This window comes from Biomphalaria glabrata, chromosome 9, assembly GCF_947242115.1.
Source record: "Biomphalaria glabrata chromosome 9, xgBioGlab47.1, whole genome shotgun sequence".
Taxonomy (NCBI): domain Eukaryota; kingdom Metazoa; phylum Mollusca; class Gastropoda; family Planorbidae; genus Biomphalaria; species Biomphalaria glabrata.
Genome location: NC_074719.1, coordinates 13,155,718 through 13,227,806, shown reverse-complemented (window position 1 = coordinate 13,227,806; position 72,089 = coordinate 13,155,718). Strand labels below are relative to the sequence as shown.

At 34.7% G+C, this 72,089-nt stretch overlaps 4 protein-coding genes and 1 long non-coding RNA gene across 8 annotated transcripts; 2 read left to right on the top strand and 3 right to left on the bottom strand.

Moving 5' to 3' along the window:
- Positions 1-7,577: 7,577 nt before the first annotated feature.
- On the bottom strand, positions 7,578-8,606 carry LOC129928183 (uncharacterized). The gene has a single exon (XM_056041227.1). The coding sequence runs from the start codon at positions 8,604-8,606 to the stop codon at positions 7,578-7,580; it is 1,029 nt and encodes a 342-aa protein (XP_055897202.1).
- A 6,804-nt stretch (positions 8,607-15,410) lies between these two features.
- On the bottom strand, positions 15,411-26,212 carry LOC106075597 (zinc finger protein 583-like). 4 transcript variants are annotated; one of them, XM_056041247.1, is made up of 5 exons: positions 26,144-26,212; positions 22,516-22,707; positions 20,382-20,561; positions 19,537-19,713; positions 15,411-18,304 (listed from the first exon to the last, which is right to left on the bottom strand). In XM_056041247.1, the coding sequence occupies exons 2-5, from the start codon at positions 22,657-22,659 to the stop codon at positions 17,240-17,242; spliced, it is 1,566 nt and encodes a 521-aa protein (XP_055897222.1). In that variant the 5' UTR covers positions 22,660-22,707; positions 26,144-26,212; the 3' UTR covers positions 15,411-17,239. The 4 variants fall into 4 exon arrangements, with proteins under 4 accessions (XP_055897222.1, XP_055897220.1, XP_055897219.1 ...); XM_056041245.1 differs by lacking the exon at positions 26,144-26,212 and adding an exon at positions 24,921-25,255; XM_056041244.1 differs by lacking the exon at positions 26,144-26,212 and adding an exon at positions 23,455-24,222.
- Positions 26,213-26,628: 416 nt separating this feature from the next.
- Positions 26,629-26,804, top strand: LOC129928185 (uncharacterized). The gene is made up of 2 exons (XR_008779777.1): positions 26,629-26,728; positions 26,761-26,804. It is a non-coding gene; the product is annotated as an uncharacterized LOC129928185 (long non-coding RNA).
- A 948-nt stretch (positions 26,805-27,752) lies between these two features.
- LOC106065328 (uncharacterized) lies at positions 27,753-36,141 on the top strand. The gene is made up of 5 exons (XM_013224113.2): positions 27,753-27,773; positions 30,289-30,456; positions 30,697-30,873; positions 33,387-33,705; positions 34,276-36,141. Exons 1-5 carry the CDS (start codon positions 27,768-27,770, stop codon positions 34,755-34,757), a joined length of 1,152 nt encoding a protein of 383 aa, XP_013079567.2. The 5' UTR covers positions 27,753-27,767; the 3' UTR covers positions 34,758-36,141.
- A 4,584-nt stretch (positions 36,142-40,725) lies between these two features.
- Positions 40,726-47,563, bottom strand: LOC106065331 (uncharacterized). Its single transcript, XM_056041809.1, has 6 exons — positions 47,444-47,563; positions 46,352-46,509; positions 45,362-45,492; positions 44,413-44,536; positions 42,687-42,805; positions 40,726-40,875 (listed from the first exon to the last, which is right to left on the bottom strand). The coding sequence occupies exons 1-6, from the start codon at positions 47,547-47,549 to the stop codon at positions 40,800-40,802; spliced, it is 714 nt and encodes a 237-aa protein (XP_055897784.1). The 5' UTR covers positions 47,550-47,563; the 3' UTR covers positions 40,726-40,799.
- Positions 47,564-72,089: the final 24,526 nt, after the last annotated feature.

Sequence of the window (72,089 nt, the reverse complement as noted above, 5' to 3'; positions counted from 1 at the left end):
ATCTTTTTTAGTTTACGAGATCTAAACGGGACGGACAGACAGATGGACAGACATTTCACACAAAAGGAATAGTGGCTTTTTCCCTTTCGGGGGCCGCTAAAAAAGGTGAAGAAATGCTTTTATTTAATCTGAATGCTGTAATTTTTTTCCTTTTCTGTATCAAACAAAATTATTTAAAAGCAACTGATTAATTAATTGGCACATTTATTGATTCATGTTTTATTACGGACAATGAATAATAGTACAAAGTTTCAACTGGATCCAAGAATGGGAAGTGGGAGAAAAAAAAACCTGTACACAATTTGTACCAGACAGACAAAGAGACAGAGTGACTTGATAAAAGCCTTGTACGAGATAAAGCCAAAAGTTTGTCAAGAACACTTTGACCTAATAATGTTCTAACGATCTCTCCTTCTCCGCAAAATGGGACATATCTTGCAATTAAATGCCATGTGTACTTAACAAGAAATGACAGTCATAGATTACAATTTCAAAAAGACTGGCACGCTGTGTTAATTATGCACAAGACCAAATTGAGGCTCTCATAAATATTAATCACTCTATGTGGCTAGCAGTGCAATATCATGCCTTGGCCTGGTCAAGTGTTTTTTATAAATTTCATGAAAAAAAAATTCTACAGTATGTAGAAGAAGCCAACAAAATATGAAAAATACTTTCTAAAAAAGCTTATCTAATGGGAAGAACTCCTCATTTACAGGCATAGCAGGTTGTTTCACAAGATCTTCTGAGAGGGGAGGACACATAATACATAACAAAGGAATATAAAACATAGTATTATGGCGTGTATGTGTTTCTATGGTGACGGTGGGAAGAGGTTAGCGATTGGTTGGGACTGATGCACACGAAAAATAATATCTAGTGAAGTTTTCGTATTTTTAGTCTACGGCTAGTGGGAGAATTAGTGAGAATTAGTGAGAGTTAGTGAGAATTAGTCAGTCAACCAATAATGGCCCTTCTAATTACTATGTATGGTTAATGGTTATGAAAGTTTGATACTGAATATTGCCGGTAAAAGTAGAATTCAGGCCTTTGAGAGTAAATGCTACAGAAAATGCTCAGTATCAGATACCAGAAAAAGAAAACAAATGAGTTAGTACTTTCACAAGTCAACACTCTGGCTGGAAAGGGTACTAACCTCCTAATACTGTGAAGTGATAGGTCATATGGTAAGACATGACTCACTTTCAAAAGTAATCCTTTAAGGTACAGTGCAGGGAGCACGAAAAATGGTCGTCTTAGACATGGCCTAGAGGTCGACATGGTTAGCATAGAGAGGTTTAATTTTTTTAAATATCTAAATTATTTCTACAGATACCTTTGACACTACAAAATGAAAGGGAATTAACTGTGTCTTTGTTAAATAGAGCGAGAAAAAGAGTTTCCTCCCTTATACATTGATCTGTTGGTTGGACAAGTTTCCGACTTTCCTCTAGATGTTGAGGTTATTAGGTTCAAACCTCCTGCCGGACGGCAAGAGTAAAGTTGGAGGTTCAAACTCGGGACTATCGGGACAAGATTAACACAACATTTGTACAGCCTGAAGTGTTTGCAGAAGTAGGTCAATGTTTCGCTTAGTTCTTGATGTGTTTTTTGTTTTTCTTTTGTTGAATATTGTAATGACCGTAAATTCAGTCAGTGGAATAGCCCGTGTCCTTAAAACCTCGAAGGTTGTTTCTATAAAAAATAAAGAAGAATTAAGTCATTATTAGTATACTTACAAAGAGACACACTAATCAAGTATATATATACCAATCTGTACCTTTGTGATGCAACACACATATAGTTCATCAACGTGGACTGTCGATGTTTAGTCATGCTCTAGTTAATTGAAACACCGTATTAGTTACAATTTGTTTGTCAATGCTCAGTAAATAAGGGAATGTGAATATATTACAGCTATTGCTATCTTCTTTCGAAAGGATATTTTAGCTTTTTTAGCTTTTGACATTAGTGGTCGAGCTATTGACATCTTAGCAATCCTTGGGCTTTTGTCTCTTTTCTTTGCCGCCTTTTTGGGTTCTGCCTCGTTTTGGCTCATGGCTTCATTATAATGCTTTATTTTTCTTCTTTTTTTTTTATTAGTAAAAAGGTACAATTTAAATAGGTACAATTTAAAATAAATTAGTTCTAACGTTAACAAGCATAGCAGTGATAATAGTAACATTCAGGTTGCTATAGCATTTTATTGTTAGAAGATATACATGATATTATTACTTTAAGTACACATTATTTAAAAAACAACAACATAATACAATAGCTTATATGAAGAGAACATCAAAACAATGACAACTGATTGAAACGATGAATCCTATGAGAATGTCATCCTTAAACTTGACATCAACTTGACATCTAATGACCTATTTGTATACGAAATACATCGTTTTAACTCCTGCTCAGTAGCTAGCTTAATAGATAGTACCCCTTGAAGTATTCTACAAATTGTACAGGTTATTCCTCTTTCGACATTTTCTAAAGGGCCTCTTTGAGATGCAAGTGGACCACTCCAGCATCATCAAGATGGCACTTCAGTCTGTTAGAATCGTTTTAAATCGCATGGGCTCCCGCAGAATTTTTTGCAGTGGGGGTGCAGGTAGCCACCTATGGCTCAAAGTCGTAGCTTCAACTTTTTTTTATTACAAATAATTTTAAAGAAAAGAACTGGTGCCCCTCGCCACCCCCACACCTATACGATATTAAGTTCACTGTAAATACTTGTTTCATGAAATACAAAACAACAACATGTGAACAAACTATTTACTGGCCACTGTTGTAAGTTTATCTATGTAGCCCGTACATCCCAACGGTCCATCAAACAAACAATGCAAACGCTGCCAAAACTGACATTAACTTTACTACTGAATTACTTCTCGTCGCGATGGGCAAGCCAACGATGAACGCTTATCTGGCAGTTCTGATATTCTTCTTTACTTTGCAGCTCTTGATGTAGACAAACAGGTTGAACTGAAAATTATTATAGCTTAAAAAGCGAAATGTTAATGAAGAAACAAATGAACCAAATCACGTAATGTAAAGTCATGTTATGTAATAACTCCCAATATCCAAACATATGGTTTTTTTTTCTCGTTGTGTTTGTCGACTGCAAATTCTCGGTAGCACCAACTCAATGCCTGCCAGCAGTGTCGCCATCCTCAAGATGCCATCCTTGAAGTGTTCTTCAACATAGTCAAGTTGGTATTTGATTATGCCATCAATGTGACTGTTGTCAGGGGGAAGGGGGTGCTGTTTACTTAACTAGGGGTGGGTATATTTGCATTGAGTTCCCGGATTCTGCCCCCGCCTGACAGTATAAAGCAAGAACCAAAAGGTAACAGCGTATAGAACTACGAACATCGAATAAATGTTATTCAACCAAACAGTTAATAAATAAACAACAATTGTTCAACAAGAACAATATTTAATAATACGTAATTGCAAATTAATAAACTATTTACATGTATATCAATATCATTGTGGTTAGCATTCCATTCATAAGTATTCAAATAGCAATAACATACCTTCCACACGCACCCTCCATCTCGGCGCCCTATAGAACATTAACTTCGTACACCTCCAACAATGATAGTTAACGATAAGGCTCCAAGGGCGGAAAGCGACACTCTTTCTCATAGCCCCAAGCCTAACACCCTGAAACAAATATAAACCTAGATCTAGCGATGCCGCTACAACAAAGAACTTTTCATTAGCGACACCCGTACCGAAAGATCAGCCTACTTACTAAAACTACGTACTTACGTACCGTTAAAACGGGGAAATAGAAAACCAGCTAACCAAAGAAGCTCTCTCCACTGCGGAAACTAAGGATGACGTAAACATAACAATATTCTAGACAACAAAACGCACCTAATGCAAACTACTTCCTATACACTAAAACACAAATATTAAATACAAAAAGAAAACTTTACGCGCGCACAACTGTTGCGGCTACTTATGCTTAGGACAGACTGCAACATCATAGAAACTGGTTCATGAAAAGATGAATAATTGACAATTAAAAGACAAATCAGAAACACATGAGAAGCAGGCACTGATTACACATATGCAGTTTGGCAGGTTTCACTTACTGCCTTTATTTTAAAATACGCCAAACAGTCAAAGATCTTGTCAAAGTTGTGACTTAAAGCGCGAAGGAATTCGTATTTCTCAGTCCATAGTGTCTCACAAGAGGTAAAGTTAGCATCAACGCTCTTGCTTGGGACTGTTACGGATGAAATAGATTATCTTCTTGATGACACCAACAGTATTACATATATCTGAAACGTCATTCAGATCAATGATAACAAGTTTAAGTCTGTGGGACTCACAACGGACAAGGTCTGCTTTTGGATATATTTCTCGAATCCTTTCCTGAACAAAGTTTTGAATGATACCCATCACGGGGGGCAGCCATCGTATCCTTGGCCGAGTAGTTTGTCCATGTGAAAAATGTACTTAATGTGTTCTCTGACAGTGACAAAACCAATGAATTATTATGTAGTACAATCGCCATCAACAAATCCAAGGCTCAAACACATCTGTTCAGTGCCTGAGATATATGCATTTTATTAACGAAATACCAAGAAAACGCAGTTAATTCATGCTGCTGCTGGTATATTTTTGGTTTCTTGCTGCTGTCAGTGCTCCGTCAATAAAAATTAACGTTTTGACTCAGATGACATGGGAAGAACTTTTTTTTTATATACCTCTTCGATCGTAAACTGATGGACTTGTTTAACCTGCTATTTTATCCAGCGCTAAAACTGACCGCAACTCCGCAAGACGTAAATACATTTACCAAGATGACTGCACTCCTCAATATTGTTCAAAGAAACTTTCATATATCAAATCATGATCAAATCGAAAGACAACTGGCAAAGATTTTTTCACCAAGACAAAATGAAAATAACAACAACAACAACAATCAAACAAACAAAACACAACTTTTATCCTATTGTAGGTCTTTACTAAATATAATGATAACTATTAATTATATGCAAATAAAAACAAATTGTTACGACTAACGGGCTCTAGAATATTAAATATTGAATTGCAAGCGTACAGGGTCGGACAAATCTTACAAATTAGCATATTATAGTTGATTACAATAATAGCTTATCCTAATTAACTTTATCTCAGTGGAAGCTCTACATGTTAAGTTTCTTCCTAGCAGAAGTTAATTGATTTGAAGGTGTAAAAAAACTGGTTAAAATTTGGCTACCCAGAATTCAGAGTGGTACACGTGAATAGTCAGCCATCAATTCCTAATAAGACTAGGCTAGTCTATTACAATAGTACTTCAGTCACCAGGGGAAGCACTACTTGTTCAGTTGCTACTTAGATTTTCCTCGATCTGATGTTGCAAAAAAGTGGCTAGAATTTGGTTACTCAGAATACAGCACCCCCTGCCGACGCCCATGTTTTATGATAAAACCTTTCACGACAATTCCTCTGTATCACAATTGTATCTATTAGAGTCCAGTGAGGCCCAACCTAATTCGACCCGCGGGCCATTTTTATTTCCGACACTCGTGTCGCGGGCCACATGAAAATAAAAGTAGGCCTAAAAAACGATATTAACTTAAAACCCGTAGATTCTGTGCTTCATTAATTAATGGGATATTTGAAATGTATCTTTTTTTTCCCCGCGTCAGAAGATGGCTTTATTTCTCTACTTAAAATATCAGCAAGATTAGGCTTCATTCCTCTACTTAAAATATGAGCAACATTGTAGCTAGCTTTACATCCGAGTCATTTTCCTGTCTCTTTTTGGTAAATATTCCCATCAATCCTCCAATTTCTAGGCTTAGTTTAAAAATCTTTTTATTCGCGGCTAAAACCAATAATGCCGTCATATTTGTTTCATAATGTCGTTTATATGTTGTTGTTTTATTTTAAATAGACACACTTTATGAAACAAGTATGTTGGCTTATTATCATGTTCCACAAAAAAGTAAAGAACCGTTCACTTTTCATGGTAGAAAACGTACATTCTACACTCAGATAGCTATTTCATAAACGCACAAATGTTAAATGTCATGGAACTTATCGTAAGGAGAAAAATTGAGGGCCCTAAGCCCCTAACGTAAGTAAAGATACATTTTTACATTTTTTGGGGGAAAAAGGGGGGATTTTCTACACCTTGTGCCAACATTTCGGCGGGCCGGATCTGGCCCGCGGGCCGTACTTTGGGCATCACTGTTATTAGAGTCATTTGTAGTATATTTCAGGGGTAAGGCTGTCGACTTTTCTCAAATCCTCTTTTCTTTCTTCTCAATACGAGAGGTTTGGAATTTGTCCTTAACCCCATCAGCTGTATTGACATAAACTTTAAAAGTACGTTCTACATCTTGATTTCATTTTCTCTCATTCTCTTCACCATTCTATGCATTTTATATTTACCAAAGAAAAACAACAAATTCTCTTACAGCGCGCACTTTGAACATTACATCATTAATAATCTTACACTTGCATGTATTTATTTCAAACTATTTCAAAGATCATACAATTTTAATAGAGTTAATATGTCTTTAAGTATTAAGAAATCCTACACTCCATAATCACTGAGAAAACTGTCCTCGTTTAATGTTAGCGAAAAGGCCTTGGCTATGTTTTATCACGCTCACATCTGCAATATTTTAAGTTTTAGTATCACTGCCTGGTATGGCAATCTGAGCATTAAAAATAAAAATAAACTTCATAGAATCCTAAATGCTGCTGGTAAAGTCATTGGCAAAAAACAAACCCCATTTGGGCAGGGGCAGCTGTTTGAGACAAACATCCATAAAAAAGCTAAAAAGATTCTAGAAATAAAAAGTCATCCTTTGAGTCAGGATTTTGTGATTTTACCATCACAAAACAGATACAAGACACCGATAGCAAAGACAAACAGACACAAACACTCTTTTGTTCCCCTGGCAATCAAATCATTAAATAAGAACAATCTGGTATAAACTTTTCACATGTAAATTATGAGTGAGTCGGGTGGTGTGAATGTACATTTTTTTTTTATAGTTATAATGTTTTGTTTGGTGTAATGCAAAAAATTGTAAGACAAATTTCCTTACGGGCAATCAAGATTATTATTGTTATTATTTGTAGCTCTGAACTTTCAATTGTCTGTTATTTTCTGTCTTTAGTCTCAAAATCTTGAAAACAAAACAGCTGCTGAAGCAGTAGTGACCTATATTTATGTTCTGGTGTCAGGACAAAATGATAGCAAGACTGTATTTGACCTTAAAAAATTCAAAGCTAATGAAAGGAAAAAACTGCACATTTACAGCCGTAAATCTCAATACTGTCAGATCATCCTTCATAAGGTTAATAATTATTATTTTTAAAAATATAAGTGTACGAAGATGCTGTGGCTAAGGGGTAAAGCCTTGGAACCGGAAGTTCCGGTGGACCACTTCGGGGGCCGATTTTGAGTTTGTGTTTCCACACAAACTGTCTTTGTAACCTTGTTTAAATTCAAGTTTTGTTTGGTACAGTGAATGATTGTGTAAAGTTTCAACTTGATCAGAGAACAAAAACAAAGTTATACTCCTGACTCCTGTTGCTTTCTATAGTATCAGACTCTGACGACTGCTGAAAATCGCGTGAAATACAAGTCTGTACTTTGTGCTCATTTTCAAGTAGCACACGACATTTGTGGTCGAGTGCAAAGTTTCCAGGATAAATCGGAAAATGTACAAGACAAAATACAGATTTTTATTGAGTCCTTCTTGAGAAACTTCTGGGAATGTGAAGTAGAACATGGTATGCAGCTGATTACATATCAAATTGATTACATATATCGATGTAATGACTATTACAGTTTTGGATGCTTCAATATTTTTGGATGATATCCCTTGAGATTTTAAGTTTTGCGCTCCGTAATGTGATGCAGAGACATTTTCCCGCCATTTTCGCATAACGCTAAGACGGTATACAATGACAACTGTAGCTAGGCTATTCACTACAATGGCAGCGTTGGGGATTACAAAACCGCTAATTACTGAAGGTACAATTTTGCCTTCACTGTTTTCAACAAATGCAGCAACTGAAACATTGAATTTGTTGTAGCCCCAAACGACGTGAATGTTTGCTAAGTACGGAGCAAATATTGCAAATATCACTAGGCACAGAACCAGATTGATAATGACCGTGTTTCTCGTTTTGATCACGTTTTTAACACGAAGTGGAAACACCACAGAGAACGCTCTCTCGACACTTATATAGGTCTGGATAAAACACGTGACCCTTGTAAAAATCACGTGATAAATACTTGCGGCTAAAGATGTGATAGCGTTGCAATAGTTATTCCTCTGCGAGCTGGGGTTCACACAACCCATGAAGAAACAGACCAGCCAAGGAAACATGAAGATACTGGACAGGAGATCTGAGACGGACATCGCAAACAATGACACAGTGATGCTGTCTGAGGTCAAGCCTTGTCTTATGAAGACCAGCATGTTGATAACGTTGGTTATCCCCCCGGCGATGTTGAGTATCAACAGAACCACATTGAGTGCCAACATGGCCACATAATAAATGCCATCGCTGATGATTGGAAGATTAAAAGTGTGCGTCCCGTCCCACGTAGCATTCATTTTGGTAAATGAGAAATTGGGGGATTTTTTACACTCAAAGAATTCGATTCTAGATAACGACCACTGTTGCCAAATAAATAAAAAATAGTTTGTGTTAGAAGCCACAAGAACTCGGAAATTAAATTGTACAGAGCTAAAAAGTGCACAGAATGAATCATATACCTTCTCAATTACAAGGTAGGATTATAGATACACCAAAGAGCTAACTGTTTATAAAAATCTCCAAGACAAGTTTGAAATGATTAGAAATGTTACAAATTTGCTATACATACAAGTCAAAAATGAAGGGACTTTCTAGTTCATTGTGTCTAAACTGTTCGTAAAATTGGTAAACATTTGTCACTAATGTATATACGTTTGAATATGTATGTATCCGAATCGGAATTAGAGCATTCTAGACTGGCAGCATTCTAGACTAGGCAGCTGCGCTGCGCCTCATCTGTTAAGTCCATAAAGTTAAAAAAATATAGCCTACAAACTGTATAAAAAATAAAAAAATAAATCATAGAAATAAACACTTCAAGTATTGTTATTAGTCATAATGTTTCGGAGTCTTCTTTCATAAACAAAGCGAATTCTTCATAGACCTTTTCAATAAAGTAATTTCTTTTTCAAGGGTTTAACTCCTTTAATTAAAATTATTTTTTTTTAGACGTTTCTATTTGATTTGCTAGTTGTTCAGTTTATTTTATACTTTCATTTCTTGAAAGCATTTAACACATTTTTCACAGCTTCCATTTGCTTACATGAACGTCTATGAGAAATAGTGAAATCAGAAGAGACAGTGATGAAGTTCTCAGAGTCTTTTGTCAGTAAAATAAGCTAGATGGTTTTCCTGAGGAAAATGTCAAAAATCTGGAACTGAAGACAATGTTTCCATATGTAGTAAGCAAGGACATTGGTGTCTCATGCCTTTGAACTTCATCATAACGAACCTTTTCCCCTCGCTCTGTGTTTTTGAACATTTTTTGGTTGGAAACTATCGGATCAGTTTATCAGTTCACTTAATCATCTCACTCCTCACAACAGATGAAATCAATTAACTATTGTGAACAAAAATAGTAGTAGCAATGTTGGTATCTATATAGCCTAGAGCTACATTATAAACGTAATCTTGGTAATAAATATCTATATTTTGTTTACATTTGTTAAGCAGTATTTCACAAATAAAGATATAAAACAACAACAGGTAAACAAATTTGTCTCTAGAAACTGTTGGTGAACAAAAAGTTTCAAACATTACCGACTATTGGAATAATGCTTTCAGTGAACCTTGGCCACAAACTGTTCGGAGATCAAAGTAAGAACTTCAATGGCCAAAGATTTATTTATTTATTTTTTTTTTTTTGTTTTGTTTTTCATTTAGAACGAACAATGCTTCTGATATTGCTTGGCTGACTTCAATAAACTCATTCAAGACTTTCCCGTCCCATAAAATACCTGATTTAAATTCAACTATTCTACGTGGGTACAGCCTGCTCTTTATAAAATGTCTCTAGTTCAATTTGATATACTGCAACACATTAAAAGACAATATAACCTTAGAAACTTTTAAAGCTAGATTACAATGTAAAATAGTTTCAACAAAAAATGCAAGACTACTTTATTCAATTAACATTATAAACTTACTTAAATTCTGCCCTAGTATATATATTATTGCATTTAGTATAACGCATGTGATCCTGTGTTCTCCTACTGTACATATTCAAATAATAAAACATTAATTCTTTCTACAGGCTAATTAACAACTAAATCTCGGTGGGAATGACAATGAATATAACTATCCAAACGAAATGAAAAATATGAAATCGAAATGGAAACAATGTTATAAAATACAAAAGCATTGTTTTAACATTAGAACCAGTTGAAGTCTATAGACTTAGGGTTGGAAAAAATATTCGTTTAGTTCAAGATAAGAATGTATTAAATATAAATTATGAGTTCCATTTTAATAGCACATATCTTGAAAATTAAATGATTTTTAAACAAACAATTATATCTATTCAACATTACACACATTTAGGCTTATTAGAATCGTGTTTTTTTTTTTAATTTTAAGTTAATATTCCAGAAGCAATGGCGCTCACCCCAAGGAATGGTGTAGTATTAATTTTGGTAACAATTTCATGTAAAATACAATTGATTTTCTTCCAACGTTACAATTTGATACAATTATTTCCTAATGAGATAGTTTACGTTGTACGTTTTACACTGGCCTATACATATTGAATGGTGGCATGTGTATTTAGTCATTACATTTGTATCTATCTAGCTGAACATGTGAAGTTTAATTATCACTAATGACCGCCTAATTATAAAATAATGATTTCTGAACCATTTGTTTCTTCCAAGAAATGGTTGCTCTAGTCTAACGGAATTCTCAATGATTGATTTTACATTCTTGCTGGTTCCTAGTACAACAAGATGTAGGTCTGCATGGTGATTTACAAAGATATTCTTAAGTCAGTGTCATTACGAACACGCGTAGATCTACACCATGTTAAGAAAGCTCTGTAGTCTAGGCCAGGTTATCACCAAAAAGAATCGATAGAGACACATGGGGAGACAATTTAAGAAAAGTGTCTTGAATATTAAAAAAGAGAAATAATTGTCTTGAAAAGAAAATAAAAAACTCTTATGTTGAACTATAAAACATGTATTTGTGTAACAGGTATTTAACATCATTTGACTTGTTTAGCTCGTAGGTCAATAGATTAAAATAAAGGTTAACTCATTCCTATTATCTTGTGACCACAAAGAGCTATATCTTAAAACGTTTGTAATCGATTCAACAAGGACGCTTCGGTTAGCGACTCCGATAAGCACATTGTACAACATCTTTCCTGAAAAGATTCATGATTTGAAAAGTACATAAATAATTGTTTATAAAGTTTCAACTTGATTTGATAGCAGACAAAATTATATCAGAAGAACAAGAGGGTTTTAGACAATGTCGCAGCACAAATCCTAAGCCCAATGAGACTCTGGGAGAAATACCTCCAACACCAACAGAACTTCTCCATGTTTCCATTGACTTCAAGAAAGCTTTCGACAGAGTATGGCATGGGGCACTCTGGGCGACACTGGAAAAGTACAATGTACATTTAAAAAAAATAATAAAAGTAATCCAGAAACTCTACAAGCAGGCCACTAGTGAGGTGTATTTAGAACAAGAAAATTGGTTTGAGACAAAATTAATGTTGCATACTCTCACCAACTCTGTTCAATATCTCCATTTTTGAAAGAATAATGGAAGATGCTCTCAATGGATCTTAAGGTACTGTAAGCATTAGAGGAAGACAAATTACTAACTAATTAACACTTCGCAGACAACATCGATGGTCTAGCAGGGGCAGAAGAACTAGTTAAGGCAGAAGACAGAAAGGAATGGAGAAAGACAGTCAACAGATCTTGTGTGGTGCCCCAACAGTCACGCAGACTACGCGATAGGTGAAGGTATAAATCGTTGGGAAATTAATTATTAGCTCGTTAGCCACACTAGGACAAATCTATTTGACCGTTATAATTTTTCAAAGTAGAAAAAGAAATTCATTTAAATTTCGCAATTGAACTAGAAAATATTTCTCTTTTAAATGTCTTCGGGTATTTTCGCAGGTAGGCTCTATTCATTCCAGCATAGTTCCTATAGTTCCATGATTCAATAGTTTAATAAATAAATGTTCAGGTACATTTTGCGCACTGTCTTCTAAATCTCCATGGCTATCATTAGAATATTATTAAGTCTAGTAGATCTATGCTCTCCTTCAACAGAGAAGACTACGCTGGCTCGGTCATGTTACTCGCATGCCAGATGGAAAAATACCTAAAGACATCCTATGACCTAGATGCTTGCAGAGGGAGTCAGACCCAAGGGCCGCCCAAGACTAACCTACAGAGATGTCTGCAAGCGAGACTATGAGAGCCGCGGGCATCAACCAAAGTATGTGGGAGGAGATAGCCCAAGACCGGACAGCATGGAGACAGACTGTGTACGTGCTGGTACGAAATTCGCCGGTGCAAAAGAAACAAACTTGCGTCAGCCAAGAGAAAGAAAAAGAAAGCTGCCTGTCAGCTAGCCCTAGGACAGATGCATATACATGCACGAACTGTGGAAAACTCTGCCGCTCCAGAATTGGCTTGATCAGTCACTCCAGATTCTGCCCCATCTCAAGACGTAACCAAAGCCAGTGACTCATCTTGGCGCATCCATTGTCTTCCGAGACAGAGGGAGCCATACATAAGTAGATTCATACATTCAGTTAACAAGAAATTTTTTCTCTGAAAAAGAAGGAGGGGCGAGGAGGGACGAAATAAAAAATGTCAATTTTTACTCTTCCGTTCATGAATTATTAAGAGCAAATTATATCACTCCAGAAGTTGTATAAAGGGGGTCTTTTTTTTTAAATAAATATTTTTGTTTTGTTGTTTTGTTGTGTGTTCAAATGTTAATTTAAAAACAATTGCAACACACTATAGATACATTTATTTACATACAGAAATACAATATTTTGTTTGGTAACCAGTTTTTTGTCTTTTTATTGAAATGACACTGCATATTCACAAACATCTTCCCACAGTCAATCAAGTTGTCACACAATTCAATAAAACAATATTTTGTTTATAGGCTGATTCACAAAGAATTATACAAAAAAAATTGAAGGATATTATCTATAGTGAGACAAAGCAATTATTATATCAGGACATGGAAATATATCACAGCATTCTCAAATTTTAGAATCATACAATTATTTATATAGTAAAATATATATTACAATCTTTAATTATGACCATTCTCTAATAAAAAATTTAGAGATACTCAATCACAAGTTACTAGTGATGTTAAAGGTCTTCATTATGATAAAACATTTCATTATAATTATATTTACATTATTAAAAATTAGTTGCCTGGTCAGGTATTATGCCCTCTGGATTGTCATTAAAGTTCTCAATGGTCCCAGGTTCAAGTCGCTGCCATCCCCATCATCCTGTGGGAGGTTTCAGCTATCTTAAAATCTGAAGTCACGATTGAAACATGTCAAACATTTTACAAACAAAAAACATGATAAAAACATTATTAAAGATGAAAACAGAGATAATAACCAAATAAATCTGGTCTTAATTAGCGTTGGTTAAAAAAATGTTCGACTATACACAAGTACAATATTTCAATCAGCAAAACTTTTTAATACAGGACTGTTACATAATCTTTTTTACCTAAATGAGAGATAATTTCAAAGCAATGATGATCAGACTAATTTGGCAGTGTATTGTAACCTGGTGTATAGTTGTGTCTCTACAAGAGTTGCCTTACTATCAAAACAAAACAGCATTAAAACTTTGAAATCCAATTGAACATTATAGATAGTACCAGTTCTGATTCTTAAAAATTCGATATAATATCAACTTATTATGACATTGTTACAAAAACATATATATGTATTTTTAAAGAAAGATCTAAATACCAAAGACATACAATTTCAATTTTATTAACACTGTTGACACCTTACAATCAAAAAGAAAACAGTGAAATGTTCAAAATCGTGTTGATTCTCATACAAAATAACTTTATAGAAAACTATTAGTCATTTTATTTTAAGTACCAGCTGTTAGTGAAATTCATACACTTTTTAGTAGAAATAAATTGAAATGATTAAATTCTGACACAATACAGTTCCAACTCTTAGCTTACATTGGAGGAAACTGGGTGGAGGTGGGTTTCAGCTCTTACCAAATTTCTTTAGAAACTTCACAGTATATGTATGTCTTGGACTCAAAATGTTTCTTTGTATTCAGTAATGAGTTATAAATATTTAGCTCACCATCTTTTTGTCTTTGATAACTGCTTCAGCTAGAATGACCTTGATTCAAATGTTTATTAGTATTCAGTAAAGAATTAGATAAATAAGCAGATAGACATGAACATTTTATGTAGAAGTACCTTATGCCCTTGTAAAATCACTAGAACTGTTAATTTAATTAAGAACTTGATTGTGCAAAGCTCAGTGGAAAGACTCCTTGCAATAATGAAGCATTATTAAAAATAGATAGAATAGAAATGACAGACCATCATTGGCTTCATACAACAGGAATTTATTTTTAAAAAAAAAATTTGTTTAACTTTAATATTTCTATGCTTTGTACAACATCATGCTTGGACATGTCACTCGCATGCCAGATTGAAGAATCCCTAAAGACATCCTATACGCTGAGCTTGTGGAGGGAGTCAGACACAAGGGCCACCCAAGACTATGCTACATGAATGTCTGTGAGACATGAGAACCACAGGCATCAACCAAAGTATGTGGGAAGAGATAGCCCAAGACCGGATAGCATGGAGACAGACTGTACATGCTGGTACAAACTTCCGCAGAGAGCAAAAGAAAATAAGATGCATCAGTCAAGAGAAAGAAAACTGCCCTGTCAGCTAGCCCTAGAACTGATGCATATACATGCATGAACTGTGGTGAACTCTGCCGTTCCAGAATTCGCTTGATCTGCCATGTATCAAGACAAAACCAAAGCCAGTGAATCAATTGGGCGCATCAATTGTTTTCCTGAGACAGAAGGAGCCATATAAACAACATCAGTAAAATATGGTACGGTACCAGAAATCACTGAATGTAGCTTTTCTTTCTTTTTTTTGAAATGTTTCCTACAAATAAAGGATTCTTCCTTTGAAATATTCTAATGTTTTAAAATAGTGAACAATATTTTTGGGGTCATTTCCTTGTAATGGGAATTTTTTTTTTTTGAAAAAAAAAAAAAATGAAACTCCAAAAACATGTCTATGTATTATAAGCTTGAAATGTAAATGATGTGTGCCACATTTATGTCATAAAAAATTAGGTTTTGTTGGAAGGTGGTTATGCCATGTATGATTATGATAATATTTAAATGAACTGAACTGAAGTTAACAGCATTCAAGTAATTAAACTTTTGGTGTAAACTTTTTTTATTCATGTTACTATATGTTACATATTTCTTTCCTATATTAGGTAAAAAAATTTTAATGTGTATTTATTATAATTATATTATTAATAAACCTATCTACCAATAGAATATCAATTACCTTTTACCAGAAATAATATCATTAGTTTTTGAAATTTAAACAATTATCCTGGAAAAGAAAATTGACTTCCTGACATATATATATATATTACATATAATTTAAATTTTACAAAAGAAAAATATGATTTTTTCATTCATTAGAAATTTAAAAAAAATATATGATTTTTTTATTCATTAGAAATTAAAAAACTTAAAATTATGTTATTCCAAACTGAAATATTTTTTCATCAAAAAATGAAATATTGTACTTGTGGTGATTGTGTTTGAATATAGTAATGTAAACTTATCCATTTCTTATCCCATTTCTTGTAAAGAATTCTTTGAGGCTAATGTGAGTAGTTTTAATCAAAGACGAAATGATAGACGATGTTTAACTATGATTACTACAAAAATGTTTTCAACCAGAATGAAAATTAAATGTTTAGGACTGAATATATTCTGACATATAAGACATGTTTTAGTCTTAGTACAATTATTATTCCTTAGAACAGGTAGAAAAAAGAATGAACATAAAACTTGGTGGATTAATTTTTTAGTACATCAAAGTTAAGCTACTGTCCTGAATAGTTTACCCAAACTGAACACTCAGAGATGACCACTAAAATTATTTTAGTTCATAAGCGTAAGTGACTGTGCTTTTGATAGTGTTACAAAATGTTTGAAATATTTTGGATTAAGATTTTTGCAATTTTTATCTTCAAATGACAATTATAATGAAAAAAAAAACAACAACTGCTTATTGAAAAATGAGGTCAAGTTTTAAAAAGGCATATAAATCCATATTTTCATAGGTCTTAGGCAATCCCTGGAAAATCATCATATGACTGCTAAGGAGTCCACCAACAGGTTGAGAACCACTGCTGTAATTGTCTCCTCCACACCCTTTCCTCAATGTAACTGAGTGGTAAGTCTTCTGCTTGTCACCCAGTCTCCACATTTTCTTTGAAACATTGACAAGTTCTCCACCAGCCCTGCTCTCTCTCTTAATTTACTTATGAACCAGAGACAACAACAGTACTACATTGCTTCATGAATGAAGACATCACTCTAGTTATGATATTAGAAGAAACAATTTCTTCTCCTTCCATTTCTCTTAGGACAAAGCAACTGGTTTGTGTCCAACTTATCACAAGTTTTCACACTATTTCTTTTAGGACAGTTACAATGTAATTGTCTTGTGATAGTTGTATGTGTTTGCTTATAATACAGTTTATATTAGTGCATTAATATTCTTTTGTTTATACGTAAGCCTGCACTGTATTTATTACAAGTTTTCTTCAATTCCTTGTTGACTTTTTTTTTTTTTTTTTTGTGTTCTTTGATGTGTGTAAATTTAGTGTGTCCAACTTACAGCATTTTGTTTCATTTCTCAGAAAGTATTGTCACTTATGCATTTTTTTTAATTTTCTGTTTAGCTCAAGAAAAGTAAAGAATAAAAAAAAATGTTCAATCCTCAACCACAATGTTTCCTTATAACTTAATACATTTTATATATTTTTTTTTTTTTTTAATTTCTAAGTTGTGTTTTGATTTTTCATTTCCTCCTGGATAAGACACAATATATATTATGAAAATAATACTTTTGACCCACTAAATAAGCCAAATATAATCACATTCTCATGACAAGACTGATTTGTCACTTCAGATTTTAAGCTAGAGGACAGAGTGAATTCTTTCTGACAAGTTTTACACTGAAATGACTTTTGATTAGAATGAAATAACTTTTGACGTTTTAAGCTTATAAAAAATTCTTTCTGACAAATTTCACATTTAAATGGTTTTTGACCAAAATGAATGACCTCATGGTGCTTTAAACCAGAAGAAAAACTGAATTCTTTTTGACAAATTTTACAATGAAATGGCTTTTTATCAGAATGAATCCTCTCATGGCTCTTTAAGTGTACAGCCTGAGTGAATTCTTTCAGACAAATTTCACATTTAAATTTTTTGTTACCAAAATGAAGCACTTCATGGCGTTTTAAGGATGACGCTAGAGTGAAGGCTTTTAGACAAATTTTACACTGAAATGGTCTTTTATCAGAATGAATCAATACATGGCGTTTTAAGTTGAATGACTGAGTGAAGAGCTTATGACAAATGTCACATTTAAACATCTCTTTCCCAGAATGCATTGCCTCATGGCATTTCAAATCTGTGAACAGTGTATATTTTTTATGACAAATCTTACACTGAAATGGCTTTTTATCATAATGAGTTATTTCATGGTACTTTAAGCTAGAGTGCTGAGTGTATTCTTTCTGACAAATTTTACATTTCAGTGGTTTCCCACAATGTGTCGTCTCATGGCGTTTCAAGCTTGAGGATTGAGTGTATGCTTTCTGACAAATCTTACATTGAAACGTCTTTTTACCAGAACACATCATCTCATTGTTTTTTACTGTTGATGAACCGGGAAATGTTTCTGTACACATCTGAGATTGGTTGGCTTGTTTCCCAGCATCAATCAGCTGGTGGAGTTTATTTTCATTGGAATGATTTGTTCCTTGATCTTTCAAGTTTCCAGCATACAAATCTTTGTAAGGAGTGTTTCTAGCATACACATCTTGAGCGTTACTAGGATAGATATCACAGTGGAAAATCATTTCTTGACTCAGTTTATTTTCCTTTTTCTGCAAAATGAAAGTAATTAATATAGCAAACTAAAAAAAGAAGTTTCTAATTTAATCTATTACTAAAGACCTAGTGCTAAGTGGAAGTTTAAGAGCAAAAGACAAACATTTTAAATCCATGAATGTTTTCTGTATCTGAAGCCCTTTTTGAAAAGGTTTTTTTCAAATACTGTACTAACTGAAAACAATTGACACAAGGCTGTATATGAAGCTTTACTGTTGTTTTTTAATTTATACGCTCTATAACATCTTGTTTTATTTTTATAACTTAAAATCATAATTAACTTTGTGCTACAAGTAAAACCTTATTGCATCAGTTGAAATATATATATTTATGCAGTAATCCCCATGTTGGAAGTGTTATGACATGATTAGAATTTAGTATTTGTTTCGGGAATACGGGGAAAGTGTCGAATAGAGCGTTCTTGTTTTTTAAAGATCTGTCACGTCACTTGTCACTAAGTAAAACTTTCCCCTTATTCCCGAAACAAATAACTAAATCCAAATCATGTCATAACAAACCAAATCAGGAACACCGGCGAAATGCCAAACAATCAATAAATAGTAGTCGACGCTAGTACCAAACAATCATGAATATTTTAATACTTAAGAAGGGATCCGTCCAATGTCTTTCCGTAAATCCGTATGTCTATTCTTTATTTCTACTGCTCTACACGAAGCGTCTTCTTAGAGCGTTCTTATTTTTTAAAGATCTGTCACATCACTTGTCGCTAAGTAAAACTTTCCTCTTATTTCCGAAACAAATAACTTAATCCTAATCATGTCATAACAACTACCGCGCGGAAGCCTTAACAGAAGATACTTTCAGTCAAAGAGAGACTTATTTTAGAATTGTGAATGGATTTAAAGCAAATCAATGTAGATGATTTGAAAGTCCAGGGGACTTGCCACACTGTCAGAGAAATGCTGAAAAAATCTTAAAATCTGAAGGAATGTCAGAAACATGTAAAACAAAACAAACGTAGGACTTTTACCAAACAAAAGAAAAGAATTAATTTGTAAAGATTTGCCCAAATGCCACATGAAAGAGATATCCCCTGAAATGTGTTATTCTTCTCCTAACATATATAGATATTCTGGACAATAAACAAATAAACTTAAATACTCGGTACACAATTTTCTCACGTCTATTGCAAAAATAAACAAATAATGATTACAACTTTAACAAATAATTAATTATTATTCTTAGCATTATATCAAAATTGTCTTACCTGTGTTTCATCAGCTAAAAATAACTCCAAACTTTGACTAGTGGAGCTATATTCTGATGTCTCTGTATCTGAAGAGGATTCATTCTTCTCAATTTTTATGACATTTTTTAAATCATTGGTTACGTCTTGCTTTAAGTCATTCATTATTGATCTTGAAAGAATTGGTTCTTCAGATATCTTTGTAAAAAGAATATGTTTTCTTTATTAAATGTCATTTAATAAAGATGTTGAGGGAATATATATATAGTCAAGGTATCTGAGTATTTAAACATTCACTTTAGGGAGAGTAAGGAAATATCCTGAACGGAATTTTAAAAAAGTGTAAACTTATAAATATAGGGAAAGGCATAGTGGCTGAGTTAGCTTCCAAACTGAGGGTGCTCAGGTTTGAATCCCAGTGAGCACTGACTTTTTTTTATTTGGGATTTTCAGGATGCATTTGAATACTCGAATGGGTACCTGACAAGTGGAAAGTCAATGCAGTTGGTTGTTTGCTACCCACATTAAACCATCATTAACCATTGGCCATAGAAACAGATGAGCTTTACATCCTTTGTCTCAGATCACAAGGCCTGAATGTAACTTTACTTCATATCCTTTGTCTCATAGATCACAAGGCCTGAAAGGGTTAACTTTACTTTATATCCTTTGTCTCATAAATCACAAGGCCTGAAAGGGTTAATTTTACTTCATATCCTTTGTCTCATAGATCACAAGGCCTGAAAGGGTTAACTTTACTTTACTATAAATATAGGGCAAACAACTTTTGTCATTTCTATTGCACTATTTCAATTAAAATTTCAAAGAATAATTTAATACTAGTATTTTTATAAAAATTGTCATACCTTTGTCTTCTCTGATGTAACAAATTCAAAAGTTTGACCAATGGTGGAGCTGTGTTCTGGTGTGTCTGAACGTGGAGAGCATTCTTTCCTTTCAATTTTCACATTTCTGAGTTCATCACTCACGTCTTGTTTCATGTCATCCATCTTTGACGCTGAGTGCACTTGTTCTTGTGATGTCTTCTGTCAATAGAATTCAAGTCCTTTATTAAAATTTTGGACGCCATCCAACATACATCATTAATACTGTCACAGTGTGATTAAAGTAGTTAAGGTTAAGCATAATGGGTCCTGAATGTTTACTTTGGTGTGAATAAACTGGATAACATAGTGACTTGTAGAGACCAACCACTATGACACACTGTTAGCCTAGACAAATAAAGATGTTTTGTGAACATCTTTGGTTAAAGAGAATTAAATGAGTGATAGGCTAATGAGAGAGAAAGACTGGCATCTTTGATTAGAATTAGTCATTTCAGATATTAGAGAAAGAGCTCTGAGCTATTTCCTGCATTTCCTACTGCAGAAATTGCACCTAGAGGGCACACTTCATCTTAGTAAAAACTTTCCAGATATAAAAAAATCCAAAAAGAAGGGAAGTGTCATGTGTGGTTCTTGTTCTGTGCACACTTCATTCCAAAAAACAACAACCCTAGTGCACACATATGGTCCTTTGTGTGGCAGTCTTCTATGCTTTAATATTATCCCTTTCTTAGGATAAGAAGTTAATTAGGTTTTAAGCTGGTCTTGCCCTACTGTTAAATCATTACAAAGCTGAGATTCTGTAGAGTAGCAATGCAAGGTTATTGTTCTTTGTTGATACGGTCAACTAGACTAGGGTTTGAGTTAATGGCCCAGTTAGTTTAGGAGTTTGTCTTGTATTTGTTGCTGTTGAAGCATGACTGTCTGATGAAGGAGTGTGGGCCCACATTGCCTGTGACAGACTGGTAATTATTGCTTTAAAAAGTATGACAATATATTTGAATTATTGATCGCATTATGAGTTCTGTATATCGGTAATGTTGCCAATTATTAATGATCATCACATAGTGTATATGCAACTCACATTAAACAATTGATTTATGGTATTCACTTGTTAATGTGTGTACCAGTCTGTCAGGGCCCAGGCAACTACTCTAAACTCATTATTTTATGCACAACAAGACCTGACAGATGGGCAGAGTGATGCTATTCTGAAGTGTGAAGGACATCTCAGATGAAAATTGGTTATGTAAATCTGTAATAGGTTTTATCATCATAATTTATCTTTTTACTGCAGATCTGTTTAAGTTATGAACAAATTTTCTAATTAAAACAGTGATGCTGTGAAGAAATTTTACTATTCTGATCCAAGAAAGAAGGTTAGAACTGCATTGGCAGGGACATATTGACATGTCTTCTGTGAGGATGTTTTCAGTCAATCTTGTTGCAGATGCAAAAACAGTATAAATATCAAAGGTGAAAAGACATCTTTTAATTTCATACATGACTTTCAAATGCTACTAATATTGGTAATAATGTTGTTTAAATAAACCAATACTAAAATATAGATTTTATGTTTTCAATTTTTACGACATTTCTGATTTTATCATCCATCAATCATCTTGAGTAAATACTTTCTACAGATGTCTTTGTCAATACTATTAAAATTAAGGAAAAAAATAAAATAAAACTCCTTTCAAATCTTGTGATCTATAGGTCTATCTAAAGGTCATCTGTTTCTGTGGCCAAATTTAATGAGGGTGTTATATGGCCAGTACAACAATCAACTAATGTCAGGCAACCATTAGGGTTGGGTGGACTCAAAGGTGCCCTAAAAATCCAAGAAATTGAAAATCCTGTCTTCATCCCAATTGGAACCCGAGATCATAAGTCAAGCACTTTACCACTCAGCAACCATGCTGATACTATTAGAATTACAACTGAAATATTATTTAACATATTGATATTGAAAGATATATATTTTACAGTTTTGAGAGATAAAAAAAAAGAATGAGATATAATTTTTTTATTTCCTAAATGTACATATTCCTTAAAATAAAAAATTTGTCAATTATGAATTGAGGATAGACAATTTTTTTTAGTTTAAAAAAATATAGAAACTAAAATTTTTATAATGTTTTTCTAAATATTTTACCTCTGTCTTTTCTGATAAAATTGATTGAAAAATTTGACCAATGGAGTTTTTGTCTGGTGTCTCTGAAAGTGGTGACCATTCTATCTTCTCAATTTTTATGACATTTCTGAGTTCATCACTAAAGTCTTGTTTCATGTCATCCATCTTTGATCTTGAATGAATTTATTCTTGACTTTGTCAATAGCATTGGAGCTCTAGATAGAAATCTTCAATTTCATTCAAGATAGACATTTTTTATTAGGTGTATGAGTTATCACAAGCTTATTATTAATTTTGTTGATATCCATTTTTTTTTTAGACCTATAAGACAATCAATAAGATCTATGAGTTTAACCTTGATAGAATGTTTATACATGATATGGAGGAAGTTTATTTTTCAGGTGTCCCTATTTAACTAATGTTTTTCTTTAATGAATAGATCTAGATCTTTATTTTAATATGTCACTAAGGAAGAAAGAGTGCTTATAAGAATTCATTCTTGTATCTGGAATAAGAAATGTTTTGCATGCTTCCATAAAAAAAATAATTGAGAACAAAAAACTTCAGGATACCTTTGCATATGTAGACAATGTTAAAGTATTTGGTCATGATAAAAGTTAGCACAATGAGAATCTACTAATAATCATACAATCCAAGAGGCAATTAGACAAATTAAATCATACCTTATGGAAATGTATAACCTTAGCTAGCTTTGAAAACTCTAAAACTCCCAGTTTCTGAATGGGAGAAGCAGTTAGATCAAACCTTGCATTAAACTCATTTACTATTAAGAACTGCTTTAAATGAAATGCCACAGGAACAAATATTTAAGTTTGATTGCAGACCCACTGCTGGTAAATCACTCCTGACATGGTTAGCTCAACCTAGATGAGTGTTTTTAAAAGAGGGAATTTGTACATAGAAATATGATGATAGTACACCAGCTGTGAACTTAATTACCTGTAACCCACAATATGCTGTTATCCCACTTCCTGATGTAAGAGAAAAAACCCTGTGATATCTAGTTTCTGCTCCAAGAGAGGGAGATTTGAAAAAAAGTTATTTTTATGGTATAAATGTATGGAACATGAGGACATGGACAAAAAAAATATCACAAAGGTGCTTCTGGACTGTGAGAACATGGTAACAACTTATGATCTTATCTCAAAGGTACAATGGGGAGAAATAGAGCTACAAGAAGTGTCAAATGCAGTAGCTTAATCTCCAGAAGGAGAGCGACCATTGCCTCCAATTTAAAACAACAACAGCAATGGTCTTAGTACATCAGATACAAATTAAGTCAAAGAATTAACAGACTCAATATCTGAACATTGAATTTTGTAATGATGATAATCATGTTATTGATTGTTTTTCATTCTGTACTTGTATTTTGAAATGACAAAGCTCATGGATATAGCTCAGTCTTATTTAAATTTAATGAAACTAATCATTTCTGTATTACACTGAATAGGATTACTTTGACATAAAAAAGTAAAGTTCCCCTTTCAGACCTTGTGATCTATTGGGCAGATGATGTAAAGGTCATCTATTTCAGGTGTCTTGTGGTCAGCACAATGACCAATTGTCTTTACTTTTCCCCAACCAATGTCATTAGAGCTGAGTGGACTCCCTAAAAATCCCGAAAGTAAAAATCCCAGTCTTCACCAAAATTCAAACATGAGACCCCCCTCAGTTTGGAAGCCAAGCGCTTTACCACACAGCCTCCTGCATTTGACATATTTAAATAATTTTAATTTGTTTGAGATTCTATCATTTATAGGCAGGGTGATTCTAGTTGTTTATTTTTTATGTGTCTGAAGAACTGAGAAGGTCATGTTAGTCCATTGCACATGATTGTACCATGTGTCTATATGGTTATATTGATTCTAGTCTATTATATAGTCTTCATACTTGTGTAATGTACTAGTTTAGGGAGTATGTTAGTTTTGTTAGTTAAATATACTGTGTATAGTTTTTAGCGACGGTAAAAGTAGTGACCTAGTAAGACAGACTAATGACGTAGTAGACTTAGGCGAACAAGGGACCAACATGGCGTTATGTTAGAAGTAGGCTGTGTTTTGAATAGTAGTTAAAGATAGCGACGTTTTAGGAAGACTGGATGGATTTCCCAGTGATTAATAAAGTCTCATTTTATAGAACAGAAAGTTGTTATCAAGTAGGTTTAATTAATAATGTTCTGTGGCTAATGAGAAGTAATAATTAGTAAGAAGTGAAGTCAGATGATATTAGCCCATAACACTTGTACTCAAGCAACCACAGTGAATCAGTCATATGACTCACTGTCAAGTGATAATGTGTGTGGGATGTATCATAAATTCTTACACCTGAACACGGACTATCAAGAACTAGGTCAAATTTGTGTATTTTATTTTTTTTTATTTTTATTTGGTGAAGGTTTAACTTACAAAAAAATACTGAAAGCAGATTCTTATTCTTCAACTAATGGACGATAAAAATAACTGTTCCTATGCATTACTACTCATAGTTAAGATTTTATTTTAAAATAAATTGGGTAACTTCATTCCCCTTCGCTGAACACAGCTTTTGTGCTTTCCCTTTCATAATTCATTGAACACTGCAATCACCGTTGCTGAACACCACTATATAATTGCTAAGAAATAAGAAATTATACCTGTGTTCATTTAAAATTATTTAGATTGTATTAAAAGAAGTAGATTTATCATTCACTTCTGCAATATTTTATAGTCTATGGCCTCATATACTTGTGATATAATATAGATAATAGATCTAGACTATTCTAGATTTTATATATTATATTTATAATACATTTCATATTGTTACGACCCTATTGGCGGCGCAAAAGGGTTAACTATAGGCTCAGCTGACACACACGTGAATCACTCAGGTCAGCGGGGCCATGGACAAGGACAGTACTACGATTACACGCAAATATGACCAATGTTATGGTCATGTGATCGAAAGCCTGCGTGTACGAGGACACAGTGTGTAGGAAAGCGGCAGTTCAAGACCGGAGAGCGTCGAGACCGGGACTGTTAGTCGGCCATGAAGTCGGTCCTGGTTGAGTCCTCATGTGTTGATGTACAAGTCCAGAAAGAGAGACAGAGTTTTGTACGGTGATGTACAGAGTGACATTTTAGTTGTTGATGTGTTTGATGCCAATTGTCTAGTACTGGCTGTTATCTACTTATTCACTCATTATTAAAGTACCAGATTATTTGGAGCCTTGTTGTCAAGTTCTTGATGTGTTGTGTTGAGTTTTAGCAGTGTTTACAGAAGGCCTGATTAGGAGGAGGAGAGATCGTAACAATATATAATATATATAGATCTAGATTATCTATAATAATCTATTTTTGTTCATTTAAAAATGATTTATAATATAGATTATTTATTTATAAAAAATTATTTAATATATTATATAGAATCTATATTACAGTAAATTATAAATTCCAACTCTAGGTAAGAAGTTCAAGTAGATCTACTACTACTAACTTACTTAGTAACTAGTACATAGTAGGTATTACTATTATTAGTAACCCAATAAACTTATAAAGGCTAAAATAAGGCATTTCATTATAAGAAAGCTAGTCTTCGAGTTCGAAGATTAGTGAGGAATGCAGTATTTCCCATGGCTGCGCAGTCTTAATACCATATCAAGAAATCTAGACAATGATCTAAATCTAGATAGTAGATCAAAATCTGGATTACTAGATCTAGATCTACATCTAGAGTAGTTTATGCTATTCGGACACCTATAGGCCCAAATTTGAAAGTTTGACTTTGACAGCGCATTATTTGACAATGGTTTGACATAGAAAAGAAAATGACGTATCAAAATCTTCTTTAGTTAAAGGAGAATAAGGATGACTACTTATATTTGTTCCCCAAACCTATATTTGTTATTATATTTAAGGTCAAAGACGCCGTGTGTTTTCATTTAATTCGGACACATTTGACCCACATTATTTGATTCCGGACACAATAATTTATTTCGGACAGTCTCTATATTTAGGCATCAATAAACTCAGATTTTAATTCTATATTAACATTAACTAAATTTTAAGATCCCCAGGCATAGCCCATCACATGAAATCATAACGATGTTTTCAAACTATGCATAAATACGAACACAAAAAAATAAAAATATGAACACACTTATTCTACCAAAATTAGGTCACTGGAATAGTGATTTCTGCACCGACCTTTAGACTTATTTTATGTTTGTTTATTTTATGTGTGTTGAATGTTTGGGGTTTGCATGATTAGATGTGTTGAATGTTTGTGTTTTTTTTGTTTATTAATTTAATAAATTTCTAATACAGATGATCTTTTGTAGTATAGTAGGCCCCTATAGGTTACGATAGCCATTCTTGCCTGAATCCTCTATATTCTCTCTATATAAATCTAGATCTATCTAGTAGGTCTAGATCTAAGCATTTAACTTCATTCAATGTACCAAGCTCACTCCAAACATTTGCCCATTTATTCTCTATTTAAAAATAATAACAACAAACGAACAAATATAATATAAGATCATTTTATTGATGTCCAAAACTGGCTGTCCGAAATAAATTTTGGTAAGAAAATCGTAATTTGATTCGGACACCGTATTAATTTTTTTTTTGGTATGGAATTAGAAAACTTGGCTTATGAATCAAATAAATTAGCTCCAAAAACAGAATAAATATTGCCGGGCTCATTAGTATAGACTTAGAAAATAAAAAAATATAGTCTTAACTCTAGGAAGAGGTAAAGTCATCCGGGTAACATAGGAAAAAACAACGACCTGACTAACTAATTTGAAATTCGTTTTTCTTACATAAAAAGATGGCTAAATGGAAGGAAATTGGGTCAGAATCATTGGAAAATGGACAAGCACATTATACAGCGCGCTAGTTTTATAATACATATTAAAATAATTATTTAATGACCACAAAAAACAGCGAATGTCCGAATTCATGTAATGTCCGAAATAAATAAACTACTATATATACTTATAATTTCATTATTATTCTAGAAACGTTACAAGCATCGGAGAATGATCTCCCTTGCAAATGGATATCTATTAAATCTATGTAATTGTAAGACGAGCTAGAATCTATAAATATATCTAGAATCTAGATTCTAGAATCTATTATTTTAGATTTTACTAAATTGCAGAGAGATTTTTTTAAATTTAATGTAGATTATTACTATTATTATAAATATTAGTTATACTAGTAGATATATATATATATAATAAAGAATCAGATGAATCTCAATCTATACAACAAATGAATGTAAAACATAAGCTGACACTGACAGCATCAGGAAAAAAAATCAACAACAATATTACAATAAAAAACAACTCTTCAACCCTCTCATTTAAAAAAAAAGTTAATTAAAAGCTCAATATAGACAAGGGAGATCAATATGCCTCTACATATCAGCCGATGTAGAATCTATATGATCTAATATATACTTACTTATTCTTATATTTTATATCGTAGATAGGAAAACTAGACTACAATCTAGATTCTAGTGAATTCTAGTCTCACGATCTATCTGTTTAGTCTAGATCTCAATCTAGACGACTACAACCTAGATCTAGATCTAATCTGTGAACTTGAAGTAATTGTTATTGACATTTTATTGAGTCTCACTCTATGATTATCTTTAATCTTATCTTATCTTACCTAATTATTTAGATCTATATAATAATAATTATAAGATAAGATAATCATCTGAATACAGACGTTACTTCAAATTATCAGTTTATCTTTAACTCTTAATAATTAATAATGATACTCCATAATAATGTAGGCTATAATTACAATAATAATTAGATATATGTATTGTCTATGTATAGAATCTACTACTTCTAGATCTAGATTGACTCATCTATGATTTAGTAGATTGGAAGTACATTTTTATTTTAGTCTAGAATCTATATTCTAGATCTATATATTATTATTATTATTATGTTTAAACTAAGAAAATATGTTAAGACCTTAGCTTTTTAAACATTTCGAGTAAAAAAAAAAGTTTACAATAATATCATTAAGATTGATCTAGATTAGATTTAGTTTAGATCTAAAAATATTTGTCATAATGAATGATTATAAATAAATATTGACTAAATAGATCTAGAGTCTATATTTTTTCCAAAACAGTAAAGCTGCCATATCGACACCCCCCCCCCTTTTTGTATATACCATATCGGACATCTCACCTTATTTTTATTAATGCGTCTTTATTTTGATGGTTAGTACAGAAATACTGTGGTATTATGGTGTGCGATTCATTTTTCTATTTTTTAACAAATTCAGTTTTGTATATGTATACCTGTGCAAGATAGTTTTTCTACTAGGCAATAAAGTACACTGGTATGAAAGCGTGTTATTTTGACTTCATACACATGAATGGGGGTGCTTCCGGTACTAAGGCTACTGTATAGCCCCATGGTGCATTAGCAAAGCAAGACCTTATATTTGGATTCAGGATTGAAAGGAGAACATATATATTACACTTCCCTTGCTTTCCATTAAACCTATTCAGAATTATAGGGGTGTTCGATAAGGTTTACCATTTTAGAAAATGCTGCAATATCAAACAAATTTTTTTTTAGTGTACATGTATTTTTATGAAATGTTTTCTTTAATGTTCAAAACAAAATTAAACATAATCAGTAAATTTTTAGTATCTAAAAGACAACAAAACACACAAGCAATTTATAAATACAAATTAACAAAAAAAATAAACGTTTTTGCAGATTTACTTCCCTTGGCTCAAAAAAAATAATTTATTAAATATTAACTCTTTCTCTCCTAATTGACGATGCCAATGTTGATTACACCCACATTAAACTAAACTGATTTTGGATTTATAAACTATAATTTGTATTATGTTAAAAGAACATTCATTCTCCTATAATTCAATACCAAATATAACATTTTCTTATTACTAACAAAAAAGTTATTGAATTTCAATTATAAAAGAATAGTGAAATACAAAATGAGCAAAATGAATAATATTATCAAAACAAGGAAAATAATTACGTAGAGAAAGAGTTAAGTAGGCATATGCTCTCCCCTGTCATTGCTAAATCTATTTATAGCATTGACTTTGACTAAATTTTGAACTATCACTGACATGTGTATGTATGGGAATTAGTCTTTTGCACTTGGTAGTTCACCTCTTGCTTGACCAGAAAATACCTGAAATGAAAGAATTAGATGATTGAAACTTTTTTAAAGTGCATATTGTCTGATATGGTTTACAAGGTGTTCGATATCGTAGTCAGGGAAAAAAATTTGTCAGATGAAGTTTACATTTTGACATACTTACCCCACCCCTCTTTGACATCAGATTTTATTTTAACTACGCATGTTGAAACTGCGCAACAGATCTAATTTTATAGACCAATGGATGACGAGTTTAAAGATGGTTTCATTTTTGTTTTCTAGGTCTGCCAATACAGAGCTTCAATAATTAAAATGTGAAAAATCGCCAGCATTCGGCTTAACTCGTTCGATATGGCAGCTTTACTCTATGTTCTTTTTAGAAGATGAAACAACAATTGAAAAATGTTAATCCCACACTCATTGGTAATAAAGTCATTGGTAGTCCAAGATGGATTGATAACTACAATGAAATTGTTTTTTGCTCCTTGAAAAAGAAATTGACTGACTTCAACCATCCCCTTTTTTATATATCAGGACATTGTGCCCCCCCCCCCCCCCCTTAAGTAGACTGTGCACTTTTATCACCATAGGTAAATCTTTGTTAGAAATTTGTCATAAATTGCATTGACAGAAAAACTCACAAGAGCAATTGCAATCAATATTAGAGATGGATGACATGAAACAAAGCTTAAGTGATGAACTTACTAATGTTGTGAAAACTGAGATAATAGATTCAGAGACAACAGAAAACAGTTTCATTGGACAAAATTATGAACTTCATTCATCAGAAAAAACACAGGTAGGATAATTTGTTAAAAGGGCTAAAGTTTTGAAAATTTTAATAATAATTTTTCATTATTATTTAGAAAATATGTGATCAGTTAATTTTTTTTTTATGTTTGACATATCTCCTAGTAGGAGACGAACTAGTATCAGTCAATGTTTAAATTAATTGGACTAATAAAAAACGTATTCCCTAAATATCTTTATTAAGTGACACTCTAGCTTTTAATATAAAACTTGCATTCTATTTACAAAGAATTCTGAAGGTTCTTTTCACTCAAGATCAACCATGGATGAGATGAAACAAAACTTACCTAACGATCTTAGAAATGTTATAAAAGTTGAGAAAATGGAATCCTCATCAGATTCAGAGATGCAAGAAAGTAGCTACACTGATACAAGTTCTGAATTATTTTCAGGAGAAGAGACACAAGTAAGACAATTACTATATTACTCTATCAAAGTGTTTTGTTAATATTTCTTTGCAATAGGCATAAGAAAATTGTTTGCCATATATGTATTTAATTTGTTTGTTTTTTTTGTGTTGGGACACTAGAAGAAGAATTTTATAAGTGAACATTTTTATATTTGTAAGGTTATGGTTCAGTGTTTCATGTGTTGTTTCTACTTTGCTTCTTAGTTTTCTTTCTTTCCTGCAGTGTCTCTAAATAAATCTACCAATGCTGCTAATTTAGTTAGTGATAAAGTTTACCTTGTATTTTGCATAGACTGTTAAAGTCAATGTTTTCTTGTTTGTTTGTTTTACATGTTTTGGACATTCCTTCAGAAAAGAAAATAATTACATCCTAGCCCAAATCTCCTGCAGAATGGCAAGGGATGTTGACAGGCATCAACACCATTATGACGACAGTCTGAAACACATTTCACACTAGCAGGCAGCCAATCTTTACTTGAAGTTCACAAATACAGAATGCTGCCATAATATTTGTCTCACAATGGTGAAAAAAGTATTTTAGTTGTATATTTTTGGTTGATTTGTAAACATTTGTTTTGAACTAACTCTTTGACTTTATTCAATTTTCTCATTATTTCACCAATATAGAAATTTTATATTAACTTTTCATTTTCACTGACAGCAGCCCATTTGTAAAGCTCTAACTTCTATTCCAAATTGCACATATTTTATTTGGCTCCTTTTGTGTATTTATTAGTTATCTAAATCAAACTCAAACAAGCACACACGCACAATTTGTGTCAAGTTATATTTTTCTAGTTTGATTTTTCCTGAAAACAATACGACATGTAAAAATTATTTATTGATGTGTAAATATTTATAGTAAAATACTTTATCATTAGATTGACAGGGAAACTACTTTTCAACAATAAACTGTCTACTATCTAAATATAAACTATCTAACAACAACAAAGTTTAAAAGGCTAAAATACTTAATAGTTTAAAAAGATACTTTTAAAAACAATGCTTTTAAAAGGCCTTAAAAATTAGAAAATAAAAAAAAAAAAGCATTGGGTATGAATTCCTCTTTAACTCTGACTAAACATAGCCAACCCTTTTGTGTTTTAACATGTTTTTTTGTTCTTTTTTTTTTGAAAATATTTTTTACTGTTTATTATTAGACCCAACTTACCCATACCACTTATCTTGCTGGCTTTTTAAAGCAAGGATTGGACTCCGTGTCTATCTTTGAGTTTATAGGAAATGAGAAATGTGTTCATCTTCAACTGGGAAGGAGGAGCTATATATCTATATATATATTCTTCTTCCTTTCCATGAATGCATTCAATTGACTCAAAATATTTCACAGATTATTTTGTAGTAATAGTCAGATCATTACCCTAGATTGAGCAACAAGTTAATATAGGGGATCAGCCTACAGATTTTGCTTGTTACACAAGGAGTTATGTCATGACCTGACATCTCTTTTATGCCCTGGCATCTCTCTCATGAGCTATCAAATAGTAAAGTAGATGTTCTTTCAGACTTTAATTATTACACACACAAACAGACACAAAGGTACAAAGTTATTTCATATTTAAAAAAGACATATCAATTTGTTTTGTTTAAAAGTCTTTTTATCTTTAGATGCTTTCAAAATGTGTATTTTGACTATAAAAGCATATTGAGACTTAGAAAAAAATGATGATGTGATACTGTACATGTCAACATAAACATGCACATATTTTTAGCCATAGCTTCTTCTTCTTCCTCGTTCTCATAATTATGTTGGAGCATTCAGATGACTAGACCAACATATGAGATGAACTGTGCAGTGGTTCCAAATCAGGAAGCTCTCCATATAGTTTTTTTTCTATAGGGGTGTTATGGGGCCAATGTCTTGTTTGGGACTCTTGATAAAGAATGCAGTTTTCAAGGACATGGTCCGCATTCTCTGGTGATACTCCACAATGGCAGATTTCATTGGTTCCAATTTTGAGCTTCTGGAACATATGTTGTCTGTTGAGTCTGGTTCTGAGGCAATTAGATGATGATCTTGTTGGGATAGCTTTTAATAGATGTCGTTTTTCATGTCCATTTCTCATTGATTCTAGTCACCTTATAAGTTTCTTCATTTCTTCTGGATAGAGTGCAATGTTTCATTGTGTGTTTGTTCTCCCACACTTGGAAAGTGTATTTCTTTCTAGTTCAATATGTGCTGGTATCCATATAATAACATTTTTTTTGGCTGTTGTTGTTGAGCTTTATAAGTGCTGTCCTGAGTCATTTCATATAGGAGAAATCAGAGATTTCCAAGCTTTGGAGGATTGTTTTCACATCAGTTAGAAAGACAATCTGACTGTGTGGGGTACTTGGATGATTTGCTAGCATAGTAGCAGCTGGTTCTAGTGCTTCCTTTTTTGCTCTGTGGCAAAAGAGAACTCTCCAGTTGCAATGAATGAGCTATAGCTAAAATTTTAGATTTGATAAGAGTTTTGTTGTTTGAGTTATTTATTTGTTTTATTTTGCAGAACAAAATGGAGGTTCTGAAGCAAGAAATGAATTTAAACCAAGATATGTTTGCTGGAAACACTTTTAACAAAGATGTGCATGCTGGGAACTTTGAAGATAATGAACCAATTCATTCCAATGAAAATATAATTCACCAGCTGGTTTATGTAGAGACACAACCAGACAAATATGAAGTATATACCAAAACATTTGCCACTACATCAATGGTAAAAAATGATGAGACGAGTCATTGTGGTAAAAAGCCATTTCAATGTCAAATGTGTCGAAAAAAATTCACTGAGCTGTCTAGCTTAAAAGCTCATGAGGAAATTCATTATGGTAAACAGCCATTTAAATGTAAAATATATTCAGTAGATTTTATTTTATAACTCATTCTAACAGAAAGCCATTTCTATATAAAATTTGTATAAAAGAATTCAAACGATCCATCAACTTCTTTAAAAAAACATGAGATTCTTCTATCTGTTGTAAAGCCATTTAATTGTCAAGTTTTTTAAAAAGAATTCACTCAGTCCACTAGCTTAAAATGTCATGTCATAATTTTTTCTGGTAAGAAGCTATTTAAATGCTCAATTTGTCAGGAAGAATTTATTTCTTTTTGTAGCTAAAAAATCAAATCAGATGATAAAAAGCCATTAAATTGTCACATTAGTCAAAAAGAATAAACTTACTCATCAGAATTAAAAGGCTATGAGGTATTATTTTCTGGTAAAAAGCCATTTAAATGTAAAATTTGTGAGAAAGAATTCCCTCTGCCCTCAATGATACATTCTAGTACCTAGTTATTTAAATGTTTGTCAGATCACTTTATTTATTATTGAATATAGAAAATCTTATTTACAATTATGGGGGATTAACAAATACATGATATTGTCCTTACTCTTTAAGGAAAACGAAAAGAAACTACAACACAACGTAAGCGACGTTTAGAGAAACAAAAAAGAAAGCGTCAAGAAAAACTTGCCATGGAAACAGAAGAGCAGAAACAATTACGACTAGAGAAAAGAAAAGAAAAACGTCTACAAAAACTGGCCAAGGAAACAGAAGAGGAGAAATATTTAAGATTAGAGAAAGAAAAACTAAAGCGTCAAGAAAAACGTGCCATGAAAAGAGAAGAGGAACAACGTTTACAATTAGAGACAAAAAAAAAGAAACCGTCCAGAAAAAATTCCCTTGGAACTAGAAGAGAAGAAATGATTACACTTAGGGAAAGAAAAACAAAAGCAACCAGTAAGACTAGCAATGCCAACAGAAGAGAAGAGACATTTAGGAGTAAAGAAAAGAAACAAAAGCAACTTGACATAAAAACAGAAGAGGTGAAGCCTTTACGATTAGATAGAAGTGAAGAACGCTTAAAAAATGAGACTTGAGAGCAATATGAAAGACAATTGAGTGCTTATCATAAGTGTTACATAAAAGTCACTCACATAAGAAACACCACTTCAACGCAAAGAGACAGCACTCAGCATTTTTTGGCATCTAAAAGATTAAAAGTGATGAAAAATAAAATGTTTATTAAAGAAGAAATCGATTAAAAAAAAATTATTTAAAATTTGTTTAAATAACTTTTCTATTTTTAAAATTTCACTTTTGTTATTTTCCATCATAATTTAACCACAAATGTACAGTTGCGCTGTGAAGTATTTAAATGTTTACACTGTTCTCTAATGTTCCTGAACTCTGAAATCAGTTTTCTGTGAGCTGAAACAAATGTCTATAATTATGCTATTTGTTTACATCTCAGTACTTTTTATCCAATGCTAGCGAGTGCTAGTACCACAAACAATTCTTGATTGCATTGTGAAGTTGGTTCTGCAAACGATCAGCCATCTTTTCAACAAGTCTAACTACACAGAAATATTTTTGTTTTATTGTTCAAGAGACACGTAATATTGAGCCCTGATCATCACAAGCATTCATAAATAAATTCACCTTATGAGATGGGCGAGTGTCTAGTTCTAGTCCTAACTTCTGTTGCAGCTTCTTGTAATGATGTGATGGTTTGGTGAAGACAGTGTTGTCAGACAGTTAACTCTTGGCCTTTTTATTTGTCTCTCTTCATTTGTAAACATTGCATCCGAAATCAGGATGTTTCTTTTTTAAGATGGTTGTTTTAAATTGGCAAAGCAACAAAGTTAATATTATTTTTATAACAGTGACAAAATTTGATCAACGACTAAAACAATTATGTTTAATATAAGGCACAATTAAATAAATCAGTTGTGCGCAGCAGTCACTTCACCCCTTGGTCTATGAAAATAATAAGTATGAACCAGGTAGTGATGTAAAAAAAAAAAGTTAAGTTCCCTTTTCAGACCTTGTGATCTATAGGGTGGATGATGTAAAGGTCATCTGATTCTGTGGCCCACGGTTAACGAGGGTGTCATGTGACCAGCACAATGACCAACTGTCTTTACTTTTCCCCGACTAATGTCCGGTACCCATTAAAGCTGGGTGGACAAAAAGGTGGCAAAAAAAAATTTATTCTGAAATTTAAAACCCAGTACCGGTATTCACCAGTATTCGAATCTGGGATCCCTGGTTCAAAAGCTAAGCGCTATGCCGCTCAGCCAACTCGCCTCTCTGGTAGTAATGTGGTGAATGGGATTTATTCTATCTGATTCTTTGTTTAGTGTTGAACTTATTCCCTGTGAAAGTCATCATCAGATGTACCTGTGTTTTTGTGCCATGTTCCCGATATTTGGGATTTGTACTGTGTTCATTGATTCAGTGTATTAAAGCCATACAACAACAGACTTGGTTATTGCTTTCATTGAGACAGTTATACTGATAAAGTGAGTTGATACAAGCTTTGTAAAAAAAAAACTCATATTATTTATCTGTAATAATAAATGAAAAGTTATCATAGATTAAATGATGACATTATTAAAAAATCAAACAACGCATTAGGGTTTATTAAAAGAAATTTTTACAAATCAAACAGGAACATAAAACTATAATGCTATTTGACCTTAGGTAATTTTATAATATGCATTGCATCCTCTGTTTGAAACCCCTCAACTCAAGAAAACATTAAGAAACATGCAAAATAGAGCAGTAAGGTTGATATCAAAGGAATACCATTGGTATAATCACTAAATTTACGGACACTTCAGCACTGAAGAATAAAAAGTAAAGTAGCAACAATACACTGAACCATAATTTACAAACAAACAAAACATAATAAAGTACACAGCGAGACCATTGTTGACAGGCATAGATGTAATTCCAAATACTCACACTATCACCTACTTTCAGATTATCGTCTTCTTTTATTTCTATAGTGGAGATTTTCAGGATAAACTTCACAATGTTGAGAACACTAAACTGTGATTGACCATTTGATTTGGGATGATGAGGCCTACTTTGCATAAATATTAAAATTAGCGTATTAAAATGTTAAACATTAAAATGTTTTAGGTAATTTTAAAGCGTTTTATCAACTAGCAAAGGTTCTTTCTGGAGACGAGAGGTCCGGCGGAAGCGCAGCGGGGTCCGAGAGTTTTCATCTGCTTTGAACTTCAGAAATTTATTCCTCAAAATAATTAATTACCAGTTACTAATGCCCAACAAAATTCGACCTGCGGGCCATTTTAATTTCCGACACTCGTGTCGGCCACTCTGCCACATTACCGAAAAAAAAATCGAAATGAAATGGAAGTAAAGCTATTTTATTTGAAACTAGTGAATCTAGTACTTACATTAATTAGTGAAATGTTTGAAGTTATCTTCTTTTTTTACCATAGATAAAATAGCTTCATTTCTCTACTTACAATGTGGCAACGTCGTATCCAGCTTCAACAGCGACGTGTTTTGTTGTCTCTTTTTGGTAACTAGTCTTCAATCTGTAGGCCGTAGTTTAACAATATTCTATTCGCGGCTCAAATCAAGAATGCTGCCCTATTTGTGTATTATACTTGTTTTTTTTTTTTTTTAAACAGCCACACTTTCTTTACCAATCAAATACATTGGCTTACTATTATGTTCTCTGCAAAAAAAAAAAAGTAAAGATCCGTTGACTTTTCCTGATACACCTAGTCCCATTTCATAAACACAATGTTAAGGGTGATTGTAAAAATTCATCACATAAGAAGTTAGATCCATAACATTGGTAAAGAAACCTTTAACAACCAGTTTAGACAGTGGATTTTCTACGCTTTGTGCCGACGTTTCGGCGGGCCGGACCTATCCCGCGATCCGTATTTTGAGCATCACTTGTCTAATTGGTATTTTTTAAAAATTGATTCATAGAACCCCTCATGGTTGCTACGCCACTGCACAAATATATATATATATATATATTGTTACGTATTTCTGAATCTTCTGGCTAGATGTATTAGTTGGCACACAAATAAAAACACAGCAAAGAACTTGACGACTAAACTTTCAGTTTCATATAACTTTAATGACTATTAACTCTAACAATTCGTTACTGTAACATGTAGCGTAGAAGACTGTACAATATCTGTCAGTTTACAGTTAGCTATACTTCGTTGCAATTCATCTCTTCATTTCGTTGCAATTCATCTCTTCTCAACTTGCATCGAGCCGTATTCCACAGAACAGACCAACGACACACTTCCCAGTGTCGCTCCAGGTCTCCCAAAGCTGAACCAAGTCGTACTCAAGTCTACCGAATCAGAGCCGCACACGTCTTACATCGACTGTATCGACTGTAACGGCTCAAGTCCACTGTAGTTCGCTGTATAGACTTTAACGACGGTAGTCCACTCCAGTTAACTCTACCCTAGTTAACTTGCATCGAGTCGTACACATTTCTCTTCCACAGAGCCGCACACGTCTTACATAGTCTGTATCGACTGTAACGGCTCACTCACAACTCCATACGACTGACTTTCACATTAACTTTCAGGCTTATATAGAGTCCCTAATCGCTTCTCTAAAGTTGCACAAACACTCCTAGTATCCTCTGGAATAACATGTCAGGAAACGTCACATCCTGTCTTTATTTATACATGTAGATTCCAGAAAACATCGGCTGCATTGTCATCTTGCCGGGGTCACAAGTTGTGACCTCTATCTGTCACTGGACATTGCTAGTACCTTCTGGAATAACACGTAAGGACACGTCACATCCTGTCTTTGTTGATACATGTACATTCCAGGGAACACCCGCTGCTGTGTTATCTCGTCGGGGTCACACGTTAACCTCTTCCTGTCACTGGTCATTTGTAACACTGCCCCCTTCTTAGATCTGTTCGTCCCGAACAGATTCCGTTTCACCACGATACTGATGAAATCGATTGACGATCAAGTAGGAAGCTTTGGTGGTTGCCCCCTTCTCAGAGATGTTCTTTCAATCTGGCCGTTGTCCATCTTCTTTCCATAGAAGAATGGGAGCCAAATCCTCATGTTTTCAGCAGGTCCTCACAAAGGTTTTCATCATTCTTGGTATGGAAACATCGACCTTCAGATGACGACATTGGGCACCCTTGTCGAGAAAATTCATCAGCATTCTAACGAGTTCGTGCTTCACTGGCTGAGCTGTACATTTTCAAGAATCTTTTTACAGAGCTTCTTCAGAGATACACAGGTTCATCACAGTACAGCAACTGACTTTGGGTTTGTACGATGCCTGTTGGGTTGATGTTCTCTTACAGTTTTATTCGTACAGTTCTATCGCAGATGGTTACTCACTTCACAGTTCTGGCATCTTACACTAGTTCTGTCCTTCTTGCTTCTGACTTGATTATCGTTCTTCTAAAACCTCTGTTATACTTCATCAACCTATTCTCATGAGGAATGTTCTTAGATTATTCTTTAGTGTCTTCACACTTTCAACTGATTCGTAAGGCTTTCTTCTTTGGTTTATGGTCCCGGACAGAATCTTTCTAAAAACATGGCTGTGGAGTTTCATTAGTGCAGGTGGGGGTTTATCAGTGGAAGAAGTGGTGGGCTTGTTTTCTAACAACATGGGCTATGAAGTTTCATAAATGCAGGTGGGGGTCTATCAGTGGGAGAAGGGGTGTTCTTGTATCTTGATCTTGTTGGAGCCATCCACGTTGCACTCTGCATGTGTCGCTTTCTCCGCCTCCTCCATTTGATATTTCTTTGGTTGCGTTGATGTTGATGTCGTTGTCTTGCTTTCTTGTCAATCAATGCTGATGGCAGCGACTTAGCACATAGGAAGGTATTGCATTTCATAGTTGTAGTCGTCAAGACTGTTGATCTAACAAGTTGCTTCAGCATTATTCTTTGATGGGTGCTTTGCGAATGAGCTGCACGTCCACTTGAAGGCAAGGTGTCAAACACGTCATCACCTTCATCCGAGTCTGGAGCACTCGCCTATGGGGCAGGTTGATAACATTCAACGTGCAAAGGTCCATCAACTTCAGCATCAGATTCTATTGTGTTTCCATGACTTTGACCAGGGCTTCACTGGACATTGCTAGTACCTTCTGGAATAACACGTAAGGACACGTCACATCCTGTCTTTGTTGATACATGTACATTCCAGGGAACACCCGTTGCTGTGTTATCTCGTCGGGGTCACACGTTAACCTCTTCCTGTCACTGGTCATTTGTAACAATATTATGTATATAGCGCTTCACAAATTTGTAATACACAATAACAATACTATATCTCTAAATAGACCCACTATTATAGCATGGACTAGAGGTCTGTGTTTACAAGTCTGGACTTATATCTTGAAATTCTTAACCTATATGAATAGATTTCACATGTGCGTGACCAGGAATTTTTTCGTTCAGATAGGGGGAAAAAAAAGGGGGGGGGGAATCGATTCATATTTTTCCCCTTTTTTTCTTAATTAATTATGTTAGCAGTTATTGAGAGCTAAGTAAGTATCATGTAAGTTCTGTTTTCCTCATCTGCGCTGTCTTCGGCAAAGGTTTTTCTTTTGGCCTTGAATGTTCCGCGATCTTCGTGAGAGCTAGCCAGCTGTCTCTTCAGAGGTCAAATGATACCTATTGTTTTTCTCTATACCAGTGATGGCAAAAATAAGCAGGGAAAGAGGGGGGGGGGGGCGCTCCTGTTACACCGTCTTGAAAACAAAAAAGATCGCCCATCATCCATTATCTAGGATTTGTGTCTAACATTAAGTAGTGCCTCTACATCCCCAGCCTCCAGCAGAGCATGGTTGTTGGTTACTTAAGTCTTGCCAGCGTATGTCCATTATGGAGTGCAAATAGCCAAATACTTTTGATGAAAGCGTTCGAGGAACCTTAGATGCCTCCAACAGAGAACCCAGATCTCAGAACTTATACGTGTTAGTCCAGAATCAAAGTACAGAGAAATAATATAAGCAAGTCTTACTCTGAGTTCTTATAATTTTTTAATTATCTTTCAAGTGAAACAGAATATTTCAGTCATAGCACCATTTCAAATGAGCGGTTTCATTTATAATCTATCTCGAGTCGAACACTTCATTTCAGCATTCAGGTTTTATAGCACAAGATGGTTGAAAGTCGCCGGCTTGTTCAAGCACCGATGCCGGAAGTGGGTACCTGAAATGAGCCATTTAAATGTTTAAGTTAGAGGCTATTCATAGTTCTTGCTTAAAAGTTATTTCAAAAAGTTTCTTGCACACTTTTTACGCATAAGGTTAATGTCAATTTACAAAGATCCTTTGGTACTCCTTTTTTTTTAAATGAAAGGTTTATTTAGCTCTCAATTAATGAATTAAAGAAAACAATATTAACAGTAGAGATAAAGATTTCCTAAATAAAGATTTAAGAAAATAAATCACAGAATAACAGCCTTTCCACTCTGGCTTGGCTGGAATAGTGTCAAAAATAAATAATAATAAAAAATAGAAGAAATATGACGGAGGTTAGCCAGATAGTATATCAATCAAGTAACATAAAAAAAAAGTTGAAAAAAAAAAAGACAATTCCTCCAGGTAACTTTTCATAAGGATATTACTCTATACTTAATAACTAATAAATAATGGATTTAAAAAAAAAGAATATTTTTTACCCAGCCACTATCCCCCCTTTCCCCGAAAATATTCTTGGTGAAGCCCATGTATAGCCAATATCTACTATTTCAAATTCTAGTTTGGTAACACAGATAAGCCTTGGCAACTGAGAGATGGTAGTCTAGACCAGTGATGCTCAACCTAATTCGACCTGCGGGCCATTTTAACTTTCGACACGCGTGTCGCGGGCCAAATCAACAAAAAGGTAAAAAAAAACAAAAATGAAATCAAAATTCACCTGAAACGATTTAAAACTATTGGATTTAGTACTTACATTAATTAAATGGGATATTTAAAGTAGATCATTTTTTACGCATCTAAAAATGGCTTCATTTCTCTACTTAAAATGTGAGCAACATTTTAGTTAACTTTATCACCAACTTATTTTCTTATCTCTTTTTGGTAAATGTTCTCATCGACCCTCTTGGCGTAGTTTAACCAATCTTTAAGACGTGGCTCAAACCAAGAAGGCCTTCATATTTGTTTTATAATGCCGCTGTATATGTTGTTTCTGAAACAGTCAGACTTTCTTTACAAAACAATTATATTGACTTATGTTTCACAAAAAGATCCATTCACTTTTTCTGGTAGACTCTACATGCAGAGTTCCATTTCATAAACTCATAAACGCACACTCGTTAAACGTCATGGTATATATCCATCAGAGAAAAAGTGGGCCCTAACGAAGATAAAGATACATTTTCAATTTTTTTGAAGGCAGGAGAATTTTTTTTTCTACTTTTTGTGCCGACGTTTCGGCGGGTCGGATGGAACCACGTCGCGGGCCGGTTCTGGCCCGCGGGCCGTACCTAGACCATGGAACTCTAAAATTCTGAATCTAGATATTAGATATATGGTATAGAAAAGATTCTAGTTTGTTGATAGGCGTATAGATGTAGACTTAGAAGACGGTGCGCAAAATGTTTTTGAACCTCTATTTATTTATGATTTAACGCTTCATTGAAGACGCGGGAAGACCGCTGACGTATAGCTGTTCAAAATATAGATTGGCCAATTAGATAGTAACTATTTTTTCCAAAGATATACATCAACTTGTAAAATCGTTAGAGCCTTTTTCGATGTCCATGTCTAGTTCGGTTTCGATTCCAGGTTCCATAAAGAGTTTGCGAGCTGAATAGAGGAATGTAAAAAAAAGTGCATCGGCATTTCCATACAGGAACCATTAAAAAATAAAGCTCTCTAAAAACAATGTTCTTTAAATCTACCTTCTTACTCGTATTTGAAAAAAACATTATTATTATTATTATTAAACTTTGATCAAAGCAATAGCTAAACAACAGGAGAAAAGTTGAATAGTTAAATAATTGCAAGTCTTACTGTTCAATTTTATAGTTGATATATGGTAAGTCATAGCTACTTTCTGGTTGGTTCTGTGTCGCTGGAACTGACATTGTGAAAGCCTCACAAGTTATAGTAACTACATAGCGTTGTGGAACCTGAAATGTCAGACCATTATATTGTATTCCTGGGTAACAATTTGTTTGTGCTAATATGTCCATAATACGTCAATATTATTTCATAGTAGAAACTTTTTAACCAAGCAGACAAAGTGAGTTGATATAAGCTTTGTAACTAATAAACCAACAAACTCCGAGTTCCCTTCCATTAAACTTTATTTTGGTTGTGTTTACAAAAAAAAAAGTGGATTTAAAAGATAAGGTAGGGGAAGGTGGGGCTAGTTGTCACAATTTTCAAATTTTGATGTTTTAAACATATTTAGAATTCATTGATTCTCACCAAAATGCTTAATCTTCATTGGGGCAAATTGTTACAACTGTGACATATTACCCCAACCAGTGTGACAACTTGCCCCACAACAATTTTCAAAACATTTATTCCAATAACATTTTATTAGGTCGAGCTTTAAGAAAAAATAAACAATTTCAATGTGTAACTAATATATAGAGACATGAAACAGTGTAATGTTAGACAATCATTTCAACAGTATAAGTGTTTTACAACAAATTTACGCAGAAATAAAATTCCACTTTCCTAACAGTGAAAACTAATGAAACCTGATACGTTTGAAATGCGAAAAGGTATCGACTTCACTTTATAACTATTTGTATATGCTTCCGTAAACATCTTCAATGTAGTTTCGCATTTTTGATAGCGCATCAAATTATACCGATATAGTGTTTGTGACAACTTGCCCCTGTGACTCACAATAGCTCATTAAATAGGTCTCACAAGTTTTGGAAAGTTTACAGATTCGTTAGAATCTGGATGCACACATTTTTTTAAAACCAATAATTTCTTTGTATGGCATTACCTTTAACTTAGGACTCGCTTTGCCTTAAACCAAGTTATATGCCTTCTACGACCAGGAGACATAGCGCAATATGTACCACGGGAATAATGGCAGAATAAAAGTAAATTATGACTTAACATTCATTATTATTAAACTATTCACAAAATATAAATAATGGTATTATGTTTTGTTTCTCACAAAATGTAAAATCTTAAATCACAATAAAAAAACATCCAACTAATAAATGCAAACAAATATTAAAATAATGTTGGTTGCATTGAAACCTAAAACTGCTTGACTCTGGTGTGTGGAGTCTTTAAAAATCCAAAATCAAAACGGGATTCAAGCCCAGGAACTCCATTTTCGGAAGCCTGGTGCTACCACACCACCCATACAACTTTAAATATCATATATTTATATTATATATATATATATATATATATATATATATATATATATATATATATATATATACAGTGCTTTTTGTGACGGTACGCACCGGTACGGCGTACCGGCACCTTTTTCAATGTGGGGAAAAGACTTACTTTTCTAGTATTTTAACGTTTATTATTAATTTATTAGTAGTTAAAAGTTAGGCAATCCATCACTGAATACCGGCACCTATTTTTTTTTTTTTACAAAAAAGCACTAATTATATATATATATATATATATATATATATATATATATATATATATATATATATATATATATATATATATATATATATATATATATATAGCTATCTAAACATGTAAATAACTATCTAGAGTCATATCGAGAGATATTTACATTGACTTCATATTGGGTGCAGGCTGGCCAATACCCAACAAAGAGTTTGTTTGTCACTGTGCTATACTTCGCTGTGCATCCAGCCTCTTCCACTATGTCCTCCAGTTGCAGGTTAGGAACGTCACTGGATAAATGTCAATGATAACATTAAATGAATGTCAGTATTATAGACATAACATCAACTAAATATCGACAATCTTAGATGACGGTTAGCAATAACTAATAATAACAATAGATGCATGTCAATGATAATATTAGGTATTAGATGCATGTCAATGATAATATTAAATGAATATCACTTTAACATTAAAAGAATATTATCTTTAACATTAGATAAATGTCAAGAACATTATTAGATTAATGTCAACAATAACATCAAATGAATGTAAACTTTAACATCAGCGAGAAGCTTTGTAGTTTAAATTCTTTTGGAACATATCTTGTCATCATTGAAATATATATATAAAAAACAACATTCAATACACATTACTTGAGTTTTACGAGGCCTTAAATTCTTTAAGTTTCAATACATTGAAAATAACTTTAAAGGTTATTTTACCTGGTCTATAATTATTATATAAATATGTTCCAAAAGAATGGTGTTCTTTTATGAAAAAAATGCTTGCATAGTTAATTTTAAAAATTAAATTTTTCGCTTTCAGAAAAGAAAAAAATAGCCGTTGCATCAGAACTTTAAAAGATCTAAACTATTATGATATTGGATTTTCAATATCTGTTCTAGTTTATGAGATCTAATTGGGACGGACGGGCTGAATGACGGACTGACGGACAGACAGACCGCATAAATCTAATAGCACCTATTCTACTTTGGGGGGCCGCTAAAAACAACAACCTAGTTCTAAAGAAAATATGTGTGTGTGTGTTTTCTTTAGAGGAAAGATTGCGTACTGATTCTATTAAGTCTATAGACCTATAGAAAAAATAGTACCTGGCAGTTAAATTATTTGGAATAATATAATGTTTGAGATTGACTAAACCTTCATCATCTTCAAACACAGTCATCAGATGATAACGAGCTGGTCGACCATTGACATATTGATCTACTGTGAATGTCAAAGCCTGAAAAATGTAAAACAATGAACACGGAACCAGATCAAATTGAAACATATTTCTAGCCATTGATTCACATTATTCACATATTTTACATATTGGTGTAGGTCTGCACATTAATCTATAAATTAATACACACATAAATAATAATAATAAAAAGATATGCACATTATCTATCTATGTAAAATTTACTAATTAATATACATATTGTCTACAAATTTGACCTATACGCAATCTACAAATTGATACACATATTTACATAGCATTTTTATTATTGTGGAATGTGACACCCGTATGTAAATCGCACCCATGCACGTTTGCACCATTCCCCCAGTCACATTTATAATAGCCCCATTCCCACACAACAAAGCTTTTCCAAGGAGAAGAATTCCGCACTTACAGCTATATTTCTCAATAATGTGGAAGCTATTTCCCATATTCGATATCAAAGAAAATAATAAGTAAACAAAAATTACTTGATTAATTTTTTAATTCATTCATGTTTTGATAAATAAAATAAAGTTTCAACTTGATCCGAGAATGGGCGTGGGAGAAATAAAGTGTACAATTACATAGGGGGACAAAACCTTACATATTTAGCCTTATCGGTGAATACTGAAGGATTAATTTTCCTATTTTGAATCAAACAAAATAACTAAAATAATTAATTATCAGTAATTTATTGACTAATTGGTTTAATTTTTTTTTATTGATTCATGTCTTGTCTATGCCAATGAATAATTGTGCAAAGTTTCAACTTGATCCCAGAATGGATGTGGGAGAAATGACGTGCACTAAATTTTTACCAGTGAATAACAGCAATAATTTGCGAATATCAACAGCAATAAGAAAATGAATATTAACTTACAGGTTGCAAAGCTGTGACCACAACGGGCGTAATAGTAAAAGCCAATATATCATATGGTAGAGCATTTTGGTCTCCATTCTGAGAAGAGTTTTCTTGATTGATGTTAATGAATGTACCACTCAACATATAGGCATAATTAAAGGCCTTATGGGTTGGTACTGGAACAGAGGATGCATCGAGTAAAACACTTTTGGAAAAAAATGTCGCCTTTTATTTTATTTTTTTAAATTTTTTAATGATTATAAAAATAATATTAATATCTGAAACAGACGATATATTGGATATAACACTTAGCAGTGCCAGAGACTGAAATTTAATGCAATTTAGTCTAGATGTAATCTGTATGAGATTTACGTAAATAAAAAAATAAACAAAGCTTGGATAATCTATCAATAAACTTGAAGCAACTTTAAATCTAATAAACAACTCAGTTGTCGTGACATTATGGCTGACTTCGCTATTTTTTTTTTTTAGTTTCTCTCTTAAATATACGTTAGATTAAAAAAAACAAAGAAACATTTTTATCCCCCCCCCCACTTCTCACGCCCCCGCCTCCTGAGAAAAATCCTGGTTAAGCGAATGAACACATCTACTATACTTTATAATAGGCTACTAGATCTAGACTTAGAAGACGAGGAGCAAACTTTTTTTTCTGAACATTAATTTAGTAAACTCTTCAATCAATAAAGCCTTACATTCCAAAATTCTCTAACTCAATAGTCCTTTCAAAACTGTTGTTGGATCCACATCTAGTTATTTATCTAGCCAAATTTAGGCCTACATTTTTTTTTATTTTTTTTTTACTTTGAAAAATTATAATGGTCAAACTAGAGTTTCCCTCATGTGGCCATGAGATAATAATTCTTTTTTTTTAGCGATATACATCAACTGTTAAATTTATAGGGAAATCGTTAGAGCCGCTTTTGAGATCAGCGTTCCAGGTTCCTGGTTCCACGAAGTTCTGAATATAAGTATTTTAACAAGGAAAAAAACTCACAAGTAAATATAATTTCCTTTCATAGGAATGAAGCCAAAAGTTCAATGATATTTAAAGATCTAATTTGTGTTTTAAAAAAGGAGAGAACAGCTGACCTCTAAATTCAGGGTTTGAAGATTGCCCGAAGACAACAACTGAGCCGATGAGTGTGATAGCTAAAGTCAAAAGCATTGTGTGATTCCCGTTTCTTTCTGTTGGCATAAAAGAGAAGGTCAGTCTGAAAAAGAAGGTAAAAGGTTTATTCTTAATAATTACAGGAACCGACAACGTCAACTAATTGTTGTTGTTTTTTTAATCGATAAACTTAAAAATGCGTGCAGAATTATACTTCTGTAAATGTGAGTTTCTGGACGATTTAAGAAAATATTTCTGTTTTTATTAGCTACACTGGGTAGTCTAGCTCACAATATAGCCTATAACTAGTTCTTGGCGGTAGTTTGATACAGAAAACTTGAAAACGTTTCTTCTTTCTTTCTTTCTCCCCACTCCTTCTCTCTTAAATTAAATAGTGGACATTATTTCAAATCTACATTTTGAAAGATAATAATAAAATGTGGGAAGATAAAGCATTTTCTAAAACAAGAGTTAATAGACTGTTTGTGTTAATCTCAGGAATTATAAGCTTATCCGCCGTGCTGGTGTGTTACTTAATGTGTAAGTACGACTGAACGGCATGGGCCTCCTATGAGTTTGTGTATATTACAAACTCCCTTCATTATTATTTTAAATATCTTATCTGAGGTCAATATATTTTTTTAGAGAACTAGTTGATGAATGAATCTTTGAGAGAAAAATGATGAAAGCGTCGGACTACAGAAAAACCAAGAGGGAAAGACATGAGGTTAGAGACTAGTTGATCAGAACATTCCATTGCTGCTAACAAAAATGAACTCTAAAATTGCCACACGTTATAGAGTTACGTCTTCGTGAATTTTAGATGTTCATGTTCTCTAAAAGAATTTTTTTATTTTTTATTTTTATTTTGTGTTAACGATGTCCTGCTAACTACTGTCAAAAACAACGCAAACTAAAACTCTATGGACATGTCACAAGGTCCTCAGGGCTCGCAAAGACCTTCCTTCAGGGAACAGTACCAGGAAATGGAAGAAGATGCAGAAAAAGCGATGGGAAGACAAGATAAAAGAATGGACGGACCTGCCATTGAAAGAGATTCTATCCCAGACAAAAGACAGAGAGGAATGGAGAAAGACAGTCAACAGATCTTGTGTGGTGCCCTAACGATACAACAGACTAAGGGCTATGTGACAGTGATTAATTTTAGATGTTATACTCAATATAGTAGTTTTGCATTTTTTTAGATGCAATCCTAAAGATTGTAGTATTCTATTTATGGAGTGAAAATTATAATTATATTTTTTTTAAAGATCATCTTGCAAAGAATAAATGACACAAATCTATATATTAATACTATAAATGACGATAGATGATTGAGATAAACGAATCATTAAGAACATAAATGAGACTAATTAATTCACCTGAGCAAACCCTTGTAGATAGTCTTGTACACTAGACGAATGTAGACTCAACACTGTCAGGTTTCTAATGTCTACGTCCTGTGCGTTACATTATATAAGTTTGAAAACTATTGATCAGTTAGGCGGGCTACAAGAGTAAAAAAAAATAATAATTGGTTAATAGAATGTCTCTCAAATTGTGGAGCGCTTACCCCTCCCCCTGTTGTTACAACTCCTTCTTTAAAAAAAACATTGAGACTTACTTACATACCATATACAAAAGTGTTGTGAGAACCACTGCTCATTGACCATGCCGTTCTTCGCCGGGAATCTCTTTCATTTCTGTTTGATGTCACCTGGGGGGTCAATTGATTTGGATTTCAAATAGGTTTAATGCGATCTTTGCCTGTACATTAACGCATACACAAATTTCAACATACTGTTATAAACCTGATGGTGGCACAGATGGGGGTAGTGGTGTGAGTGGAGTCAGCCGACGCAAATCGCCCCAGGCCAGCGCTAGACGAGCGGTCAACCGTGACGAGTTACGACGGTCAGCCGAGACGAGTGTCAACACGGCGGTCCGGGAAGGATCGACGTCGTGAACAGAGCTCAGGAGCGTCACTAGAGTTGTAGTCATCTGACCACCTAGAAACGTCGAGCGGCGTTCTGTCCGGTTCGAGAAGGCCAGTAGGGACCCTATATAAGAGCGGAGGTGTCGCAGTCAAGACGGTTCACGGCAAGGGTTCAGAGCCCGGTTCACTACAGCACAGTTCAGCGGTGTGGTTCTGTACGGAGCATTACGACGGTTCAGTGCGGAGTACTGTCAAGTACAGTTGAGACGACTGGCGTCTTGATCTTGGTCTGCGATCGAGTCCGACACAACGAGCCTAGTGTGTGAAGTCAGTCCTGAACTGTTGAACCCAGTGCAAGCACGGAGAGGCCAGTGCAAGAGTTGATACGCCGGAACGGTGTTATCGGAAAGATATTTGTACAGTGTACGTGTTGCCAATTGTACAGTATTGGCTGTTATTTATTCAACTATTAAAGTGTTACGTTACTTTGGAGCCCTGAGTTGTCAAGTTCTTTAAGTTGGTGGTGTATGGTGCAGTTTGCAGAGAGCCTGGATAGTGAGATTCGTAACAATACATAGAAACATCTAAGTTGGAGATTTTCATACATGGCGAAAAAACTATAAATAGCACACGCCTTTTGGTGTCTCCGGTGTACAGACTAAAGGCATAGTGAATAGTGGGTAGTGGATAGTGGATAGTGGATAGTGGGTAGTGGGTAGTGGATAGTGGATAGTGGGTAGTGGATAGTGGATAGTGGGTAGTGGATAGTGGGTAGTGGATAGTGGATAGTGGATAGTGGGTAGTGGATAGTGGATAGTGGGTAGTGGATAGTGGATAGTGGATAGTGGGTAGTGGATAGTGGATAGTGGGTAGTGGGTAGTGGATAGTGGAAAGTGGATAGTGGATAGTGGGTAGTGGATAGTGGATAGTGGATAGTGGGTAGTGGGTAGTGGATAGTGGATAGTGGATAGTGGATAGTGGATAGTGGATAGTGGGTAGTGGATAGTGGATAGTGGGTAGTGGATAGTGGATAGTGGGTAGTGGATAGTGGGTAGTGGATAGTGGATAGTGGATAGTGGGTAGTGGATAGTGGATAGTGGGTAGTGGGTAGTGGATAGTGGGTAGTGTATAGTGGATAGTGGGTAGTGGGTAGTGGATAGTGGATAGTGGGTAGTGGGTAGTGGGTAGTGGATAGTGGATAGTGGGTAGTGGATAGTGGATAGTGGATAGTGAATAGTGGATAGTGGGTAGTGGGTAGTGGATAGTGGGTAGTGGATAGTGGATAGTGGATAGTGGGTAGTGGATAGTGGATAGTGGGTAGTGGATAGTGGATAGTGGATAGTGGATAGTGAATAGTGGATAGTGGGTAGTGGATAGTGGGTAGTGGATAGTGGGTAGTGGATAGTGGGTAGTGGATAGTGGATAGTGGATAGTGAATAGTGAATAGTGGATAGTTTATGTTTCTTAAAAGCTGTGCAGTCATTTTGGTGCCTTTTTTAGCACCACAGACTAGAATTTCCTAGCTCTTCCATTTCTAGCACAAAATAAACTCTTAATGGGAGAAGCATTAGATTTTCACTCTATGACAGTGGCAGACAGGGGCGCAGCTAGGAATTTTCCATCGTTTGGGGGCTTGACCTCTTTGGGGGCCCCTGCATTTTGTGTAACATTTAATTTTTAATGGAAAAAAATAATTTGGGCCCTCCCCCTCAAATGGGGTCTCGGTGGGATTTTCAAATTCTCCCCCTCCTCCCCCCATCCTAGCTACGCTACTGGTGGCACAACTCAAAACTTATTTTAAAACAGAAGGGCAATAAGATGCAATAAGTAAAGAGGGCTCGGGTTGAAAAGCATCAGAGAGACTTTCAACAATCTCCACAAAGAGCTGACAAGTCGCAAAGCATCAGAGAGACTTTCAACGATCTCCACAAAGAGCTGACAAGTCGCAAAGCATCAGAGAGACTTTCAACTATCTCCACAAAGAGCTGACAAGTCGCAAAGCATCAGAGAGACTTTCAACAATCTCCACAAAGAGCTGACAAGTCGCAAAACATCAGAGAGACTTTCAACGATCTCCACAAAGAGCTGACAAGTCGCAAAGCATCAGAGAGACTTTCAACGATCTCCACAAAGAGCTGACAAGTCGCAAAGCATCAGAGAGACTTTCAACTATCTCCACAAAGAGCTGACAAGTCGCAAAACATCAGAGAGACTTTCAACAATCTCCACAAAGAGCTGACAAGTCGCAAAGCATCAGAGAGACTTTCAACTATCTCCACAAAGAGCTGACAAGTCGCAAAACATCAGAGAGACTTTCAACTATCTCCACAAAGAGCTGACAAGTCGCAAAGCATCAGAGAGACTTTCAACTATCTCGATAAAGAGCTGACAAGTCGCAAAGCATCAGAGAGACTTTCAACTATCTCGAGAAAGAGCTGACAAGTCGCAAAGCATCAGAGAGACTTTCAACTATCTCCACAAAGAGCTGACAAGTCGCAAAGCATCAGAGAGACTTTCAACTATCTCGATAAAGAGCTGACAAGTCGCAAAGCATCAGAGAGACTTTCAACTATCTCGAGAAAGAGCTGACAAGTCGCAAAGCATCAGAGAGACTTTCAACTATCTCCACAAAGAGCTGACAAGTCGCAAAGCATCAGAGAGACTTTCAACTATCTCGAGAAAGAGCTGACAAGTCGCAAAGCATCAGAGAGACTTTCAACGATCTCCACAAAGAGCTGACAAGTCGCAAAGCATCAGAGAGACTTTCAACTATCTCGAGAAAGAGCTGACAAGTCGCAAAGCATCAGAGAGACTTTCAACTATCTCCAGAAAGAGCTGACAAGTCGCAAAGCATCAGAGAGACTTTCAACTATCTCGAGAAAGAGCTGACAAGTCGCAAAGCATCAGAGAGACTTTCAACTATCTCGATAAAGAGCTGACAAGTCGCAAAACATCAGAGAGACTTTCAACTATCTCCACAAAGAGCTGACAAGTCGCAAAATGCCTTGAGATTGTAGGAAAGATTATTTTTAAAGTTATAGGCTGGGCTGTTTTCGAATTCGCGGGCAAAAAAGAGCCAATTAGATTTTAACAGATACTAAAATTCAAGTTTTTTTTAAAGGGTTAGGGTGGGGTCAAGGGGCGGGGCTAAAGGGTAGGAAAGAAAAGTGATACTAGAATTCAGAGGACAGTAGTGTGTTTGGGAGGGATTTTCAAAGTGAGCCGTTCTAACTCAACATGTACTAGGATACATTGACCAAAAGGAGGATTGTTAAAAAAACAAACAAATAAGCCTATCAAATATTTCGAATAAAAAATAAAAATTGACAAGCATAAGAATAGTCAGATAGTGTAAATAAGACTTGGACCTATTTGTTAAGGCGGAGGGTTGGGAATGGGGATAGACGTGATTCTCCAATTTCATAGATACTAGAATTCACTGGCCTAAAGAATATAACGGGAAGCATTTACTTTTATAGTATTATTAAGTAAGGGGAAAAAAAGGTGTCCATGACAAAATAAACAATATATATCCTGGGAACTAATGACCGGGCGTAGCCAGTGGGTAATGCTAGTAAAACTATGAAACGTCTAGGAACCTGATAGCTCATTTAGATCGAAATTCAACTCTTTTATGTTGTAGGATTATTTAATTTCCAATCGATCAGTTGCGCAATTAAAAACACTGGAGACTGCAATATTTTGTTGTCATCTTCTCTTGTCTTCATCCGCTGCGATCTAGGACCCCTCCATTATGCTTCCCCTCCAAGTGGACCTATCCTGCCTTTTTTTTTTCACCCAACAGCTAACATCTACTTTGTCGATTACATTCCCTTATATTTCAATGATTCATTAGTGTTTGTAGTTTTCAATTAGTACTATCTCCAGCGTCTGTTACTGTACGAGTAGTGTTGCCCTTGTTTTGTGACCATACCATTTGGAATAAGCTTGATGGCTTTGGCAATATTGACAAAAAAAAAAAATACAACTGATAGGGGCCTACTAATAGTATGCAATCTTTTGAAGATCTCTTCATAAATTTAATAAGTATGCACAGGCATTTTTTTTTCTAAAATTATAGATTTATGTAGGATTTGTAGGCTACAAATATAGTTAAGGAAAAATATTTAATAAAATTACAAGGATAAGATAAGAACAAGATAAAATACATTTCATTTTATTATCAATTATTTTTTTAACTGTTGTAAACTGTAGACCAGCATAGCTAGAGAACAAAACAGAACACAATTGATGTATCTACAATACATTACTACTTCGCAATATGCCACTTCATGTCTTTCAACTTCAATGATCACACTTATGTTACTATGTTAATGAACATTCCAGAGTGCATCGTTATGTCCAGTCACTAACTCCATCTTTACAACGGCCACATTTACATTTCATAATGGGTGCGGGCGCCCGAAGAATTATTTTTAGGATAAAATAGCATAAATTGGATGAGCCTGCGTGTATCCATTCATTGATATTATAATAGTGTCTACAAGTTCCCTGCCCCACACGCCCTTCAAAAGGTGTGAGTAATAATTGACACTATTACCCTGTCTTTTAGTTGTTACACAAGGCTCTTTGATACAATGAACAAACGAAAAGCTTCATATAGTTTTTAAATCAAAGAAAATGATAATGCCTAATACGTTTTATAAGACAAAGTCTATTTAATAAATGTTATATACTGAATGACATTAACACAACAGCACAACGTCCAACCGCCTTTACTTTTCTCAACTTGAGTTGGGTGGACTCAGGACACCCTAAGAATCCCCCGAAATTAAAACTCCCAGTCTTCACGGGTATTCAAACTCTGGACCCCTAGGTTTACTATTCGGCCATCACGGCCCATTTATTTACATTAACAACTGTAAAATGCTTCCTCAATATAGTAGCAAGAATAAAGTTTCAGTAGACGAGACAGGGCCGGACTTAAGACATTGCAAGACTGCGCAGCCGCCCAGAGCCTCACACTTAATGGAAAGTTTCCATATTATAAAAGTAAATAATTTTTGTTAGATGAAAAACCCATCGAATTATGACCTATTAAAAAATAATAAATATAGGAAATGAGATCAAATTTACATCGGGTCTAATTCTTTTTTTTTTTTTTTCAAAAATATTGATTCTTTTTAGATTTATTTATCTTATTATGTGATTTACATTTAAGCTTTAGAGCGCAGTGTCCTCCACAACTGCCCAGGACTTCCACGTACTAAACGTTGGCACTGTCTAGCGATGCGCAGAACGAAGGATCTCTCAGATGATTGAAAGTTTGTTTCTCCCTCCACTAAGTAGATGTGTGTACACTGCTAGACGCTCAGTTGACGCCCAAGAAATGCCCCCCCCCCCCACTAAACAGTTAAAAAATACTATTTTTAACTCTTTCTCTCCGTAATTATTTTTCCACGTTTTGACGGAATTCTTCATTTGCTCATTACTATTTCACTCCCCTGTTATGATTAAGCTTCAATAACTTTGTTGTTTGTTATCATAAAATGTTTTATTTAGTATAGAATTGAAGGGGAATGCATGATCTTTTTACATAATAAAAAAAAACGTTTATAAAATCAAACATTAATTTAATTTAATGAGGTCCAATCAACGATGGTATCGTCAATTAGGAGAGAAAGAGTTAAGAAATATGATTGTTTCTTTTTCACTTCTGTGATACAAGTGCTCGGAGAGTGGAGCAAATAAGAACTGAGGACCGGGGGGTGAGATAATTGGAGCAAAGCGGAAAGAATTGAGCAAGGTAGAAAATGCAGTCAGAGGCTAACGAGTGGCTAAGGACAGTTAAAGCGACGAGCAAAATATTTTTTTTTACAAAGCTTATATCAGCTCATGTCTGTATGTCAGTCTGTATGGTACAATTTTCGTTATTTCCTTACACCCATTTTCAGACCAAATTGAAACTTTACACCTTTATTTATTGTAACTATTTATTGTAACTAACAAAATGTGAATCTATTAAAACGTTATTCAAAAAGTCAATTAATTATTGATAAATAATTATTTTGTTTGATACTGTAAAATGGAAATAAATAAATCCTACAGTATTGAGAGGTATAGCTCTAAATGCAGAGTTATTCCCTTTTGATAAGCTTTGCTTTTTAAAAAGTTTTTAAAATTTTTATTTTGCTTGTTTTCGGCTACAGTCAAAGAATGATGACTACATAGCGAATACAAAGAGGGATTATTATTTATTATTGATTATTATTTATTTCCTTTAAGGCGGAAAGAGAGGGGTTTCTGTTGGAATGCTAGCTTGGTCGCTTTTTAATGCATAAAAGAAAGTTGTACGACTAGACTTTGAACTCAGGGCTCAAGCCTCCTCTGGGGGACTTATTCAACTTATACCATAACTTCTGTCAAGTACAGTTTCTTTACTTTGTTCAATATGTTAGACACTTAGTTTAGTTTAATTACACACTATAATAGACTGACTGTGAACGTACATTTTATAGTGACGACACGGACGTCCCGGTTAGAGAGTAGTGTAGACTTTTAGATCAGTTAGTGCTAGGCTCTCAAAGGGAAAACATCGTTGTAGTGACTGACTCGACTGTGGCCCATTCTGTATTAAAGATTGTTATATTTTCATCTGGAGTGAACTTAGACACTGAGCCTTTGATCCTGTTTGTTATCGTATACTGTTGTTGTGACGGAGCATGTTCGGACTCACAGTTGTAATACACCTTACAAGATACTCATTTATCTTAAGATTGTCAAGGTACTTTAGTAATACTTCAAGTACAGCTTATTACACATACATCCGTTACAAATACCAAACAAAATAATTAATTACCAAAGTTAATTAACTAATTGGTAATTTAAAAAAAATATTCTTGTTTTGTCAGGTACATAAATAATTGTGCAAAATTTAAACTTGATCCGATATTGGGTGTGGGAAAATAAAAATAATTTGTACATACTTTGTACCAGAAAGAGTGAGTAGATATAACCTTTGTAAAAACAAGAGTTAAAATGACGAACTAATCAAAATACGTTTTTGATGAATTCCATCTTTAGGCTTGGTATTCGTAGTAAATTGTATTGTAAGAACACAAGTGTTTTTTTTTTTTTTTTAATAGCGATAAAACTTGACAGCTATTGTTAATTCTTGGAAAAATCCGCTACTGTCTTGAGCTAGCCGTGTCCTTAACACCTTGTGTGTGCAACACAGAGTATCTTTAAAGCATCGTTGAGTCGTGTTATTTTGATATCAAAGCGATTTGTACCGTAGTGTTTAATGTTTGTGATTTAATGAAATGGGAGAGCCTAAGAAACGAAAAGTGGACTCTGAATATAGAAACTTTCAGGAAAAGTGGACAGATCTTCACTTTTTTGTGGACTAGCAGCTATGAGGAGCATGCATGTTCAAAGAAGTGTCAACCATCATAGAGGACCTTGCTCTTCCTTGGAATAAATTAGTTGGAGTGACTACTGATGGCGATAGAAATATTGTTGGATGTCACAGCAGACTGACAGCAAGAGTTATTAAATTTTTTTAAAAAGTTGTTGAATCAAATAAAACTGAACCCATGTGGCTTCACTGCATCATTCACCAACAAAATCTCTGTGGGAAGGTTTTGCATCTGGACCATGTGAGGATGATTGTGCTAAACACTGTAAATTTCATCAAATCACAGGCGTTGAATCACAAAACTTTCAAAGATTTTCTGACAGAAATAGAGTCTGAATATGAAGACGTTCTATTTCACATTGAAGTGGGGGGGGGGAGGCTGGTTAAGCCGAGGAGAGATATTAAAAACAAAATCACAACTCTTCATTCAACAGGAGTAATGGGGGTGCATTTTGTCCACTTTCCAACCTGTACCACCCTACAAAATGATAAGGAGCTAAATATGTCTTTCCGAAATGAAAGAATGATCCAACTTCTGAGGCTCTTTGATACATAATTTCAGTCAAAGATGTGTGGATTTTCAGAATTAAAAAAAAAATGAAATCCATCTTTTTGAAACTCCGTTTGCTGCCAATGTATCAAGTGCCCCGACAGATCTACAACTGGAACTGATTGACTTACAAAGCCAGACATCCCTGCTTGTGTCAAGTGCCCCGACAGATCTACAACTGGAACTGATTGACTAACAAAGCCAGACATCCCTGCTTGTGTCAAGTGCCCCGATAGATCTACAACTGGAACTGATTGACTTACAAAGCCAGTCATCCCTGCTTGTGTCAAGTGCCCCGACAAAGTGAGGCAAAGTATTGACTTCTACTCCGTGTTATTTTCGAAACTTTTCCAAATCTTCCAAAACAAGCGCTAAGGATGATCACAATGTTTTCAAGCATTTATTTGTGTGAACAAACTTTTTCAATGATGAAACACGGGTGAAAACCATGTGACGTAATCGCCTCACGGATGAACATCTAGATTCAGTGCTCCGACTTGGTGTTTCATCTATGCAGCCAGATATTCAGAAGATGGTTTTGGATAAACTTCATGTATCACTTTAATTTATGTAAGTAGGTCTACAAATAAAACTATTAAAAATAGCTTATGTATATAAAATATTTAATTTTGTTTCTTTTTGGTGATATGGCACGCGACACGAATGCCAAAAATTAAAATGACCCGCAGACCAAATGAGGTTGGGCATCACTGTGTTAATATGTTGGCATGTTTCTTCACCTCACATCTCTCTTAGTCTGTTGAACCGCACGAGATCTATTGACCTTCTTTCAGCATTCCTCTCTTTCTTTTGCCTTGGATAGAATCTCTTTGAACGTTGGCATGTTTGGATTCTATTTTAATACTTAAGTGCCAAATGATTTGATTAAGATCTAAACTCAAAGCGTCAAGTTTTCCCGAGCATGCAGAAGATTTCGATTAGAGATGTAACATTTGCTCAACTTATGACACTCTATGTTTCTGCCAGTCAGACGACAGATGTAGCGCGGTCGATTGTTGCAATCTTTCAATCTCGCAATGATTGTGTTGGTTCTGTATACATTATAGGAGATTTTTAATAAGAAACAAAGCAATGCTAATCTCTTTAAATGCATATTCACATTTTCTTCGCTTTACTGCATTGCTCTTAAGTTCTTGGGGGTGGGGTGGCTAAGAGTTAAAGCGCGTTAAAACGCGTTAAAAAGAGTTAAAACGTGACGTTTTGGCGCGAGATATCATTTAACGTTAATTTAATAAGCACGTAGCTTTTATAACAATGTTAATGTAAACAAATAATTGCATCAATTTTTAGTCTATCATTGTTTCATTTTGTTTTTTATTTTTGTTTTTAATTTCAAAGTAATATCTTAAAAAAGTTTTTGAAAATAAAAGTATGCCTCTTAATAAACACACATACACAAGCCAAAATGTTTATTAAAGAAAATGATGTGAAAAACAAACACACATTTACATTTAGTACGTGAAAAATATGTCTAAACACAAACACTCATGCAAAACATAGATATGAATAATTGTTTTAAAAGAAATAATACAATAAACGTACATAATGTATTTCGCGCCAAAACGTCCCGTCGCCAAAACGGCTCGCGCCAAAACGACCTTCGCGCCAAAACGGCGGGGCCAAAACGGCGGCGCCAAAACGGCGGCGCCTAAACGTCCTGCTTCGTTGTGGTGGCCACATAACACCATGCTCGTTAACCGTTGGCCAAAGAAACAGATGACCTTTACATCATCTGCCCTATACATCGCTGAAGTAGGGAAACGTTACCTTTAAAAAAAAATGATACCCTCTTAGAGAAATAAGTTTGTGGTAAAGTTTTTCTATTTCTAAAAGTTTATTTTCACTCTCTATCTTTCTCGAAGGTTGTTTATATTTTTGCAATTGATATTTTGACCACTTGAACTCATCCAATAGTCATTAAATTTTGCATACAAGCTCATGTTCGATGACAATACATAAACAATTTTTAAAAAAAATTAGTTAATCAATTAGTCATAATTACTTTTTAAAAATAAAGAATATATTTTAAAAATGTACTATGCAAAGGGTAAATAAGCCTTGTGTGGAGAATTAAGTGATGAGAATTGAAGAAAGTACTAAAAAGGTTAAAGTAATAGATATTCAACTCGTAACTTCGTGGAAGCTTCCTGGACCCTTCTGGGTGGAACACAGATCTCGAAAACCGCTCTAACGAGTTTCCTAGAAATTTGACAATTGCTGTACATCGTTGGGAAAAAAAATGACTAGCTCGTTGGCCACACTTGGGAAGCTCTAGTCTGACCGTTATAATTTCGGAAAGTATAAAAAGAAAAATAAATATTGTTGTAACTCCGCTCCCGCGCCACACTGATGGTGCGCATGAGAGTACCATTGAACACAAGCAGTAGAAGACATGTTGATACTAGGAAGAAGGTCTGTTGTAGATCCGGCTGAAGTGATCTGGATGCTATTGGAGTCTGGGCTGTCTTGACTCAAGAGAACGTCCTTTGTGCTATCTGTGAACTGTGTTGAGGACCTGGAGCGGCACAGGGAAGTGTGTCAGTGGTCTGTACTGGTATTTAGATAGAAAAGGACTGGTGTCACTTAAGATAAGACACTCTGGGACTTAATAGCTGAAGTCCATGTCTGTTTGTTTAAAATAATAATAATAAGGCTAGTCTTCGAGTCCTAAGATTAGTGAGGAATGCAGTATTTCCTGTGGCGGAGCAGACCCAGCTGTGACCTACATATTTTGCCACATCCAGGGCAAGCACAACCATTGTCCGCAGGTGCCGAGGTGGTCGATTTAGATTTTCTTTTCGGCGTCTGCGTTTGTCCTCGGCTGCAGATTTTCTTTTGGTCTTAAATGTGTATCCCGCGGCCTTCTTGAGTGACCTCCAGCTGTCTCGTTCTCAAGCCGCATGCAACCAGGTGCTCTCTTCTATGTCAGCCAAGGAAAGTTGACGCCTAAGCTGCTTTTTGAAGTGTTTCCGTGGGGCGCCTCTGTTACGTCGACCACCTTTTAGCTCACCAAAAAAGACTGCCTTTGTCATACGTTCGTCTCCCATACGGGATACGTGCCCTGCCCAGCGTAACTGTCGGACCATAAGAAGTCCCTTTATAGAGTCTATACTGTCTATACCGGCGTTCGCAAGGACATTGCTGTTTGTAGTGTGGTCTTGCCACCGTATGTCCATGATGGAGCGCAAGCATCTTTGGTGGAAGCGCTCAAGAAATCTTAGATGTTTCCTGTATAATGTCCATGTCTCAGAGCCATACAGAAGGGTTGAGAGAACCACCTCCTGGTAGACACTGATTTTTGTAGGCAGGCGGAGCGATATGTTCAGCCAAACTCTCACATGAAGGCGTCCAAAAGCGCTACTGGCCTTGGCCAGACGGTTATCAACTAGTTTGTTTATACTGGCTGTAAATAAATGCATCGTTTATTATGACCTCCTACCTTTCGTTGAGTTAACTGCCTTAGATTTACAACAATATAAATTTGGCTAGAGAAATAGGTCTAGATCTAGATCAAACATCGGTCTTGAAAAGACTATCGCACTTTTAAAAGGACTCGCGTTCGAGAATTTCCGAATGTAAGGCATAATAAATTAATGTTAAGAAACTTTTGCGCTCGTCTTCTAGGTCTAGATATAAAAGCTTATCATTGGAATAAAGTCTAGTGCCTAGTAGATCTATACATTCGCTAAACAAGAATTCTTTCTCGGGGGAAAGGGTGGAGAATGGAGTGAGGTGAAAAATGTTCAATTGTTTATTAATCTAACGTTCATTGTTAGTATGAAAATGAAATCGCTCTATAAGTTGTATAAAGGAGCATTGTATTTTTTAAAAAAAAGTATTTTTAATGGATTTTTGTTGTTTAAATATTAAATGATTAATTACCTAGAGATTTATTTAAAATTCTCATTCTATTTATGCATGTAACAAGTTTTGAACTTTTTATAAAAAATCTTTTAATACATATACGAACCATATTGCTTATATTAAAACTTTAAAAAATTGAGATTATATTTTCAATACATTTTTAGTTTCAGAGAAAAGTTTTTTTTTTGAAGTAACATCTGAATATATAAGAAGAATATTTTAAACGTTTTTCCCTAATGTTTAATATTGTTTTAAGTGTATTCACGGCTGTAATGTAGATCAACAGGACTGGCGTAGTAAAATATTTCTCTTTGCTATGTGTTATAGTTGAAAGAAACGTTATTTTCTGGTTATATATTCATTGTACTGAGTACCATAGCTCATGTGACTAAAGAGGCCAATCCTTGATACAAATCCATGGTTTCGAGTTAGGTTTTTGTGTTCTCTAGAAGCTATAACATTTTCAGCCTTTTTCCTATTTCTGGCGTGCTCACTGAGATCCAAGAATCTTCCCAGGGCCGGTCTTAGGCATGGGCAAACAAGGCAGCCACCTATGGCCACGGATTGTTGGAAACCTCGCACAAGACTCCAGACATTTTTTTAGAGAAGAAATTGTGAAACTTGTCGCCGAGTTGTTCTTGTTGAAGTTCATTAAGTTTTTAATAAGTTACGTAATTTTATTTTTCGCTGTTTATTTTTTTTTTCTATTTCATTTGGGGGCCACAAAATTCACTTCGCCTAGGGCCTCTAATTATCTAAGGCCGGCCCTACTCTTCCTTTATGTTTGACTTCCATGTGAGCTTATCTTGTGGTTTTTTCCCCCCTCCCAGCTGTTGGTGTCGATCTGAAAAAGCTTCATGTCACCCTTGCATACATCAGTGTTATCTTACCAGACACTACAAGAACTACTAACGTAAGTCAATGATTTGTTGGAAAGGAAACCTGACATGCAAAGTGTAGCGCTGTTTAAACTTATTAAAATATCTCCAATGGTTGAACATATTACTTTACTTAGACTAAACCGGAGCAAATTAAAAAAAAAAACAATGTCTCAATAAAAATCGTAGAAATTATAGAAGACAACGTCATCCGCTCCATCGAAAAAAAAACATCAAGTCATCTCAAAGTGGACGACTGCTGTTCTTTAAGGAAAGACCCGACTGCTACAAGAACTTGTTTGTTTCTTTCTCTGTGAGACTATGGACCTATCAGCGCTGTTCATTGACTGCGGATGAACAAGATGAAGAAGTCTGTGCTCATGTATCTTCTTTGTGTTCTTTTTCTTCTAGTTTTTGTTTTTAATTTAAACTAGTCTACCACCTGTCTTCACCAACAATTTTTAAAAAGCCGACACAGAAAGCCGTTAGGTATACATTAGACCAACAATGGCTCTGTCTAACTGTGCATCGCTCCATATAACATGTGGACAACAGAAATACACCGCATATAGACGCTTCAGTGAATAGGAGCCATCAAGCCGTAAGTGTCAATACAAATGGGAAGCACAGAAACAATGACTATTAGAGATGCATTAGTTGGCACTTTCTCTTTACAAATGGTTGAAGGCAATTTTCACAGTACAAAACAAGCCTTAAAATATTTAATCATCAGATGGACAAGAAATATGAAGTGAGCTGACATGAAAAATATTTTTTTTTAAACAAAGCTTAAATTAAGAGTAGTTGTATCTATTAGTTTAGATCAGTCATGTAATTAACTGTGTAATAGATCTAGACTACATCTGTGCAATTCGAAATATTTTTTGCCAATTGTTTTTGCGCAATTTCAAGCTTTTAGCTTTCTCGATGCACTGTGATTCTATCACTTGTCTGGACCAGTTCAGAAAAAAAGGGGGGGGGGGAGAGAAGGGGGAATCTACTGTTACTTTGAAAGTATAAAGGGGAATAATTCAACTTATACCACTACATCTGTCAAGTACAATTTCTTTCCCTTGTTCAAGATACCAAAAAAATAATTAATTACCAGTAGTTAATTAACAACTTTTTTTGTTTTTTTTAATAATTTTTATTGATTATTGCGTTGCTAGGTAAAAGAAATAATTGTGCGAAATGTCAACTTCATCCGAGATTTGGTGTGGGAGAAATAACGCGTACAAACTTTTCCCAGACAAAGTTGGTATAAGCTTCGTAAAACTGCAGAAACAAAATCAGCGCCATTGGATGCACTACTCTTGATCTTACATCGTGTTATCTTTTTTTTTTCATTCGCAAGCATTCCATTAACTCTTTCTCTCCTAACTGACTATACCAACGTTGATTCCACCAGAATGTGGTAAATAATTACGAGTGAAAGAGTTAAAAGCCAACTGTATGGGACAAACAAGACGTTTATGTACAAGATTGAAAGCTAACTTTGTTCTACAAAGAGAACGATTTTTTTTTAATTAACAAATAACATCAACATGACACGGCTAGGAACAAAATAGTCAATCATTTCAAACAGTGTTTAAAAGTATTGCACAAATTAGGACAAAAACAATATTCAAATCATCAAAGATAATAGCGCAGATTAAAATGTCACGTGAATTAAAATCATTTGATTTGGCAACAGCTGGACTGAATAATTGTAGGAAAGTTCAACACTTGGAATTACATTTCTTTATAACAATAAGTGCACAAACTATTTCGGTTAATCTTGGAAATAGCCTTTTAAACTTTAACACTGGGTTAATATGTTTTTATTATTTATGCAACATGAACTCTGCTATGAGTCTACAGTTTATTATGCCACGTATCGTTTGTCTTTCGTATCAGTTCTGTATCATTAGTTTATAGTTGCTCAAAGCGAAAATTAACGCATTGGATTTTAATGTTTAAAATTCTATTCAATTTTAAGATTAACCAACAAACAAAAAGTTATAATCGTAATCCAATTTAAAACCCAGAGATTTATTAGAAAGATGTCATCATCATCATCATCAAACTCCATTTGAGTGAGGGCTTCAAAGGTTTAAATCCTCTCTTGCAAAAGCACTGGACAGAAACCCTGCTGTCTTGCGTAGTGCATACACGTCACCATACAGGTTGAGAAGTTTTGGTTTCCCAGACCTGTCGAGGCGGAGATCAGCAAGTCTGGGGCAGTCAAAAAGAATATGAGGCACGGTCTCCTCTTTTCCCCCGCGGCGGGGGCACCGTGAATCGAATTTTTGCCATAGCCGTGAGAAATATGAGCCAAAAGCTATAATAGCTTGTTCAGGCATGGACAGCCTCCACCACGGGAAAGTGCGGTCAGGGCGCCTCATGCGCTCCCAGACTCCACTGGCTTTTTGGGACTTGTCCCAGCACTTAAACCACTTTTCCATTTCTGTTTTTTTGAATTATAGCCAGAGCATGATGAAAACTTGCAGCCTGTTCAGTGGGTGGAATTTGCCCTCCCTGGTGGGCCAAAGAGTCTGCATTAGTGTTGCCAGTCACACCTGTTACAAGGGTGCCAAAGCGCTTCTTTATGTTGTGTGAAGCTATGATGACAATGTCGATATTGGGGGGCCATGGTCCAGTAGTACAGATTTTGAGTCAGTGACCACAACAATCTGTGTTGCCCTCAAATGTCCCTCGCCGAGTTAAGAGCCAATGACCTTTAAGGCTTTACAGACTGCCATGGTCTCCGCATCAATGATGCAAACACTTCCACATGGTCCAAAGATTTTGATTGAGTAAGAGCCAAGAAAATCGATGTAGGCTCCATAGCCTGCTCTTCCAGAATCTATCAATGCCGACCCGTCAGTATATGCAAAAATAGCACTGGGCTTGAAGGCATTAATATTCTCCAGTGCAAAAATTTGAAGGTCGTTAGATGAACGACTTAACTTAGTGGCATTATGGTCTACTAGTTTCAAGCGTATGTGTGGGGTCGTTGGGCGACACCAAGGGGGAAGGGGAAGAAAACGTTGAATATTTTGTCGGTTGGTGGAGAGGCCAGCTTTATCTGATAGTCTAGTGACATGATGCAATAAAGGCTGCAACTGGATACGTCTTCTGCATTTCCAACTATCCACTAGTTTTCTAGCTTAGAGGTATTCATCCAGCCTTTTATACCGCTCAAACCAGGTCAGTACTGACCTTTCCTTCCTAAGGTTTAGTGGACCTATATTAGCCATTATTTCAGTCACATTTAGTGGGCTTGTCCTAAAGGTTCCACAGACAAATCTTAGGGCTTGGTACTGTATTTTGTAAAGTTGGTCAAGAGCTGTCCTGGTGACATTAATTTGCACAGGTAGGCTGTAGTCTATCTGTGATCGGACTGCTCCTAAATACAGTGATTGGAACTTGTCTGCTCGGGGTCCCCACTTCGTGGATGCCAGCTTCCGCACAATGCAAAGTTTCCAAGATGCCTTTCTCGCAACTTCCTGGATGTGCTCACACATCTTTAGTTTGCGATCTAAAGTTACACCAATGTACTTGGGAAACTTCTCCATGCTGAGAGCCACTCCGTTTTAAGTCAATAAAGACTGCGTATGTGCTTTCGGTCCATTGGAATCCATCTGCTACGCCCTGAAACCATCCTGTTCTGGAGCTATAAGACGGGCACTCTCAAGGTACCAAACCAGACGCTCATTTACCATTTTTTTCAGCCATCTTTCCCACGATGTGAGTGAGATGGGCCTGTAGCCCTCAGCAGTGGAAGCATCTTTTCACTTTTTTGGTATAGGAATAATGGATAATGGTAGCACGTTTCCAGACCCTGGGCAGATGACCATCTACCCAGGTTCTATTTACAAATGCCAAGAGCACGGCCCTTCCTTTCCCCCCTACATGTTTAAGCATTTCGGGGGTGATACCATCCGGCCCGGGAGCCTTTTTGAGCTGGCATTTCCTTATAACAGCATTAAGCTCGCCTATCGAGAAGGGGGAGTTCATCGTTCCCTCAGCACTTTCGGTCTGTGGTTCCTTTCGGTCTTTTTTTTTTTCATCAGCTTTGCGAGCTTTATCAATGACTTTGGACATTGGGGACTTCTTGACAGCCTTGTTGATCTTAGCAAAATATTTGTTCAACAAGGTGGCAATTTTCTTCTTTGATGAAATGATTACCCCACTGGGTGAAGATAATGAGGTTGCTGTTTTCGTACGCCCAGCATTTTCGAGATTTCTCAGAAGACTCCAGGCCTTAGAGCTATCCGTTGGTTTAACCTTGCACATATGTCGGTCCAACGTTCTCGTTTTTCTCTGTTAACAGACGTTTTGACTAGTAGGCTGAGTCTGTTGTATTTCTGCCTGAGTGTTGGATTGTTTGGGTTCTTTTGGGGTGCCCTTTTCCGAGCCGTAACAAGTTTGTTGATTTAAGCTGTCCAAAAGTTATTGAATTTTTTACAAGGGTAAGTTCGAGGAATAAACTTTTTAGCCATGCCCAGGATAGCTGCTGTTATTTGACGGTATACATGGTAGACTGAGCTAGACTCTACATGGATTTTTTCAAGGGCATTGTCAACAGCTGTCTCGTATGCTTTCCAATTAGCTTTAGTATTGCGCCACTTTCATGGCTCTTTGATGGTCTTGGTGTTGATTTTAGAAAGAGTGGCAGTCAATAATATTGGAAGGTGGTCACTACCAATATCGCCTAGTACTTGTTAAGTTATGACAGATTCCAAGTTAGCAGAGACTAAAGAAAGATCTGGTAGTGATAGTGAACCATTGCTAGCATGCAGAAGAGTAGGAGGAGAGTGTTTGTTTTGCAAAAGAAAAAGTTTATTAGAATTGCACAGGTCATAAACTTTTTTACCAGACAGATCATATCCCTTTTTTTTCTGGTCTGCCTCTTCTTCTTTTTCCCGGTTCTGTTCCCTGGTCTTTTTTAGCTCTGAGAATCTTGCGATAGGCCTGTAACAGTCTTTGCTTGCGTTTTTTTTTTTACTGTCAGGAGGCCATCATGGGTCCTGATAACCAACTTGATCCTGTTTCTGTTATCTTTGTTTGTGAAGAGTTCTTTGACTAAAACATGATAGAAAACTAAGGAATACATCAACAAATGTATTATGTGGCACTCCTGATTTATACTAGCATTGTCTATTTCTTCTGGACAGATTTAACACACTTTGAAGGAGGCAGTTTTGAAATGGTTTAATTGTATCTGCATACCATGTCAAACATTATAGGAAAGTTTAGAAGATCATGTCCAGAAAGTCGTGGATAAATTTCAAAAATAAATAAAACAATGTTAGAATTAATTTTGTATGTTATTTATTCCGCAAAGTAAACATCAATGTTAATATCTTTTAATATCTGCTTCAAACGCCGAAGCATTTCTGTCCGAGCGTTCATGTAAATACTTATTGTACAATTAGTTCACATAATTGGTCCACTAAAACACTTGTAACACGAATGTGTCAATTGGTGCTATCGCATGTCCATTTCATTTTTTACTGATGTTGAAAATTTCCTTGAAAACTTGCCTGAACTTAGAACTCATTTTCAAGTAGCAGAACATGTTCGTTGTTGAATGCAAGGCTTCTATAACGAAACGGGAAATATACAAAACAAAATACAGATTTTTATTGAAACCTTCTTGGGTTACTTCAGGATATGTGAAGAAGATCATTGTTTGCAGCTGATTACATATCAAATTGATTACATATATAGATGTGATAACAATTACAGTTTTGGACACTTCAACATTTTTGGATGACATCCCTTGAGATTTTAACTTCTGAACGCTGTAGCGAGATGAAGATAGATTCTCCCGAAATTTTTGCATCACGCTAAGACGGTGTACAATGACAACCGTTGCTAGGCTATTGACAACAATGGCTACGTTGGGGATAATGAGACCGCTGTTAATAGCGATGACAGTCTTGTCTTCACTATTTTCCACCAATGTCGCCACTGTCAAGTTCGTAAGGTCATGACTCCACTCTATATGCGCATGCGCCAAATAAGGGGTGAACATCATGAATATCACTATACACATTCCAACATTGACAATCACCGTGTTTCGCGTTCTGATCACACTTTTAACGCGAAGTGGGAACACCACACAGAAAGCTCTCTCGACACTTATATAGGTCTGGATAAGGCACGTGACCCTGGTAAAAATGACCCGATAAAGACTTGCGGACATAGTGGACATAGAATAGCAATAATTATTTCTGACTAGACTGACATTCATGCGGCCCATGAAGAAACAGACCAGCCAAGGAAACATGAAGATACTGGACAGGAGATCTGAGACAGACATTGCAAACAATGACACGGTGATACTGTCTGAGGTCAAGCCTTGGCTCACGAAGACCAGCATGTTAAGGGCGTTGGTCACTAGTCCAGTGAAGCTAAATATGGTCAGTGCTGAGTTTAGTATGATGACGGTAAAGTAATAAACTTCGTTGATGACCACTGGATTTACTGGAGTTACCTGAGTTACTGGAGCGTCTGTAGTGGCAGTTCTAGTTCCACTTGAGTTCATTGTAATAAAGAAAAATATCTTAGCCTTTAACAATAATAGTCATACAAATAAACAAACACGCATGAAGTTTAATGTTTGAATGTCGCAAAATCCAAATCTTAATGTTTAAATGTCGCACACCTTCTAGCTTGAATGTCACAAAACTCTTAAATAGTTTGAATGTCACAAAACTCTTAAATAGCTTGAATGTCACAAAACTCTTAAATAGTTTGAATGTCATAAAACTCTTAAATAGCTTGAATGTCACAAAACTCTTAAATAGTTTGAATGTCACAAAACTCTTAAATAGTTTGAATGTCACAAAACTCTTAAATAGTTTGAATGTCACATAACTTTTAACTAGTTTAAACGTATGAAAACTTTTAAATAGTTTGCATATGGTAAAAATGTCGCAAAACTTATAAATATTTTTTTGAGTTTTTTTCTAACCACCGTTTCCTTTGTACCTAATTTCAACTTTCATAATGAGTTCAATTCTAAAATCGATGAGTTTAATTTCTACATTTCTGTACATTCCCTATTGAAAGCACTCAAAATATTTCTTAATCAATAGATCAATTAGACAATTTCACTCATTGATCATTCTAGAAAATATCGTATAAATGTCAGGCAATGATATTGGGCAAATGAACTAAGTACAACTTCTGTATAAGAATAGTCATTAGCATACCAAGGCTACTCTTTACTCAGTGTTAACTAAATCTTCTAAGTAGCTTTATTTGTTTACAATACTTTCTTAAACTATTAAGAATATAACCACATATAATATCATTGTTCTAAAAACAGTGTAGACATTTTGTAAGATAATGGTAATATAGTGATACATTTCTTTTTATTTTTTAAGGTACTATTTATATCTGTAAGTTACTGTTGGTATGTACGTAGCATTTAAGTATTAACTAAATAATTACACGTGCCATGCTCTCTCTCTCTCTCTCTCTCACACACACAACCAAAATAAGAACCAAATTATCTACAATAACATAATTAACTACATTATTTACCAACAAACCTAAAGATGCATGTTGTAATACAAGAAATTAGACAATTATAAAAAGTCAAGTCATACCATACAAGAAAAAATCAAGGGTTCAGCTAATTAAGACTTACAAAACGTTAACTCACTTGCCTATACAAACTGTCTTCACTACGATAACTTAACCCTATTTTCTATATGAGTGCACAAATAATGAACTAAAGTAAAGAATAATTAAACCGAATTACAGTATCAGTATTTATTAGCTTTTACGAATTATTAGAGATGTAATATGGACATTGATGTATAATGTTGTTTGCAGTCAATATTCATGAATATGTTTATGTATGTATAATTGTTATCTAAACAATGAATACAATTAAAATGATAGTCTTATTATGAATCAATGAACTGGAATGATAGTTGTTTAAATTCTATTGACTCCTCAACGCTGATCTTTTTTTAAAATTAAAATTATATATAATCTAACATAGTTTTAAGAAGAGATTTTTACAAACAGATTTATTCTTATAAATAATCTCCAGCATCTAACCATTTCTTGCAGTTTTGTTTCTATCATCACTTATGTTTCTACTTCGGAGTACATTTAAGTACAGTCATTACGTTGGAAAGTATCGGTTTTAACTACTACCCAACATTACTAAATTGATTCTCACATTATAAATATCAATCGAGTTGTAAATGACAAATTATATAACTATTGACAGTGACTTCTTTAATTGATAGTTTTCAGTACAGTGATAGATGTTAGTACATTTATTGACTTGTGTTGACGTGTCTTAAAACAGACACCAGTACAGTTATGAAGACACTAAGTTGAAGTCACTCTTTCTGCACTACTATTTCTGTGACTACAGAAACTACACTGTGACTACGGAAACTACACTGTGACTACAGAAACTACACTGACTACAGAAACTACACTGTGACTACAGAAACTACACTGTGACTACGGAAACTACACTGTGACTACGGAAACTACTCTGTGACTACAGAAACTACACTGTGACTACAGAAACTACACTGTGACTACAGAAACTACACTGTGACTACAGAAACTACACTGTGACTACAGAAACTACACTGTGACTACGGAAAGCAATCAGCTATGATAGCACTGAGAGCAATAGTTGGCGACGGTCTTATAATGACGGAATATTGCTTCATATGTATTGAGATCGTGACCACATTTAAAACAAGAAAGCACACAGTTCTGAAATACTGTCTCTATTATTTGCGCTGCAATCGATTGCAAATAAGTTACAAGATAAGAGTTCTTAAAAGAACATAGGACAAAACAAAACGAAACGAAACATACACATTCCTAGGATTTGGCTTACAAAAAGAATGCAGAACGTTTGGTGGGTACCTGGCCCAACGCTCAATGGACTAACATTTAACACCGAGATGGACCATCTTTAAATCAGCTACTTGAATGGTAGTCATTTATTATTACATGGTCTACAGCGTCTTCATAAAGTAATATCTTGCGTCAAGCATATATTGATGTATTCAGTGGACGTCACGTACAAATACGGATGTATTCAGTGGACGTCACATAGAATTACTGATGTCTTCAGTTGACGTCACGTATAATATTACATATTGGTGACTATCAAATGTGACGTTTCCCTGGACTAATAGGAATGAATGTCAATAACTTCATACAGTATGTGGACCAGATAGTATAGTAATATACTGGCCGAGTCGGAGTCCTTTGTATGTGGACCACCCAGAAAAAAAGTCAGGAGTAAATTCCCATTTTGCATTAATTGTATTTATTGGACTACCTGGGAAAATCATAATTAATAATAATTGAAATAAATGAATAATTATTAGAAAATTTATGTGTTTCTGTTTTTTTTTTTTCAAATTCAGTTTAGATTTTTTAAAGTTTAGCTCTCGATTGAGTTAATTAGCATCGTTCCTATTAACTCCAGTACTGCAACCAACACAATGACTCTTACTGTGACGTTCCTAGAGGTTTCGTCTTTATTTCTTAGTTAAATATTTTGAAAAGAGTGTAGACTCAGTATCTTAGTTACTGTTCAAAAAATATTTGTAAAATGTTTTACATGTTTCGGATGTCACTTCACAGTTTAAGACAATCTGATTCCTAGTCCAAATCTCCCGCAGGTCGACGGGGGGTGGCAGTAGTATAAACCCGGGGCGATCCAGATGACCGAACGACAGCCCAGTGCGCATACCAGACGACTAAGCAGCCTTGAAAAGCCTATGTATATTATTGAAGAAAGCATCCACTTATGACGCCTGTAGAGCAGGTTATAGCATCAAAGGTTGTCATTTGTGACATAGGGTAAGAAGAGAGACGTGGAGAGTCCTTTATTTGCATATATCTTTGTATTATACCAAACTGGTCGCTGGACTACAGCAATTAACAAAAATGTGAAAGTTATGTTTAAGTTGTATTCAGTAACGACCGATACCGATATATAAACTTTGTAAAG

Excerpts from the sequence above, each read along its gene's own strand:
- LOC106075597 (XM_056041247.1), bottom strand. The coding sequence starts at position 22,659 with ATGGATGACATGAAACAAGACTTTAGTGATGAACTCAGAAATGTCATA. Across the intron at positions 20,562-22,515 it reads TTTTATCAGAAAAGACAGAG|AAGACATCACAAGAACAAGT; the intron begins GTAAAATATTTA and ends TTCTATTGACAG. Across the intron at positions 18,305-19,536 it reads TTTTAGCTGATGAAACACAG|AAAAAGGAAAATAAACTGAG; the intron begins GTAAGACAATTT and ends TTCATTTTGCAG.
- LOC106065331 (XM_056041809.1), bottom strand. The coding sequence starts at position 47,549 with ATGCCAACAGAAAGAAACGGGAATCACACAATGCTTTTGACTTTAGCT. Across the intron at positions 42,806-44,412 it reads GCACCCAATATGAAGTCAAT|GTTCCACAACGCTATGTAGT; the intron begins GTAAATATCTCT and ends CTGACATTTCAG. Across the intron at positions 40,876-42,686 it reads ATCAACTATAAAATTGAACA|GTACCCACTTCCGGCATCGG; the intron begins GTAAGACTTGCA and ends GGCTCATTTCAG.
- LOC129928183 (XM_056041227.1), bottom strand. The coding sequence starts at position 8,606 with ATGAATGCTACGTGGGACGGGACGCACACTTTTAATCTTCCAATCATC.
- LOC106065328 (XM_013224113.2), top strand. Across the intron at positions 30,874-33,386 it reads TTTCAGGAGAAGAGACACAA|AACAAAATGGAGGTTCTGAA; the intron begins GTAAGACAATTA and ends TTTATTTTGCAG. Across the intron at positions 33,706-34,275 it reads TCATGAGGAAATTCATTATG|GAAAACGAAAAGAAACTACA; the intron begins GTAAACAGCCAT and ends TTACTCTTTAAG.